General features: G+C 38.1%; 4 protein-coding genes across 7 annotated transcripts; 1 reads left to right on the top strand and 3 right to left on the bottom strand.

Moving 5' to 3' along the window:
- The first annotated feature begins 10,099 nt into the window (after nucleotides 1-10,099).
- si:dkey-182i3.11 (chaoptin) lies at nucleotides 10,100-14,775 on the top strand. The gene is made up of 2 exons (XM_026924366.3): nucleotides 10,100-10,209; nucleotides 10,931-14,775. Exon 2 carries the CDS (start codon nucleotides 10,947-10,949, stop codon nucleotides 14,481-14,483), a length of 3,537 nt encoding a protein of 1,178 aa, XP_026780167.2. The 5' UTR covers nucleotides 10,100-10,209; nucleotides 10,931-10,946; the 3' UTR covers nucleotides 14,484-14,775.
- A 211-nt stretch (nucleotides 14,776-14,986) lies between these two features.
- Nucleotides 14,987-23,202, bottom strand: LOC113532767 (zinc finger protein 883). 2 transcript variants are annotated; one of them, XM_053239871.1, is made up of 5 exons: nucleotides 22,442-23,202; nucleotides 20,711-20,912; nucleotides 20,362-20,453; nucleotides 20,178-20,277; nucleotides 14,987-17,095 (listed from the first exon to the last, which is right to left on the bottom strand). In XM_053239871.1, the coding sequence occupies exons 1-5, from the start codon at nucleotides 22,490-22,492 to the stop codon at nucleotides 15,645-15,647; spliced, it is 1,896 nt and encodes a 631-aa protein (XP_053095846.1). In that variant the 5' UTR covers nucleotides 22,493-23,202; the 3' UTR covers nucleotides 14,987-15,644. The 2 variants fall into 2 exon arrangements, with proteins under 2 accessions (XP_053095846.1, XP_026780169.3); XM_026924368.3 differs by having other exon boundaries at nucleotides 22,892-23,201.
- A 3,284-nt stretch (nucleotides 23,203-26,486) lies between these two features.
- exoc3l2b (exocyst complex component 3-like 2b) lies at nucleotides 26,487-51,998 on the bottom strand. 2 transcript variants are annotated; one of them, XM_026924193.3, is made up of 13 exons: nucleotides 51,844-51,998; nucleotides 41,887-42,369; nucleotides 41,495-41,718; nucleotides 35,229-35,883; nucleotides 34,850-34,964; nucleotides 34,166-34,276; nucleotides 33,246-33,346; nucleotides 32,821-32,934; nucleotides 32,583-32,718; nucleotides 31,791-31,913; nucleotides 30,402-30,557; nucleotides 29,533-29,654; nucleotides 26,487-27,793 (listed from the first exon to the last, which is right to left on the bottom strand). In XM_026924193.3, the coding sequence occupies exons 2-13, from the start codon at nucleotides 42,345-42,347 to the stop codon at nucleotides 27,511-27,513; spliced, it is 2,601 nt and encodes an 866-aa protein (XP_026779994.3). In that variant the 5' UTR covers nucleotides 42,348-42,369; nucleotides 51,844-51,998; the 3' UTR covers nucleotides 26,487-27,510. The 2 variants fall into 2 exon arrangements, with proteins under 2 accessions (XP_026779994.3, XP_026779993.3); XM_026924192.3 differs by lacking the exon at nucleotides 51,844-51,998 and adding an exon at nucleotides 46,172-46,316.
- Nucleotides 51,999-55,482: 3,484 nt separating this feature from the next.
- ppp1r14ab (protein phosphatase 1, regulatory (inhibitor) subunit 14Ab) lies at nucleotides 55,483-67,044 on the bottom strand. 2 transcript variants are annotated; one of them, XM_034310575.2, is made up of 5 exons: nucleotides 66,698-67,044; nucleotides 60,151-60,231; nucleotides 60,014-60,046; nucleotides 57,818-57,977; nucleotides 55,483-56,789 (listed from the first exon to the last, which is right to left on the bottom strand). In XM_034310575.2, the coding sequence occupies exons 1-4, from the start codon at nucleotides 66,893-66,895 to the stop codon at nucleotides 57,843-57,845; spliced, it is 447 nt and encodes a 148-aa protein (XP_034166466.1). In that variant the 5' UTR covers nucleotides 66,896-67,044; the 3' UTR covers nucleotides 55,483-56,789; nucleotides 57,818-57,842. The 2 variants fall into 2 exon arrangements, with proteins under 2 accessions (XP_034166466.1, XP_026779938.1); XM_026924137.3 differs by having other exon boundaries at nucleotides 55,483-57,977; nucleotides 66,698-67,041.
- Between the last annotated feature and the right edge of the window lie 3,550 nt (nucleotides 67,045-70,594).

The raw sequence follows: 70,594 nt of genomic DNA, 5'->3' as shown, positions 1-70,594 counted from the left end.
CCCCTCCCAAAAGTCCTCCTGTCATCCCAAAGAGCTAGCCAGCTAACTTAGCTAAACTATCACACATTTATCACTGGAAGAGAGGAGTGAGATATCAGTATTTGAATCTCATGTAGTCATATTCTTAGCAGTTTATTTACCAATAAGCCAATCCTGTCAAAATACACAATAACAATCAAAATTATTTTGTCCAGTTAGCTTGCTAGCTAGCTCAGTATGCAGGGTTTGTGGCTAATGGGTATCAAATCCATGTCACCTGTTTTGTAAAAACCACAAAATGAGTTCATACATTATATAGCCAAATGTTTGTGGACACCTGACCATCACACCCATATGTGCTTGTTGAACATCCCATTCCATATTTAATCCACCTTTTGCTGTTACAATAACCTCCACTCTTCTGGGAAGGCTTTCCACTAGATTTTGGAGCGTGACAGTGGGGATCTGTGAAGTCAGACACTGACGACACTGACACGAGGAGGTCTGGAATGCAGTCGGCCTTCCAGTTCATCCCAAAGGTGTCCAGTGGGGTTGAGTTCAGGACACTCGAGTTCTTCCAGTCTGACCTCGGCAAACCATGCCTGCATGGACCTTGCTCATACTGGAACATATTTGGGCCCCTTAGTTCCAGTGAAGGGAAATTATAATGCTACAGCATACAAAACATCCTATACAATCGTGTGCTTCCAACTTTTTGGCAACAGTTTGGGGAAGAACCACATACTTTTGGCCATATATTGCACATAGTGCTCCCTGAATCAGTTTTTAAATAGAATTAATTGTTTTAAAATGAATTAATTTTTAGTTTAGCACTGTGTTAACAAATTTGACCCAAACACTAATCTATATTCGTCCAAACATTAATGTATATTTAACAGAAGTTTGTAAGTAAGGCATAACACAGTTCACCACGCTGTTATACTTTCACATGCTTTGCCACACATCTATTGCTATTTTCAGTTCATATTCATGTCAGATTACTACTGAATTTAGTCACCCAGTGAAATGTATGCATCCAGGATTTAATGAACTCCAAACTTGTATTGGCACTGGATTTATGTTTGTGTGAAGTACTCATAAATCTTGAACACTTACTAGGAAACAGGCATAAAATGTTATTTTATACACTATGAAAGCAATTGTACTTTGGCCTTGTTTAATTACACTGAATAGTTAAAAAAAAAAATCATCAACTCATCCTTACAGGCCACTATTCTTGCCTAAGCTTCATCACTACCTCTGTATTTCACCAATGAATGTGCATTGGATTGTGTGAAAAGTCATTAAATTCATTTAATTAATTTGTTGTTTTTTCTGTTTGTTAATCACTGATGAAAAATAGATTCACACTATAATGTAGACTTTATAATTCTATTAATTATATCTTGACATTTCTGATTACATACAGACTGCAGACAGGAGGTAGAAGTTTGGTGATATCCTTAGGTTAAAAAGAAAAAAGAAAAGAAAAAACATGTACTAATACTTTGGCAGGGTATAAAATAAATCCCGAAGCTCAGCTGCACAGAGTGGAACTTTCCACATCACTAATGGGAGTGCTGGTAATAGGCCTTGTTTGAATCTGTCAGGTTTTTTTTCATGGTCGCCTGCACAGATGTTAGTGTTACACTGTGACATCAAGCCAAACAACAATGTGTTAATGCTGATCAGAGAAAAACACTTTATAGTAAGCTTTATAGCTGTGCACAGTTTTTACAGCACTAAAACTCAGCTGATTTAACCAAGGAGGGGCTGCAGAAGTAGCTAATGAAATAAATCTAGTAGTTTTAAGCAGGAAAAACACAGTTCTATTGCCCTTTTAGATGTACAGATTAAAATGTATCAAGTAGAATTTCAGCACATTTTATTAGTGAGTCCAACTATTTTCATCTATTAGAGGTATAGTTTATAGTACCTTGTTTTTGTGATGGACCCATCTGACTAGAAATGCACTTGGCATGTATTTGGTTACTGTAGACAAGACAAGGCCTGGCAGAGCATCACAAAGGAGGTTAGTCAGCATTTGGTGATGTCTATGGACTGCAGGCCAATATAACCCATTTATGTTCATAATGTGATTTTAAATTTTCTTTACTACACATTACAGGTTCACTAAATATGTATTTAAAAAAAAACAATAAAACAAAGACTAATACCAATTCAATAATAATAAAAAAAAGCTCTCAAATGAAACTACAAGGTGTTGAAAAAAACAATATTACTGCTTTCTGTATTCAGAAGTGCATACATAGTTACATTTTCCAAATTTCTAAATTACCCAATTTTTATTAATATGTATGAAACACAGAGGATGAGGAAATATTTAACAGAATAAAATAACAGAAAGGCAATCTTAAAAGTACATCTTAGGGCTTTTTTTTGGGAGTAAATGGTTTAATTAAAATTATGTAAATGACTGCAAACCATATAACTCTTATTGACTAAATCCTAGACAGTTCATTCAGTATAAATCAAGGATGACATTCTGCACAGCAAAATCCAATGTAAAGAACAAAAATTATCACTTTCAAATTACTTATACCAGTCTTATCTACTGTAATCTGTGGCTGTAGAAAATATAGCTCTGTACCATGAAGTTAATTAGATAGTAGTTTAATTAACTAAATATAAAGTGCACTGGGTTACCGGTAGAGGGCAGTGTTGGACCAGTTTGCTTCCACTTCCTCTGTTTATCCACTGGTCCAGTGTTGGTTTACATGGTTTACATGGGTTTGATTGAAATTATGTGACTTGCTATTTCCACGTGAGTAATCTCCATAACCACCTTAAGGACAGTGTTGCTAGTTTATCAGCTCAAGTGAAGTTTGTTAGACAACCCCAGCTAAAACTGGGAACAGAGTTGTTTCTAATCTTAAGTAAGACAAATAACTTTAGATTCAAGTAATATAACATCATTTACTATGTTTATGCAGGCAACCTATACAGCTGTATATTATTGGTACAGGTCTTTATGCTGTTAGCTAGTTAGAAGAAAACCATATATCTATATATAGCTTACAGGAAAATGCCTGTGCAAAATGACAATGAAGTCACTTGAACAGCATGCTGTGCATGCTGCCAAAAACCTGCTTCCTGCTACATATCCTCCCCCATTCTGATGACCACTTGGGTGCTGTAGGGGCACAAGTCTCTTAGTGGCCTTAATTATATTGGCAATTATTTTTATTTTTATTTGTTTTTTTGTAATTTGAATTTCTTTTGTGCAGACCGTAATCTATACTGTAGTGATACTTAGGCAATCTGCAAATTTTTGTTACTATTGTTGTTAACTTTTCAATTTATTTTGTTTAACATATACACAAAAGAAAGTAAACAAAAACTGTGTATTTACTAGAAAAGTGCATCACTTTATTACTACTTAGTAATTATTTACACTCAGAAATGGATTACATTGGCACTGTATGTTGGCATTACAATGGGTTTGGAAAGTGGGTTCAGACCTCTTCAGTTTTTTGCACGTTATTGTGTTATAGACTTAATTTACAATGGATTAATTTGACTTTTTTGGCCATAAAGATACACACACAATAACACATAATGACAAAGCAAAAAAGTTTTCTTTTGCAAATTTATTAAAAATCAAAAACTGAAATCTCTAATTTAGATAGGTATTCAGGCCCTTTATTCAGAACTTTGTAGAAGCATCCTGGCAGCAACTGAGTTACGTTTACAGTTAAGTTTTTACAAGCTTTGAACACCTGGATTTTTGGCAGTTTCTTCCATTCTGCCTGGCAGATCCTCTCAAGCTCAGTCATATTAGATGGGTAAGATCTGTAAGGTAACTGCCATCTTCAGGTCTCTCCGCAGATGTTCAATAGGGTACAAATCCTGGCTTTGACTGGGCCACTCAAAGACCTGAAGCCACTCCAGTGTTGTCTTGGTCCCCGTCTGGGGTTATGTGCACTCTGGAGCAGGTTTTCTTCAAGAAATTCTTTGTATTTAGCTTCATTCGTCCCTCACTTTTGACCAGTCTCCTTGTCCCCATTCAAAGTTTAGAAAGGTTTAATACAGGTTTTATACCCTTGTCAAGATCTATGTCTTTACACAATTTGATTGCGAAGTTCCTTGGACTTCATGGCTTGGTTTTTGGTCTGATGTGCACTGTGAATTGTGGGACCGTATACACACAGGTGTGTACCTTCCTGAATCATGTCCAATCAACTGAATGTGCCACAGGTGGTCTCCAGTCAAGTTCTAGAGCCATCTCAAGATAATCAAAGCAAACAAGATGCACCTGAGCTCAGATTGGAGTGCATTAACCAAGTTTCTTAATACTTACTTAAAATATTTACACTCCCTGAGCACTTTATTAGGAACACCTGTAAAACATGTGATCTCAGTGATTTGGACTGTGGCATGATTGTTGGTGCCAGATGGGCTGGTTTGAGTATTTCTATATCTGCTGATCTGGCATTTTCACACACAACAGTCTCTAGAGCGGGGTCGGGAATCTATGGCTCACAAGCCATATATGGCTCTTTCAGTGATTGCCTATGGCTTGATGGCGGGACAAAAAGAAATAAAAACAATCACGAATCACAAAAGCTAGTGTGTTGATTCAATTAAAAATCTACATATTACATATTTTAAAATAATTCATAATTCATAATTGATGCCCGTTTGCCATGTATACACCAACCAATTGTGATGTGGTACAACAAGCTCAAACTTCATTGGACAATGTGGAGCGGATCAGTAATGTGGAATGGACAGGTAATTTCCTGGTCTAATTCATAAATCGGTTGAAAACTATATAGCCACTGTTTTCAGTTTTTTAACAAAGGTGAAATGGCTAAAAGAAAAAAGACGGGTATCATTCTTTCCAGTCTGAATGGACAGACGAATTTACACTTGTGGAGCGAGTTTGTCTTATTTGCAACAAGTGAATTGCATTGCTTAAAAAAAATCACATGTGAAAAGGCACATCGTATCTCTCCATGCTGCATTTGCCTTGAAATATCCATCAGATGACAGCAGAAAAAAGCATGTGTGGAGCTCCAGCAGAGAGTGCAGACCAGCCAGCAGCAGCTACGAGCATGGGCCAACCAAAGCGATGGGCTCAAATGTGTTAGCTTTGCAGGTGCTTTGGCGATTGTGAAGAACGGAAAACCATTTACAGATGGAGAGTACGTCAAAGGATTTATGCTACACGTGGTGAAAGAACTGTATACTGACTTTCCAAATAAAGAAAAAATAATCAGAAAATACAAGATATGCTTTTATGCAACTGTCAGCAAGAACTTTGCCACAGAAAAGAAGCTGCAGCTGGATAAGCTTGTTTCTGTATGTACAGATGGAGCTCCCAACATGTTGGGAAAAAATAAAGGATTTGTTGCTTTTTTGTGTGAACAAGAAAAGCGGCCCACATTATTACATTACTACTTTCGATAAATATATTAACTTTTCTCTTTAAAGAAAAAAATCATATCTTTTTTGGCTTTTATGGCTCTGCCAGCTGAAAAGGTTCCCGACCCCTGCTTTGGAGTTTACTAAGAAAAACATCCAGTGAGTGGCAGTTCTGCAGACAGAAACTCCTTGTTGATGAGAAAGATCACCAGAGAGTAGCCAGACTGGTTCAAGCTGACAGAAAGGCTACAGTAACTCAGATAACCATTCTGTACAATTATGGTGAGAAAAGCATCTTAGGTCCACGGATTCATGCTGTTGGTGCCAAATCCTGACCCTACCATCTGTGTGCCTCAGCAGAAATCAAGATTCTAAGGATAAAACTTATTCAAAAAAAACCCTGTTGGGGAGGTAGTATAGTATGAAAAACACACAAGACAACACAAGTATTTTTTAAATAACAGTTCTAATTTAAGTATTTCATGAAGCGGTAGGTCTTTATTTATCATTTGAAGACAGCCAGTGACTGTTTAGACATCTTGGGGAATTTCATTCCACCACCTAGGCACCAGAACAGAGAAGAGCCTTGATGCATGCCTTCCCTGTACCCTGAGAGACGGGGGGTCCAAATGAGCAGTAGTGCAGTGCGGGGTGTGATAAGTGCAGGGTGTGATGAGTGCTTTAAGGTAGATGGGTGCTGGTCCAGTGTTTTAAATCTGATGAAGGCAGCTACAGGAAGCCAGTGGAGGGAGCATAGCAATGGAATGGTGTAGGAGAACTTGGGAAGGTTGAAAACAATCATGCAGTTGCATTCTGGATAAGTTGCAGAATTTGAATGGCACACAGAGGCAAACCTGCCAGGAGTGAGTTGCAGTAGTTCAGTCTCGAAATGACAAGGGACTGATCAAGCACCTGAATGGACGAATCCTTGTGATGTTGTAAAGGAGAAATCAGCATGAGAATGTCAGTTTAACAATGTGAGAGGAGAAGGACAGTTGTTGGTCCATAGTTACCTCAAGGTTGCGTGCAGTGACAGATGGTGAGATCCGAGAGTTGTCCAGAGATCACAAGATCCTGACGTGGGCATGCATCTCCTGGGATGAACAGCAGTTGAGTTTTGCTGGGATTAATTTTCAGCTGATGAGCTGCCATCCATGATGAGATGTCTGCCAGAAATGCTGAGATTCAAGCAGAAACATGAGTGTCTCAGGGAGGAAAGGAGAGGATAAGTTGAGTGTCAACCATATAGCATGTGAAGATATGACCTCACCAAGAGATTGAGTATAGAGGGAGAACAGAAGAGGATGAAGCACTGAGCCTTGTGGTAAACTAGTGGAGAGTCTGCAAGCGGCAGATGTGGATCCTCTCCATGTTACCTTATATGACTGTCCCTCCAGCTCCAGGTAGGAAGCAAACCATTGCCATGCTGTGCCACAAATTCCAAGACGTATGAAGATGGAAAAGAGATTTTTGTAGTTGGCTGTGTCAAATGCTGCTGACAGGTCGAGGAGGATGAGGACTGATGACAGTTTTGCTGATCTAGTGGCATAGAGCTTCGCAGTGATGGCCACAAGGGCTGTTTCTGAGGAATGTGCTGCTTTGAAGCCAGACTGGTTAGGATCTTGGAGATTGTTCTGGGTGAAACAGAGAGACAATTGATTGTAGTTGGGGCATTGAAGGATTTTAGAAAGAAAAGAGAAAAGTGATACTTGACGGTAGTTGCAGATGTCTGAGGGATCCAGAGTGGGTTTCTTCAGGATGGGAATAACCCTTGGTGTCTTGAATGCATTTGGTACATGACCAGATGTTCTGAAGTCATTATTGATAGTAGCGTTGAAGGGAAGGAGGTCTTGTGAGATGGTCTGGAGCACTGTGGACAGGATAGGATCCAAAGGCAGGTGGTGGGCTTGCAGGACCGGATGACTTGCAGGATGTCTTCTGTTGATTGAGAAGAAAAATGTGTCAGAGAAAGAGAAGGGGAATCCTGAGCATGTAGTGTAGGAGTCAGGGTAGGAGTGAAGGTCTGGCAGTTTTCCCATCAAAAAAGGTGGCAAAGTCATCAGCAGTCAGGGAGGTGTAGGGGGAGCTGGCCAGATAAGAAATTAAGAAAAGATGTTAGGGAGCTTGCTCTCAAGGTGAGAATTTGGACAGGAGAGTGTGGTATGAGATGAGATCCGTATCGAGTTGTGATTTCCTCTACTTGCTTTTAATTCTCTCCAGTTGCTGCACAACACATCCCGACAACCAAGGAATAGGGCAAGAAAGCTTCCTGGGTTTAGAAGCGTTTAGGGTAGAGGAGATCCATGGATGAGGAAAGTGAAGAGAGGACAGTTTCGGTGGCTAACTCCAGCAGTACAGAAGGAAAGAAGTCAGGGTCTGAAAGGGATGATAGGGTACAGGATGCTACAGAGGAAGGGGAGATAGAGTGGAGGTTTCGGTGAGTAGGAAAGAGGTATTGACAGCTGAGGTTAGGCAGGACAGGGAGGGTGATGGTGAAGGATACCAAGTTATAATCTGAGATGTGGAGTGGAGTTAATTTCTAAAAACATGCTTTTGTTTTGCAATTATGGATTATTGCATGTACATTAAAGAATAAAAAAACTGAATGTAATACATTTATAATAAAATTCATAATACGGCAAAATGTGCAAAAGTGAAGGGGTCTGAATACTTTCCAAATCCACTGTATGTAACATTAATTTGTATTTTACTAAATATTTACAAAGAAATTGACACTTATGAGCATTAACTTCTTCAAAACTGTGTAACTCTCTCCTATAGAAAGCCTCTCCAGTAAGATTGCGTAAGATTGACACCTAATAGTTATTTAATGACCAATTGATCTTGGTCTTCAAACAAATATTAGGTGTCAGGTACCCCTAGATTAAGAACCAAAATTCCAAGGGTGGACAAATACTGAGAAATTATATTAAGTGAAAGTGTCAAAATCTTACTCAATTAAAAGTGGAAGTATCCAGCATAAAAACTTACTTAAGTAAAAGTAAAATGTTGCTACTTTTTAAATGTACCCAAGTATTAAACTTATTAAATGGATGAAATTAAGTTAATGTCATGTTTTGATTGAAAACATTATTCAATCTCTGTAAATTTGCAATATTCACCATTAGCTAGAATTTGATTTGCTGAGTAGCCTGATATGTTAGTTACTGGAATCAATGCTAGTCTAACCTGGCATTAGCAAAGAAAACAGGCTTTGTTAAATATAACAAGTTAATGTCAGCAAATTAGCTAAAGTTACCCTAACATGCTTTTTCAAATTAGATGGAGATCATGCCTTCTAGGGAGGCAAAGAAGACACAGTATTTTATATGATTCTTTGCTTGCATTTTAGGGGGCTAGGCCAGGGGGTGCTCATCCACATGTTCGACAGTGTAGTCTGGTGGCTTATCCAGCTTCATGCACAAATGGACAGCTATAGCCTTAACTACACTATGTACCATGAGAAGGTCAAGTTTTTTTCTACATTGATTAACCTGATTGAATTCTAAACTGAGCCCATTTGACTGTAATTTATATTGTAATGTATAAATACATTAAAAAGTTCAGGGGTGAAGAAAATTCGGTGTGTTTCAGTATGGATAAATGTGTTTGTTCAGCTTCTCATGGATTAGGGTTAGGGTTATAGGAGCCATTGGATCAGGTTCAGCTTCATCCCCTGGACCATTGGTTCTGCAGCAAGGACTATATCTTAGGTGTGGTTTCTTTTTGGCTAGGTCATACCAGCCCTTTGCAGACGAGAAGGAAGACCCCTGGTCTAAAGAACTCTAAATACAGAAGTACAAATTGAAAACTGAAGAATCAGGGCAACGTAGCAAGGTCAGAACATCCCAATCACACCATCTTGTGGCTAGTAATAAAAATAGATTACTAAAAAAAAATAAGATGATGTTTGACCATTTGCATGTACATTCATTCATCTGCAGTAACTGCCTTGTCCTCGTCAGGGTCACAGTGGATCCAGAGCTTATCCTGGGAAATGGGACATAAGGTGGGAATATACCATGGATGGAACACCAGTCCAACACAGGTCACCATCCACACACCCAATCACACCTTGGGGCAATTTTAAAAAATGTGTCCAATCCACCTACCAGTATTTTTTTTTAAAAAGTGGGAGGAAACTGGAGAACCTGACTGAAAACACAGACACAGGGAGAAGAAGCCCTGCACCACCATGCTGCCCTGTTTGCACATACAGGCTTAAAACTGGCACAAACAACACTTGCAAAAAGCAGCACATCTACACTGCATTAAAACATTAGGTACCTGAAATAGAGATTACCTAAAGTACCTAATATAAAGTTGATAATAATAGAGTTGTTGTAAGTGTATTGTATACAATTTTAAATACACAAAAAACACAGTTTCAGAAAATACTTTTTGTAGCATGGATGTCAAAGAGTAAACTATCTTAACTGGTTTAGTTTTTAGCTATGATATTCTAACACATTACAACTAAGCATAATATTTTATTGTAAATTGTGAGATGTTAATACACACACAGACACAGTAAACATTTCCCCTCAGACTCTATGCTGTTCAAATATTACATGCAACCAATGTCCTCATAATGCATTGTAAGCATTTCTGTTCTGCATATCTTTGCATTTTAATACCTCACACGCTGATGTACTTCATGTTTTCCTCTTTCCTTTGATGTGGCAGGAATCAGGTACATTCTTGCCGAAGAATATGTCACCAGTGGTTTTTCTTCTTAAATAGATGCAGAAGTGGGTCCATATACACACAACAGTTCTGCTGAGCTTCATTTCCTTTCTTCTAAAACACTGAAGACCCTTGGATTCTGCTTACAATACACTGGTAAGTTTAACATTACAATACATTGGTAAGTTTAACAAACAAAAATGTTTGTATATCAGTAAAGAAAGCAGCATATTACATAAGAGACCACTTTTCAGACAAAAAAAACCATAATGAAGGCTGCTGGGTTTTGCTGCAAAAATAAAAAGCAAGGAAGACAGTCAAAGTCTCCAGAGGAACTGTGGCTGCTTCTGCAAGATGCTCAGTAAAACTTACAGCTAATGTCCTTATAAAACTGCACTAATTGTACCTGAGACTACTATTTTTTTTTAAGCAAAGGATCATCACACCAGATATTGACTTTGTTTCATTTATTACTGTTTACTGCTCTTTATACTATTTTTTTTAAATGGAGAAACATTTAGTTTCATTTTTTTTAAAGGCGTCTTTGCTCTACAGCATTTCTTTGCATGTGCCTATGTGTGTGTATATATATATATATATATATATATATATATATATATGTATATATATATATATATATATATATATATATATATATATATATATATATATATATATATATATATATAAATATATATATATAGTGGGTCAGGGAAATTTGTACTTTATTTATTTGTTTACACTTTACACAGTCTTAATCTGTTTGTTCAATATAGACAGTATTGCATTACCAACATAACTCATGTTCAAATGACTTGCCACTTATTTATATCCTCACCAAAGATACCCAGTGAAGAGTTGTTTGTTCTGCTTTTAGGTCAAAGTTTCGAACCATGCTTACGCACTTCACTGTGGCAATGACCATCATTGCAGTGGCTGATGCATGTGTGATGTCTTGCGAGTGTGTAGACAACACCACTATCACTTGTTTAAACAAGAATCTGTTGGAATTGCCTCTACCTCTGCAAGGTACCAAGGACCTCTTTGTTAGTAACAACCGGATCCAGTCTCTCCCCAGTGAAGGTTTAGAAGAATTACATGTCCTTGATCTTACCAACAACCACCTTAGTGAGTGGCTTACTGGTACTACCAGATTACCAAACATGAGAAGCCTTACTCAGCTATTTCTAAGAGGAAATGGACTTAGTACTTTTATGACTGGACTATTTCAAGAACTGAAGAATTTGACTTACTTGGACCTCAGTGAAAACCGTGTTAAAATTATCCCACAGAAATTCCTACAAGGTCTGCGCAACCTTCAAACTCTTATTTTGAGCTTAAACCAGATAAATACACTCTCCTGTGGAGCTTTTGAAAAAGCATCTGCACTTAGGGAGCTCCACCTGAACAGTAATAACATTGAGGTGCTGGATACGTGTGTGTTTGAAAACTGTGTCAATCTGAAAAGGCTCTTCCTGTCTAACAACCGTTTGAAAAGTGTAAATCAAGGGACCTTCCGAAGCGCACTTGGCCTGGTTCACCTTGATCTCAGCAATAACATGCTTACCACTGTGCCTACTGATGCCCTTAAGGACACCTCTAATCTCACCAGCCTCTACCTGCAGAAAAATGCTATCATGTTTGTTCCTGAAAATGCTTTCTATAGGCTATCGGCATTAAGAAAACTGTATCTGAACAATAACCGCATTGATATTTTAGCCGTTACCTCTTTCAGAGGTCTTTACCAGCTTGGTGATCTAGATTTAAGTTTCAACCAGTTGCAAAATCTCTCTTCACAGGTATTTCAAGCTCTAGGCAAACTAGAAAACCTTAATCTATATCACAATGCCTTGGCATTTCTTCCAAACGGCCTGTTTAATAATCTGAAAAAGTTAAATGAACTACAGCTTGACAGAAATAATATTCAGGTCATCCCACCAGATCTATTTCAATCACTTTCAAAGCTCAGGTATTTACAGCTAGATAATAATCATATCTCAGAGCTCAACCTATCCTCATTTGCAACAATGAGAAAGCTTAAACACCTTGATCTAAGCAACAATCGTTTGACAAAAATTTCAAAGGGAATTTTACACAAGACACTGCTGCCACTTCATGATGTCCAACACCAATCCTCACAAGGGGGTCCTGCACTTAGTGAAATTATCCTGAGCAATAACAAAATTCAGGTGATAGACAAGCACGTGTTTGAAAACTACACCAATTTGAACAGACTCTACTTGTCCAACAACCATTTGATAAATTTAGAGGAAGGGACCTTCAGGGGTGCACTGGTCCTGACTCATCTTGATCTTAGTGAAAACAGGCTTACCTCTGTACCCACTGGTGCACTTAAAGATAGCCCTAATCTCACACACCTTTGCTTGCAGAACAATGCAATCACATTCGTCCCTGAAAATGCTTTCTCAGGACTATCTGCGCTGAAGAAATTAGACTTGAGCAATAATGCCATTTTAAATTTAAATGAAAAGTCCCTGATGCCTCTTTACAATCTTGTGGAGTTAGATTTGAGCTTCAACCAACTGCGAACTCTTACAAGTGTGCTTCAAGACTTGAGGAAACTGAAGATCCTTAAATTGCACCAAAATCGCCTAGTATCACTTCCCAACGGTATGTTCAACAATTTGACTGAATTAACTGAACTACGGCTTGATAGTAATAATCTTTCTGCCATCTCACCGGATCTATTCCGTCCACCAACTGAACACCGAGATTTAGACATGGATAGTAATCATATCTCTGGGTTTAACTCATCCTCATGCACTGCACTTACTAACAACCTCCTGACAAACCTCCTGACAAAAAATTCCAAGGCTCTTTTCAACGTTACACCACAATCCAATGATAATGTGAAATCCCTAGCCTCACTAACAGATGCTGAACTTAGGGAGCTCTTAGTCAGTAATAATGCTGAGATGATAGATATGAACTGCACCACCGCAATCAGGCTCTATCTGTTGTTCCAGCACATAAAAAGTGCAGAGAAAGGAACTTTTAAACACACACTGAGATTGACTGATCTTGATCTCAGCAAAAACAAGCTCACTACTATCCCCAGTGGTGCCTTTAAGTATACTACCAATCTCACCAGCCTCTACTTGCAGAAAAATGCTATCATCTTTGTCCCTGAAAATGCTTTCTCTGGACTATATGAATTGAGAAAATTGGATTTAAGCAAAAATCACCTGGTTAAGTTGCATCAGGACTCCCTGATGGGTCTTTTCCAGCTTACTGAACTAGATCTGAGCTTCAACCAATTGCAGAATCTCCCCTCAAATGTGTTCCAAGACTTGGGCAACCTGGAGGTTCTTAATTTGTACCACAATGCTCTGGCATCACTTCCCAGTGGCTTGTTCAAAAATCTGACCAAATTAAGAGAATTAGTGCTTGAAAGAAATAATATATCTGTCATTGTACCAGACCTATTCCACCCACTAACTGAACTCCGAGAATTACAGCTGGATAGCAATCACATCCTTGAGCTCAACTCATCTTTATTTAGAACACTGACAAAGCTGCAGGAAATCTATTTAAACAACAACTTAATAATGAAAATTCCCAAGCATTTTCTACAGAAAGCACAACATCTGAAAGTTCTACATCTGATGAGCAATCATATTGACGCTGTTTCACAGTTTGCTTTCAAAGGCCTTAACAGACTCCGTTCTCTGAGACTCAGCAACAACAGCATTTCTTTTCTCCATCCTCAGACGCTGACTGGTCTTGATGACCTAAGAGAGCTCGGGCTAAATATTAACCAGATAGAGAGGCTCCCATCTGGGTTTTTCGCAGGGCTTCAAAACTTGAGGATGCTCGACTTGGCCAACAATGTTTTGAGTTCCCTGTCCACTGATGATTTCAAAGACTTGACAACATTAAGAGAGTTACACCTGAGTTTCAATAAACTCAATAAACTACCACATAACATTTTTAGGGCTCTGGGCAGGCTGCAGAAGCTCTTCTTGCAAAACAACCTCCTGTCTCACTTACCTCCAACAGTGTTCTCTCCTTTGACCTTTTTGCAAGAGCTTGATTTGGAAAACAACAAGCTCCAGCATCTTCCCACTGCACAATTTCAAGGCCTGAAGAACTTGAGACAACTACATCTCAAATCGAACAAACTACTTTCACTGGATAAAGGGACCCTGGAGGCTCTGACAGCGCTGAAATCCATATATCTCAGTGCTAATCCATGGGACTGCTCTTGTGCATCTAATATGTATGTCAGTACATGGATCAGTATGAACAGTCAGTTAGTAAAGGATAACTCCACTTGCTCGAGAAATCTTTCTCTTCCTGTCTCAGATTTACAGCATTGTATCAGTGCAGCGCATTTCTCTGCATGTACACCATATATGCACATAACAACCATTATGACAATTTTCAGTGTGTATGCTTATATTCTGTGAGATCACTGTTTTCGTACAAATTCCTTTTGTTTCCTTTTGCTATAGTACAAAAAATGTACCTTAAACTCAGCCTTAGTGTGCAAATGTTACGTTGTAAAACAGCATTTTAAATGTGACTATGATTATCAATGATTTATTAACATTTTTTATTTTAGCCTCAAACGTGGCGTCTTGTATAACCTTTAAAAATTCTCATCGCCAAGCTGACTTTTTTTTTCTAAAACTGCTTTGTGATGATGTGTATCAAGTGCTGTACAAATAAAATGTTTCTGTAATAGCTTCCAAAATTAAATATTTTTTCTACGCTTGAGTCTTTTCAGATACTACTGTGTGGAAGTCAGAGGACTTGGGTGCATGATCAATTAGTACATTTTAGCCTCTAAATTCAGGTCATAACCACACACACACAACCACACACACACCCAAAAAAACACCCACCCACACACACACAAATTTTCAATTTTAAGCTCATTGATGCAGTTTGCTAAAAATCTGACACAGGAGGCATTAATACCCTTTTTATGGTATTTGGCATAATTATGAATAACATGAATATATTATTTGACATAATTATGAGTAAAAACAGAGTTGTGTTTTACCTCTTGATTGGCATTATTGGAAGAAAGCCATGGAGCTCAGCAGCTGTAAAATTTCTTTACAAATAATGTACATAAGATACTAAATATATGCATTACAAAAACATTTTAATTTAAAATATTTGCAGATTGACATAACTCTCAGTATTTCAAATACTTTTATAAATAAGTGCCCAAGTTCTGGGCATATCTTAGCTTTCCCATGAAAACTGTTAACTTAAGCATTTCCAGTTTGTCTACTTTCTACATCTTTCTGCTGTTTCAGCTAAAGCAGTGATCAGACCAGACACAAATAAAATTTGCCTGTCAGAAAAGCCAATTCCCAAAACCATCAAAGACATAAAAGACACATTTGTTTCTTGTTGCTGCTATTATTATTATTATTATTATTATTATTATTATATCAGACTGGACAAACACTTATGTTAGGAATTATGTTAGGATGCTAAGAACTTGTTAGCAATGCTGGCACCTCAGCTACTGAAATTCTCATATTTAAGATTAACTACATGTCAGTTGGCACAGTACCTAAGACAGCCTGACCAATGACACTGCGTGTTACTTTTTACAGAGGCACACATTTATGATCATTGTAATTCCTAACATAAGCGTACTTCTTCCCACATTTCTGACAAGTGTATGGTTTAATACCAGTGTGCATCTGCATGTGAGCCTTCACATTGTTTGGCTGGCTAAAGCTTTTCCCACAAACTTCACAACTAAATGGCTTCTCTCCAGTGTGAACGCGATTATGCCTCCGTAAATTTCCCAATAAGCGAAAAGCCATGCCACATATTTCACACTTATGTGGTTTTTCGCCAGTGTGAATAAGCATATGCAGCTTAAGTCCATTGGGCAGACTGAATCCTTTCCCACAAAGCAAGCATTTATGGAGTTTTTCTTTGGTGTGCAAAAACTCGTGCACTTTCAGATACGCCTTGTTAACAAAAGTCTTTTTGCATAGCTCACACCTGAAAACTTTCACCCCTGTATGACGTTGCTCATGTGCATACACGCCAGACATACTGCTAAAAGTCTTCCCACACACCTTACAGTTAAATGGATTGTGCTCAGAGTGAAGCCTCTGATGCATTTTCAAAGCATAAGAGGAGCTGTAGCATTTCCCACAGACTTCGCAGCAGTGAGGGTTCTTTTCAGCCCCATGTGCTTTTCTAATATCTCTGTGTGTCCACATGTGATTTTTCAGGGCGTAATTGTACACAAAGGTCTTTCCACACGTCTCGCACATGAAGGGTTTGACTGTTCCATGCACTGGCATGTGTTCCTTTAGCGAGCTCATCTGACTGTATTGCTTCCCACAGACCTTGCACGCATACGGCTTTATGCCCAAGTGATTAAGGACATGTCTTTTCAGATTTTCCCTATGGCCAAACTTCTGCCCACACGTTTCACATGTGTGCGGCTTCTCTCCAGTGTGGACTATATCGTGCTTTTTCAAGCTGGACTGCCTCTTGAAACTCTTGTCACACAGGCTGCACTTCCAAGGCTTCGCTTCTGAGTGAACCCTCTTATGAATGTGAAGGGTGCTGGATTGCGTGAAGCGTTTCCCACACGTTTCACACTGATACGGCTTTTCTCCAGTATGGAGTCTCTGGTGTACCAGTAAAACCGACTCTAGAGTGAAGCCTTTTCCACACACGCCACAAAGATACGGCTTTACGTTTAAGTGGACGAGTTCGTGCTTGTCCAGATTTACAAAGCTTTTGCCGCATGTTTTGCACGGATGTGCCTCCCTCTTCTTTTTGCCATGAGACAAGAGGTGCTTGTTCAGTGCTCTTAAAAATCTGTATTTATTCCCACACACATTGCAGGTGTGATGGGCTGTTTTGGAGTGTACTTGCTTGTGCCGCATTAGGTAACGCTTCATTGAAAAAGTCCTTTCACACACATCACATTTATAGGACATGTTCTTCTTCAGCTTGTCTGGTTGAACAGTGGTTTGTACAGCTGGGGTATTTACTGCATTTTTCGCTTCAGCAGAAAAAGAGCCTGCATCTGGAGCAAAATCAAACAACAATGGTGTGTAGTTTGCATCTCATACTGATGGATCTATGACACCCTTCTACCAGACAGCGTGGCACAGTTCGGCTCAGAATATTAACCAGGATCCCACATTTTTGCACAACCTTCCAATGACGAGCAAGCTGTTGCTTACCCAAGTTACCTGTCTTCACCATATACCATGCCAGCTGACTCAGGACATATGAGTGCAGCTAAAATTAGCACAATTGTTACATTGGTTAAACTCAATTGCCCCAGAATCACCCTGTAAATGTCACTTGCTAGAATAACTTCTAATCGTTCAGAAATTGTCAGCAGAGTAGTCAAATCACCTGTTAGGGTTGGATGTTAGAAGCAGCATCACAATTTTATCACAGTGACCAATAGTGATGTTTTATTCTTTTCTAAATAAAAATCACACAAAAGAAGTATTATCTATGCACTTTGTTCACTAAATAGGATAGAACATAAAGATGATGTACACTGTACCTAGTGCTCTACGTGCACAGTAAAATACCCTTAGAGATTCAGCCACAGAAATGAGTGACTTGTATTTTTTTTAAACTGAGAATCTTTTTTTTTTTTTTTCTTTTTCCCAAGTGCTTTACTACTTTACTACTTGTTCCAAAAACCTCCAGTGAAAATCCTACTACATTTATAACACACGTTTTCGGTCAGGATACAAACAGTCCTGGGTTTGGATTTGTGCCACACTGCCTGGTAGAAAAGTGCTACATATCAGCAACTTGATGCTGTTCCTTACCAATAACTATTTACATGCAATAGCACAAAGAAATATACACAAAAGGTAGAGCACAGCCCAGACCATTCGGTTTATCTTCAAAACACAAAAGTCCAAAAATGGATAAAAATGTGCATAATTATATAACAGTTCCGGCTGAATAAAATGTTACTTATGCAGTATTAATTTCTTTTTTATAGAACTATTGTATAAAAGCAGTACAACAGAATGATTGTGAGTGTGATACTGCTTTTTATAGAACTATTGTATAATCATTCTGTTGTACTGAATATCAACATGGCTGTGAATACCTGCTGTAATAATCACATATAATATTGAGTACAATAGCACTCTTGCTCATGCGACATTGCTTAAATAAAATACTTAAAAACAAATTTAATACTGCTTGATGATCCCACCATACTTTCAACTAGGAGACTGAACATGCTGTACAATAGTATTCAGGAAACCTGTGAATTTAAGGCCATCACTGTGGAACTAAAAAGTTCAACCCCATGAGTGAATTAATCATACGTTTATTAGCTAGTCAACTGGGTAAGTAAATGCTCCAATGTGCTTGCCTACTTGCATAGTTTGCTCGATGACTTCTGGGGAAAATTCATGTTTGTGGCTTTTTACTTCCTGTACTAACAAAAAAAAATCTTGTCGTAAGAGAAGAGGCATCCTGCAAGCTATTTAATATTATGTTAACTATCTAGGAACATTGACTAGGCTAAAAAAAAAAAAAAAAGGGAGCTAACCAAATTGAATTTAATAATGAACTAATTAAGTGCATTATTACAGACAGATGTTAGTATACACTCACTGCCCACTTTATTAGGAACACCATACTAATACAGGGTAGGACCTCATTTGTTCTCAGAGCAGCCTTAATTCCTTGTGGCATGGATTCCGCAAGATGTTGGAAACATTTCTTTGAGATTCTGGTCCATATTGACATGATTGTATCACACATTTGCTGCAGATTTTTCAGCTGCACATTCATACTACAAATCTCCCGTTCTATCACATCCCAAATGTGCTCTGCTGCATTAAGTTCAAATTACTGGGGAGGTCATTGTAACATGGTGCATTATCATGCTGAATGAAGCCGTTATAAGATGAGTAGTGTGGCCATAAAGGTATGCACATAGTCAGCAACAATACTGCAATGAAAACATTCCTCACACCATTACACCACCACCAGCCTGAACTGTTGACCCAAGGCCGGTTGGGTCCATGGATTCATGCTGATACTGGATTCTGACCCCACCATCTGCATACCGCAGCCAAAATTGAGACCAACAGCAGACCAGGTGACATTTTTCCAATCATCAACTGAGTTTTGGTGAGCCTGTGCACACTGCAGTCTCGGATTCCTGTTCTTGGCTGACAGAAGTGAAATCCGATGTGGCCTTCTGCTGTTGTGGTCCAACCACCTCAAGTGTTGTGCTTCCTGAAATGCTTTTCTGCTCACCATGGTTGTAGAGTGGTTATTTGAATTACTGTAGCCTTCTTGTCAGACCGAACCAGTCTGTCCAATCTCTTCTAACCTCTCTCATCAACAAGACATTTCTGCCTGCAGAACTGCTGCTCAGTGGATGTTTTTTTTTTTTTTTTTTTTTTTTGCTTCATTCTGTGTTAACTCTACAGACTGTTGTGTGTGAAAAACCCCAGGAGATCAGCAGTTTCTGAAATACTCAAACCAGCCCATCTGGTACCAACGACCATGCCATAGTCAAAGTACTGAGTCGAAGAGATCACGTTTTCTCCCATTCTGATGTTTGATGTGAACATTAACTGAACTAGATACCTTAACATTTATTTGCATGATTTTGTGCTGCTGCCACATGATTGGTAATTGCATGAATGAGCATCTGTACAGGTGTTCTTAATAAAAGAGTCAGTGAGTTTAAGTTATCCAAGTAATAAAAATAGTTCCTGCCAACAGCCAGTATGTGTTACCAGAGTTTTTTTTTAATATAGTTTCAAAAATGGGATTTAGAAATGAGTAGCAAATGTCAGCAAGGTACATCACCCCACCAAGAAACATACAAACCAGTTCTCATACTATTATACATAAAATAATGCATATACTTTTTTCTGTTTGATAGATGGGAGACCTTTGGGAAATGACAAGTAAAAGCTCATAGCCACTTATAGTCTGCTTTTCCCTGGTTAGTGAGTTGTCTGCCCCTGAACTCATATTTACTGTAGTTCCTTAACCTAAATTTTTATACTCATTAAAAATAAATGAACTGATTTAGTGTTGCTGAAAGCACTGTTCCCAGACTATAAGAAAATAACACGTCTTGAAGAAATAAAAGCATTCACCTTTCATTATCAAGATAGTTTGGATCTTTTTTCCATTTTCTCCCACCTTCGTAGAAGAGCTAATGGCTGTGGTAGATTCAAGCTCCTGAGTAGCAGGACACTAAAAGGTACAAAATGTACAGGAAAATATCAATCACAAAATATCTAACAAAATCAAGATCTTAAACCTTTTGTTTGAACAGACCTCATCTTCTCTGATGACATCTTGCTGTGGAGTTGCAGTTGTTGCTGTAGCATGTGATTCTTCCCCACTCACTAAGAGATACACAGTTTCTCCTGGAACATCAGAAACAGTTTGGTACAAAAAAGAGCAAATTACATCTGCGATGCGATATACTACAGCTGCTGTATTACTCACAACATTCACATATTGCATATGGCTAAACTAAAAACAAAGAACAAACAAAAAAAACACATTCCATGCTACCTTAGTTAATTATAAAGCATTTAATTCTTTATTAACTGCTGCAACAGTCTCCTTTAACAGATGCAATTAAAACACATGGGATCCACCATATGGAGTAAAGTCCTACCGGATACTGAAGTCTGAGCATATTCGGGTTGAGTAGCTGGTTCCTTCGGCTCGGACAGACTCTGTGCATTTCCTGATCTTTCAGACGCACTGGGCAAATCCACTGCATTACACTCTTTCTCTACACTGCATAGCTTGAACAGAAGGCAGATTTTCCGTACTGCCTCCTTCGCCAAAAACTCCATGACAGCATTAAGCTGTGCCTGTTATTGACAAAATAGTTATTGACAATGGAGAGATCACTGTATTTCAAATCAGTGCTGTTCTAGAAAATGGCACTAAGTTGCTAAAACAGAATCTTAAATAGAGGAAATTTGAAGTGGGATCATTTAAAGAGTCTAATAAAAGGAGCCTTATACTTCAACTACATTGTTTATAGCACATGCAGCTAATACGAGTTGCTGAGGTTCATAAACTTTTAATTTAAAGGGTCTTTTTTTTATACAATCATTGAAATGAAAACAAAAAATTTAAATCAGTATTGGTCTTTATGTTCAGTTGTTTATTTCCACTGCATTCAATTTTAAGTCCATGTTTATTGTTAGTTCTCTTCCAGAGTAAAATATTACAAAACCACTGAGAGAGCAGGAAGAATTATTCAAACAATTAGACAATAAATATAACAAGTAAAGACAATGCTGGCAAAAATACAAGGTACAGTAAGAACAATAAGCATCTCAAGTGGTGCTAAGAGTAGGAGTCTATATAAAGCTATATTATAAAATCCATTTCTGTAACTCGATGACATATTGGTGACATGTGACTGGAATGGAGTGGATGTATTTTCCTGTAGTACTAAGCAAATTTTCCCAACACATGCACCCTAGTCGCAACACATCAGGTTATTCTTCTTCATTAAAACATATACCTGCATTTTAAAGACTTCAACCACAAGCATCAGGATAACCAAAAAAGCTAAATTTGTAATTATTTCAAAAATTAAATTAGATTTTTTGCGTGGTGATTTTTCCTTGGAGTGAAGTGTTTGTGATTGGCAACAGTGTGTGAGATTGCCATCCGCTCACATGTTCTGACAGCAGGATACACTGTGATTAGCTAAAAGTAAGCTTGATGGTAACAGACATGAGCTCCAGCATATGTGCATATTGTCATGATTCACCAAATTAGATTATAACTGAGGGAAAATAGGTATGTAAAAGTATTTACAAGTATGACTAAACACTTGAAAAGGGATAAATGTCCATGTTCAGTATTTTCCTAACAAATCAAAAAGTAACTGTTGTCTGAATATTGGCTTTCAAAAAATGTACACTCACTGAGCACTTTATTAGGAACAACTGTACACCTACACATTCATGCAATTATCTAAGCAGACAATCTTGTGGCAACAGAGCAATGCATACAACCATGCAGATATGGGCCAGCAGCTTGGGGAAATGTTCACATCAACCATCAGAATAGGGGAAAAATGTGATCTCAGTGATTTTCACTGTGGCATGATTGTTGGTGCCACAGGGGCTGGTTTCAGTATTTCTGTAACGGCTGCTCTCATGCAAATCCGGATCTTTTTAGTGAGTCAGATTAGTTGGTTCAGCTCTCTATAAAGAGTCGACTCTTTCTAATCTCAAACGACTCCTTTTATGTAGCGACTGTTTTTCTTCCCATAACTATGGATGAAGTTGTTGAACTGCTGAACCATGAGATCTTACTCTACCTTCTAATTAATAACTACAAACGTGCTTTGCCAAATACAGTAATTAGTACTGCATACCTGCATTAATACTCTCTGTGTCTGTGCTTCATTAAAAAGATTCATTTCCATTTATTCTGATTACGGATCGCTCGCTCTAAACACACTGACAACATACAGGACATCTTCGACTGCCTCACACACACACACACACACACACACACACACACACACACACACACAGAGCTGTGAGTCAAACACACTCACAAGCTCAGATTTCCATCGAAGCTTTCTGATTCATTCTGAATGTATTGAGTCATATATGTGGGTCGGCTCAAAGAGTCGACACATCATGACTCTGAACTTGTAGCTTGGAGGAAGTGAAGCGCACAGACCTCTGAAACACCACTAGCTGATTTAGTTAGTGTCGACTTCCCTGTCAGCTGCACGACATGGCTAATTTAGTTAGCCAACATTTTGACTAGCTTGTTAACATTTCTTCTTCTAAACATTACTCTTGTCTAAACTTACCAGCTTGAGCTCTTTCTGTGTGTCTGTGTTATCATGATAAACCCTGCAGATCTCAGCACGGGCTGTGTCGGCTAACAGCGTCATTATCGACATGCTTTGGCTCTGAAATAGTTCATACTGCGACATTGTGCCTCAACATACGTAAATGCACTTGTTTTAAATAGCTACCAGTTTATTCTTGACTCAAGCTATTATGGCTAACAACAGAGACGTAGCTAACTGTCGCGAGTGATACATCTCGGACGACCAAAGATTTCAAACGTCACATCCGCCTACAGATGTGACGTTTTCAAAATAACAGCAGCTCACGCGTTACTGTAATATGAAATATCGCAGCGTTTGTGTGTGTGTATATATATATATATATATATATATATATATATATATATATATATATATATATATATATATATATATATATATATATATACTTTAAGTCTAAACCAAATAACGTTATTATTATAAAGATGCCCCAAGTGAAAGTTTTAAGTAGGCAAAAATTCAAGTACACTATATGGCCAAAAGTATTTGGACATCTGACCATCACAGCCCTACTGTATGTGGTTCTTTTCCAAACTGTTGCCACAAGTTTGTAAGCACACAATTGTATAGGATGTCTTTGAATGCTGTAGCATTATAATTTCCCTTCACTGGAACTATGACAGTGCTCCTGTGCATAAAGCGAGCTCCATGAAGACATGGTATAATAAGGTCGGAGTGGAAGAACTCGAGTGACCTGCACAGAACCCTGACCTCAACCCCACTGAACACTTCGGATCAACTGGAACGTTGACTGCACCCCAGGCCCCCTCACCCAACATCAGTGCCTGGCCTCACTAACGCTCTTGTGTCTGAATGGGCAACATAATCCACACGGCCACACTCCAAAATCTAGTGGAAATCCTTCCTAGAAGAGTGGAGGTTATTATAATAATAAAGGAGGATTAATCAGGAATGGGATGTTCAAAATGCAGTAAAGGTGTGACGGTCAGGTGTCCACAAAATTTTACCTATATAGTGTATTAGTCCGATATGAGGTACTCTAATGAAATGTAGACAGAGAGTGGAAGTAACAAAAAAAAAAAACAGTTCTTTTGTTATTTTCTTAAATATTTCTTAAATATTTGTGCTTAAATGTGTTTTTAATGATCTGTGCTTTACTTACGTTTTGGTTTTGACTTAATTACTACATTTCAAAAGAAATTAAATCATTCATTTTTTTCATCGTTAGTAACTGCTTTATCCTTGTCAGGGTCACAGTGGATCCAGATCCTATCCTGGGAATGCTGGGTATGAGGAGGGAATACACCCTGGAAGGGATACCACTCCATCACATTCACCATTCACACACAAATTCAGGCACTCATTAAACCTAGGGGTAATTTAGTGTAGCCAGTCCTCTTACCAGCATGTTTTTTGGGAGGTCAGAGGAAACAAGAGAACCCGGAGGAAACCCACACAGACACGGAGAGAACATTCAAAACTCTGAATAGGTACAATACTCAGAGATCCTGGAGCTGTGAGGCAGCCATGCTACCTTCTGCACCACTGTGCTGCCAATTTGAAAGAAATGTAAACTAGAAATGTCTCTGCTTTCTACTCATTACATTTACAAAACACATCACTACATTTCTGTATAATCATATATTTGTAAAGTCATAAGGTGACTTTTTTTTATTTTTTATTTTTTTTGCATCAGCTTAAATTTAGTCAGCTAACCGTAACAGATGTAACAAGACCTAATACACATTCCTGTAATCTACCTGTTGTTACATACAATTTGTATTTATGAAGGCAATTTGTACTGTGACAGCTAGCTTATAGTATTCAGTTAGTTTATATCATCATAGCTATACTCATGCTAGCTAATATTTGAGAGATTAGGAATAAAGCTGTAGTTAATTAGCCTTAGCTAATGTTCCCCCAAGTTCCTTGGAGAAATTGCATCAATTTACCAATTTTTCTGAATGTATATCACTTGGCTGTTTGCATGTAGCACTGGAACATGTCTTTCTTATTGCACACTTCATTCACATTGATCAAGCACAAATAAATATTACTGCAGTTATGACATAGGAACCAAATGAGGGCAGTAGTGCACATGACATCCATTCTCATACTGTGTAATTGTGTTACTTCATTTTTGTATGAAGCATAAAAATGTGTGCTTTTCTTGTCATTTCATTCTTATGTCATCTACTGTAAATGCATGTATTTTTGATACTAATTTTTACAAATTACTTTCTGTAATTTCCAGAAGAATAATTTCTACAGGGCAATTTCTTTATTTCTGTTGTTTTGTATATTTTGTTCTGGACTAGTCCCACAGTAAGAAGATGCAATCAAGAAGTGTCACTATGGATGAATCTTTAAAGATTCTCCACAGACGCCTGCAAGAGAATTTCCTTATGCAGGTAGAAACACTTTAAGAAGCAAGAAACCATTAATTATCTCGAGAACCCTTGTGGAACCCCTTTTCCTAAGACAGCAGTCTGACTAATTCTAGTATTCAGTGTCTCTTGTCCATGTTGTCTTTTCCTGTTTGTATAAAAAACATTCCGAGCCTCCTCAATACAGGATGTTTCACTGATGACCTCTCACTCTGGTGTCCAACATAGGCTTATATAATAGACTTATTAAAAGATATATAATTAAGAACTTTATTATTAATTATACACCATAATAGAATAGACTTGCACTCACTGCCACTTTAATAGGAACACCTGCACTCATGCGATCATCTAATCAGCCAATCATGTGGCAACGATAAAATCATGCAGATGTAGGTCAAGAGTTTCAGTTCATGTTCACATCAAACATCAGAATGGGGAAAATGTGATCTCAGTGACTTTGATCGTGGCATGGTTGTTGGTACCAGATGGGCTGATTACAACATATCAGAAATTGCTGAGCTTCTGGGATTTTCACGCTCAATACTCTCTAGTGTTTACACAGAATGGTGCAAAAACATCCAGTGATTGGCGGTTCTGTGGGCCGAAATAAATCGTTCAAAAGGAGAAGTAAGGTTCAAAAGGAGAGATCAAAGGAGAATGTCCAGACTGGGTTTGAGCTGACAGGAATTTTAGCGTAACTCAAATAACCACTCTTTATGAACATTGTGAGCAGAAAAGCATCACAGAATGCACAATATGCTGAACCTTGAGGCAGATGGACTATAACAGCAGAAGACCACTCCTGTCAGCCAAGAACAGGAATCTTTGGCTACAGTTGGCTACAGGCGCAATAAAACTAGACAGATAGATTGTTAAAACGTCGCCTGGAATGAGACACATTTCCCCACATGATTGGCTGATTGGATAGCAGGAGTACAGGTGTTCCTATTAAACTGGCTATTTAGTGTATATTAGTTTTTAGTGTTTGTGTTAATCTAAAGTATTTTAGAAGTATGTCAGTATTCCAACCTTACCAGCAGACAAGTTTTCTTTTGTCTTTTTATAAAAGGTCCAGTGCTCATGAACCTTTCAGAAAAACTCAGTACTTTACTTTCAGTAAACTCAGTACTCAGTACTCAGAGTACAGTTTCCAAAATAGTTCCTTAAAGGTCTCATGAGTGCAGTATAAAAAAGCACAAATATATCAATATATCTTATCCTTTATTCTTATATGATTTGACTAATATACAGAGGTTTTCTATGTCCAAAAGAAAAAAAAAAAGCTTAAATTTTTTTAAATATACCGAGTACCCTAAAGCACAATGAAAATTATCTTTGATGCCTTTTACATGCTGTTCTTTTATCAACATATACAGACTCGCCAGAAGCTATAGAAAAAAAAAAACTGTCTTACTGAAAAGTTAGAAAGTTAAAAACAGCCTCATTCGGTATGGAATGAAGTTTTGGGAGAGGAAAAACAACAACAAAAAACAAGACATCTGTGAAGGAAAAGTGCCATCCTTTGGTCTGTTAAGCACAAAAAGGCATTAAAATGCCAGTCTTTACACTAACAGGTATTTCTACAAAATAAAGTATGTGGGTATTTTTCTTATTGCATTACTGAGTAGGACAAAAACATGATATGCCTTGATACAATAAATAACGTTTGTCTAACATTTGGAACATAAATAGTAGCCCTTGATTTCTTTCTCCAGGCAGATCTGGATATCATCAGCACTACAATGACTGCAGCATGAAATTACTCATTTAAATACAAGAAAAATATCAGAGATCCTAGATCATTATGTAGTACCTTAGATCAAGTATTAAATCACCATGTACAAATGACAGTCATATCAATACTAGTATGAAAGCCAAGGTATGAGATGACCTCATTCATTAAGACAATTCTATTTGTTTTAAAGTGAGCTGTATTTTGTGCAAGATGTTCTGATTCTTTTAAACACTTTTGGGATCCAAATAATATCAAATTTCAATGCACATGAAAATATTGCAACTAGCAAGCTTCTAAAATGGTCCCAGTTTCACCAATGCTAACTCAACCCCTCTTACCAGCTATTTATGATACAGAAAATAAGCTCCAAACACTGCTTATTGCCCAGCTCCAGTTTTCATGCTCCACTCATGAAAGACTCTCAGGAAGACTCAACTGAAAACTCAGTATCTTTGTTCTATATTGAAATATATCATATGTTTTTAGATTGATTACAGCATGTCATCATGGGTCTCCCTGGCTGGGGTTCTCCTGCGCTGACGACTCCGTAAGCTATAGAAACATGAGGAGGCGGTGAGGGCGATGCGGCTCAGGCCCATGTTCAGACAGTGCACCTCAGATGTCACAGGCACGTCGGCGAACAGAGCACGGTCTCGCGACAGCTGTGAGAGGCTGTCGCTGTTCTCGATGTCTTTCACAATGTTGAGGATCTCCTGTCTCTCAGTCTGCCGAGTCATTCCCCGGATATTCAGGATGGCAGATACATGCTTCTTCCTATAAGGTGAGAACAATATTTAATATATGATCATTTTTTTGTGGTCACTGTATGTGTATAGTAAGCCTAACTATGCAATAATTAATTTCACAACATTTCAATTGAAACCTGGTGATCAATAAAGCTATTCTGATAATCTAATAAGCAGGAAACGCTGCTGCATTTTAAACTATTCGTCTTCATTATAGTCTATTTGTTCTGAGAGATGTATTCAGATAGTCTGGAAAAATAAAAATGCAAGAAGAGCAGGTCATACGTTATCTTTGGCATAGTACATACAAGGCTTAACTGGACACCACACAGTGTTGCACAATTCTTACACAATATAACAAGCATCTTATTTGTTTTCTCTGCACACAATGAAATAACTGACTCTTGTTTTCAGACCCTTTTGTCCCAGAGCAGCTCATCACATTTAACTATCAAATTATATTAGCTTTGTTGAATACTTTGCTTGGCTTTATATTTGCTTTCTTTCTTAAATGGCAGTATGAAATACACATGTAATACACACTTTATAACATACATTATCATCAATAAATACACAAATAATTTTTGCAGCTGTTTTAGACAGTAAATATGAATTTGAAGTGGAAAATAACTTCTTCAGGAAGTTCTTCTTCTTTCTAGAACTGTATCATGAGTAGAGAACAATATGAAATGTTTTGTGCATTAGAGAGGGTGTGTTAGTGCAAGGAAATAGGGGATGTCTAAAAACTATGGATTTAGGACCTCAGTGTCCTAGGGTCTTACTTTGACAACAGAACAATCCATGTCCATAATATCCACACCTTTTCCTGAATTTATTCCTAAAGGTCCATGTTTTACCATGTCTGGGAATGCATGCCTTTAAATTATATACTTTTCATACTGGTCAGACCTGCACAAGAACCCTGGTAAAACTCATGGAGTGTGTCTGAAAGCTGTCCCAGTTGCATAAAGTAATGCAATGTACGGAATACGGTTGCTTCTTTGCAAGTAGGTCTTCAGAATACTGATGAGACAAACAATGTTTTTCTATTTGGATGGCTTTCCAAATTTTATCCATCAAAAATCCTTTTGGTTGGTAGGTAGATTTTACAGAGCCAAAACAATCATCACAGTCTGTACGAAATCAGGCATTTCCGCAATATCCACTGAACGGCAAAACCAGACACAGCCTCTGGTCATCTACCCAGATGGTAAGCTTTGGGGGACGGCCTACTACTAAATGGTCACTGCAACCTTTTAAAAATTAATCAGTATGCATCCCTCTGATTTTGTGCCATTTTGTGTATTTTCTGTTTTTAAAAAAACAATTCCATAATCCTATGCAAACAGTGCTATGACTAGAAATACAAAACCAGCTTCAGCCATGAATCCTGGGAAAATTTAGATGCCAGGAAAAAGGTAGATTGTGCACAAATTCCAGTCCTCTGCAATCCTTTGGGACCTTTAAGCAGGTTAAGCCACAGGCCTTGGCAGGATGCCTTTATTTTTGCTTTGTCTTTGTTGCTACTCAGAGATGGACAACTCCTTGGGTTTTATGTGAATCTGGGCTAACCAAACAGACTCTCATAAAAAAAAAATCAGGAAGCCACAGAGGACTTGTTTGCTTTCATAAGGCCCTCATTCATCATCAGGTTGAATGGTTATGTTCTGCCAAATGACCTGAGATCCCTGCAAACTGACCTCCATCATATTGAGGGAGTTGCAAGGTATCGCAGTTGTATGACAAGGTAGCTTGCTTGGCACTTACCGAACGTCAGGGAATTCCCGAACTAGGACGCCAACCTCTATTTGGATCGAGGGTGTGTCTTCCAGCAGGATGATCTCTGATATGTGGGGAATCGCACTGTCTAGCCATGAGGCTGGGGACTCCTGCGTACAAAAAAGAGGACAACATAGAAATCTTACCAGATTCTTAAAATCTCAAAATATAAAATCTTAAAATCTCTAAGCACTAAATAAACCCAAGAACTTCAGTATCTCTACCCAAGAATGTCAACAAAATTTTCGTCAGTATTGATCTGTTTTACTCTCACTGAGGAATGGATCAGGAGGTCTGAGCATGTTTTCCAGTCTGGAAAAACATTACCAGTACTGGACTACATGCTATTGTAACTAAGGTTAAATATCTATGCCCACTATAAGCTGAGTTTTTACTGACTCTCAGCTTGACCTTAGAGGTCAGCCATCGCTTCAAAGTATGTTGGCAGGACACTCCTCCATAAACAAAGCCATCCTGTTGTCCACATAGGTGACAAATGGATGTTTTGACTAGAGCAAGGAAAGGCTATGCAGGAGAAGCAGGGAGTGTGAGAGGTCACGGAAATGACCTTTAAAAGCTGGACACTTTATGACTATGCATTGCCATGTCTCAGTGATTGCAGTCTCTCATAAGCTCAGAGGAACTGCAAATCTTACACTGACCTCAGATGAGTCATGAATGACATGTCTCAGTTGAATGCCATTATAGTAAATGATGCATGTTTAGAAATGTGTGGCTCTCTCGGAAATGTGTCTTCATATTTTATTGAATTCTTGTGTTTCGTGGGAAGTGCCATCACGTCCTGCAATGTTCACATTTTCCACATGACAAAAAAAAAAGCTTTGCGTGCGACTCACCAACTCTTTGAAGAGTGTTTTAAGATTCTTGCCCTCTTCTCGGAGACGGCCGGCCATCCTTTTCCTCATCTTGAGTGTCGTGCAGATAATTCGGCCTCTCATAATGGCACGAAGGTACTCAGTCATCACCCGCCGATGGACTTCTCCCACCAGGATCTACAATGACAATGTGAATGAAATTGAATTAAATTAATGATTTAATTGTTTAAACGAATTAAACAATCACTAATCATTTATAACCAAAATGATCATAGAAATGGTAAGGTGGACACATGGCATGAAAAATATGTTGTATAATATTTCTTTAATTTCTATAACAAAATACTGTGTTTAAAGCAGTGTAGTACTTTAAATGTGTTGTACAGCTGAATACAGTGGTCCGTGTGGTGCTCTGGTAAAATATTTTACTATCAAAGGACCTTACTGTATAGCTACTTTAATATTTCTGTATACAGTTTCATTAACTTTACTGTAAAACTAACGACTAAAGCAGCAAAGGACCCCCTTCTCTACTGCCTATTATTATTATTATTATTTTTATTATTATTAGGAGTAGTAGTAGTAGTACTAGCAGTAGTAGTATTGGTATTAGTATTATTATTGACATTTTATTCTTACATTACACTAACTTTTGATAGAACATGTTTAAATAACCAAATCAGTCAGGGTAAGTGCAATAAGTTTAAACCAGGGGTAAATCTATGCCTAGCTAGCTAGCTTTGCCTAGCTTGCTAACCTTTGCTAGCTAGCTACCAAATAGCCTACTAGTTTAAACAGGTATTCCATATAGCTGATGGTAGCTACTTAAATATAAATCCATCTAAACATGGATGCTCTGACTGATAATGAGCTAGACTGATGTTACAGTCTGCACCCAGAGCATGATCAAGTACAAAAGCTATCAGGTGAGGTAAGATTAGGTTAGCTTCCTAACAGCTAGCACCTGCAAACACAAAATATTCTAATACCTAGCTAGCAAATAAATTTATTTAGCTAGATACTCAGAAAAGCTACTGAAATGAAATACTTGAGTTAGAATTTTTGACTCTTTCAAATTTATTCAAGATTTATATTTGATAATTAAAACAGCAGTATAACTGTAAAACTGTTCTTTTTATTTATTTAATTAATTTTTTTTACCAATGCATAGTCCTGTAAAATGCATGTTACCAATGCATTGTTCACTTTATTTAAAATTACAGTACAATGTGCCATCACTGTACACAAACATTACAGTATGAATGCTGAATATTAATTAAGGTATCTGCTTGGCAACTTTACTGTCAGTGAGATGCTGTAAATTTATCAAGTTTGTCATTTGGTTTTTATAATGTGGGTCATTTTGTAGTATTTTACATAAGATTCAAGATAGTGGCACTGATTGTGGACCTGGTATGGTGGGCCTTCCATCCTTTTAAACTTCTTGAAGTGCTCCCTGATGAGAGATATGATTTGCTCAAATGCCTCTGTGTTGCTCAGCCATTTCCTCTTCACCAGCTTATCAAAGAAAGGCTATAAAACAGAATTTGTGTATCAGCAGTGATGAAACAACCAACAAAAGAACTCTTCACTTTCACTCACTTTCTCGATGGGCGAGTTTTTGTATGTGGAATTCCAGAGAGCAGAAAAGACTTCCTGACAAAACAACAACCCCTAGAAAATTTCCATTCTTAGGCAGTCAGGATGCATGATGAGGCTTTGTAGCCCATGATGCCTGGCAGTGCCCAGCTCTACTGTGGTCTCTGAATATACTATTTGGCGTTCGGCCAAAACCATCTTGTTTGGCTGTGTTTGTCAAAACAAGTTATTTTTATGTTTTATCCCTGACCTGTTTGTGAGCCAACATCCCTGAGAACAAACCACAAAGGAAGCACTGATAAGATATTCTTTATATTCTTGGAACAAGTCGTGCAGCTAACATGGAATCAGTTCATAATGTATGTGTGTATGGGTGTGTATGTACTTTTAGTAGAAACAAAAGTGTTCCTCTAAGAAGCAACTAACTGTATATAGCAGTAGTAGTATTAATACTCAAAACTATCTATCTATATATCTATCTATCTTGTAAGGATCTTGAAATTACATTTCAATAACTAAAGTACCTGTATACAGCAGATTTTGTATATGTGTGTTTGTTTAGAGAACATGACTATGTGAAGTGTGTGTGTGAGACATACTCACCCTGATGTGCTCAAATATCCTGTCATTCAGCACTCTCACACTCAGGTTTACGATCTTGTCCAGGGAGGCGTTGGCTCTGCGGCCAGAGTCTTCACTGACAGCAGGATCACTGTGTACGCATCGCTCCACAAAGCTCCTGTTCAAAGTGCACACATACACAATTTCCAATAAATAAATCTGAACATAAATAAATAAACAGCAAAAATTTGCCTGGACTTAAAATCTTGTGTAGATGTACTTGAAAGGCGGACAGCAGTTGGCTAAAGCGATTGTCTTGGCAACATAACCATCTTCATTTTCCCCAAATGCACTAACAAGGCCTTCATGGAACATTTCCACCTTCCTTTCAAAGCTGTGGCAACAAAAGACACAAATAGGTTTAGCTATGATGATAGTACAATGGAACTACAGTTCAGGGCTAAAACATTGCATAATACTTTAATTGAATACAAATTATGGACATAAACAGAAATCCAAGATGTTAAAAGTAAAAAGTGCATGTATCCTGCAACAAGACAACAATCAAAAACATAAAGTAAAATGAACAGAAATATATTTTTAAAAGTTTTGTTATGACCCTCTCAGTCTCCAGGTCTGAATAAAGAAATCAGTGAATGACATCTGGCAAAGCTATAACATATATGTCAAGAAGAATTTTCTCACCTGTACAGAAAATCTGCAAGGCCATTAAGACTGCACTGCGCTACTCGTGAGGCCAGACCTCGGTTAATTGCTGCTGAGCGTTCAAGATCTCCCTGCAGTCTCTGTAAAGAAATACATAATCGAATAAAAAATTCTGTTCCAGAGTGCTAGAGTTATATGTATTATAATTATAGTATGTTATATGCTAGAGCTGTGTTGTATATATGTGTTGTATATGTATCAACACATTCAGCTTTAGCAGAATATTTAAATTCTTCCCGTGTGCATTTCATGCAAAATCAAGGTGAAAAAGTGATTCCCACAGCTGAGGTTGTGAAGACATTAATTTATTATCGATTCGCCAATGAACCACTAATTAAAAGCTGGCTCATTCAGTAACTGATTTAAAAAGCATGGTACATTCAAAGCATACACCAATGTGTCCAAATACTATACAAATATACAGACAGGTGACAAATGAAAGGAAAAACCAACATAAAGTATCTTAGTATGAATTTGGGATACCACAAGTTATCAGAACAGCTTCAATTTGCCTTGACGTACAGCAAATTGTACAAGTCTCAGGAACTTGTAGAATCTATCTCAAGTGATGAACACTATTCTTCAACAAGATATTCCCTATTTGGTGTTTTGATGATGGTGGTGGAGAGCACTTTCTAACATATCTTATTTTGTCACTGATCTGTACATACTATATAGAAACCTAGATACCTAGATACAAATACACAAAATGAGTACAGATATATAGACAATGTTAAGGTGATGTGTACTTCCCAGAGCAATAATAAAATCCTCTGTGGCCAATAGAGGCAAGCAAAGAGCCGCCAAAAACAATGTAATGGAAACTGGAACACATTGGGAAGTTTTCATTTATTTTGGCAAAAAATACATACTTTGTATATTGCATTTATGGTGCTAACCTGAATAACTGCATTAGAGAGTGGGATCTGATACTCCTCAACATGCAGTGTTTCTGTCCATCTCTTTTCTTCCTCATCCAACAATTGAGACAGCTCATTGGTTACTTTCCCCTGGAATACAATAGCAAGTTAAATACATTTATATTATTAATGACTGTATAGGTGATAAAGTAAGTAAGTAAATCATTTTTGCCATTAACACAGATTATCTTGAATACACTGTGTGTGTGGGTGTGTGTGTGTGTTTGTGTGTGTGTGATAGTATCTGGGAGGTAAACAATGACTTATAAATAACCTGTCAAGTACACTCACTTATTCCCCTTCTTTCTAGGACATGCCTGTGGAATATTTTGTCTATAGTCTGTGCAGTAGACATAGACTTCATCACACAGACTGTATCACACCTGCATTGACTCTCATTCAAGTAGCCTAATTAGGAGGAAAAGCCTTGTTGTAACACTGACTCCTATTGTGTGTTGCTCATTGTGAACAGGAAAAACTTCGACTTGACCCTGAAATGCCGCACTCTAATTGGCCGTAGCAGGTCGCAACGACCAGACAAACTCTGGACTGTACAGGACGTGCTGTAGATGCACCCTTTTCCGTCCACTGGGATGAGAACTTTGCCCTTGGGGATCTGGGAAGAGGGAAACACATGGGGTATTTGGGGATTTTCTCTCTTACCCTGACATAGTTGAGGCAGTCCTGCTCAAGCTTGTCCACCATCTCTGTTGGCAGCAGTGGGCTGAGCTGAGAGCGGTTGATGGGTGATGTTATGCTCACTGTTCCAATAACGTCCCTACAGCAACAACCGGAAGAGTTACTCAGAGATTTTGGACAGCACTTGTGAGGACACTTTGACGGGATAGGCTTGGGCACGTTTCCAGGCTCTTATCAACAAGAGCTTATCAATAACGCTATGTACTAAAATTCCTGCTGTAGGATGGGCCTCAAATCAATTGGCCCAGGAAATATAATTCAAACACCATGACACTTTGACAAACAACAAAAACAGTTGACAAAAAATGGCCATCTACTGGAGCTAACCAAAACTTTTAATTACCTGTCATATATATTGTAGAGCCAATCTAGAAGGGAGTATATGTCTGTAATTTGCAGTTCTCCATTAGTGATGGTCTGTAACCGGCATGTGATGGCCTGATGGTAGCTATGTACATACACCTGGAAGGCATCATACTCCTCAGGGTACACAGACACAACATTCCGCCGGGCTGCTCCCAGATCCTCCACCATGCGAATTCGCAGTTTATCCAAGTACGCTGCCAGCTCACCTGCCAGGACCGCTTCACACTTGGGCAAATTCTCATTAGCGGCCTCGGCCACAGCCTCCTTCCAACGCTTTTTCAGCTCCCTGGGCCGTGGTCCACCTGGGACAGCGCCCTCACTTGTGGTCCAATCCTGATCAGCCTGTTCTTCCTGTTGGAGGACCTGCACCACCAGGCCTAGGTTAGGCCCGGCAGTGGGAGAGCGCAGGGATTCCCGGACCACGTCCCACAGCTCCTTTTGCAGGGCCTCGTACAGTAGCTCCACGTCCTTAGCCTTACGCCGGCTGCTGTCTTTGCTGCTGGGACTGGTGAGATCTTCCGCCCCCCCTAGTGGTGGAGTAGATACCTCCTTACACTCCTGTTCTAGCTCTAGTATGTGGGTGTCTGCCAGGAACAAGTCTCGCTTGGTCACCAGCTGCAGGATCTCCAACACTGAGTCAGAATATCAAAGGACAGAAAACAGGAGATAGATAGAGTGAGGTTTTATTCTTTATAGTACATAACAAGATCCTGTGGGAAAGTATGAGTATTTTCAGTCATGTAGTAAGAGCGGGGAATATACACACAGTGGGCAACTTCAAAGTGCACCTATACAGAGGATTACCTGATAAAATGTACAGATAATGTATATGTTTACATTCCTCTGCTTTTATCATACCTTTAACCCTACAATCATTACTTGATCAGACCATGACAGAGCCATGACATGTCCATGAGCTAATCAGCAGCTCTTCTTTTGGGCATCTCAAATTTGATCTTGCACCATAAGACCCCCTGCTTCTGCTTATTAGTCTTTGGCATATTACAAACTCTTCTGCTTTGTCTTTCACTAAAAATGATTTCTTAGCTGCAACACACCCTACCAGACTATTTCTTATGGACTTATTCTCATACTCAAAGCATTACCTTTGGTGCCAGACGACTCTGCCAGACGCAGAGCAAGCGTTTGACTGGATTTCTTTCTGTCCCTTAGGAAATGACCTTTAAGATGTAGACAGGTTTTTGGCTTTTCCAACGCATTTTTTGCCCTCATCCTTTCTTCAAATTTTATTATGACAGTTTGAACATAACATCTTGAAAGTCCAGTTTGGCAGGCTACTGCTTGTTGATACTACAAAGACTTGTCTGTCAATGTGATCTCACTAGTGCCTCTGATGTGGTCAAATGAGAACTTTGTACATTTGTAATAAAATTAGTGATGAAGTAGACCAGTTCTCAGTAAGATCAGTGCTCACACCCATTACATCATCCCTGATCCTCTCATTTGGGACTAGTGAATTTTCTTAAACTAGCTCAAGCAATATGTACTGACTGGTGATGACAGGATCTGACAGTCATGTGTCAAATCATGAACTTTCTCTTATGCATTTGACTTGGTTCAAATGGAAGATAAAATGTAGCTGATGCAATTCATTTACTCTTATTTTGGCCAGTAACAATGTATTTCCCTGATAAAACACATATGTTAACTAATGAAACCAGACATAAAGGTGGAACAATTAAAATATGTCCAGATATCCAGATAAGACCCATCAATAACAGTGAATAATCAGAGTAACTTCCAGGATCTAGAGCTAGATGTACACTTAAGATCAGGAGAACTCTATTTCAATATTATTGCAGTCATAGAAGGAGGTAAATGACCTTGAGCAGACCACTAGGGTTTCTGCTATATGTGTATAAATGACCTGTGGTATGCCTAATATAATGCATCATGTATCGGATTTCCCATTGCTCCTGCTGTTCCGCTTATATAAACTCTGTTCAGACACATGGGGCTATCTGATTATTTAGCATTGGCTTGCTCCTTGGGGAAACTTTAAACAGTATAATTTCACCTTTGCTTCTAAGTTTGTTTCATAGAACCCAGTGATCTTTGCATGGAAAACAGGATTTCGATGATGGGTCCTAATTCTAAAAGTCTATCAAATAAGCATTTCTAAATAAATGTGAGTCACATATCAGCTTGGAAAAGTTAGTGCCATAATGTAATTCAGAATTCTCGTTCAGACAGACAGCGGTCTTCTTACAGCTGAGTTGCTGAATTCATTTCCTAAAAAAAACTTTTCTTTTAGAGTAGAGGATGCTGGGGAGCTCAGTTGGCGCCCAGCTTATCCATCCCTGTCCCATTTGAGGAAACAGTGTCAAACCATTCCACAGCACGCTGTAACCCCTCAAGCACCACTACTGCAAATCATGACGGCTAGAGCTGATTTGCCGACCCATCGGAAGGAGGTCTAAATATATAAGACAATGCTGACAGTCCTACTGCTATCACACAGGAGGAGGGCAGGGAAAATGAGTGTGCTCCCTGTTCTTGTGTAAGAAAGTAGGAGCCACTTCCTCTGGTAAACCCATCCGGGCTAAAGTCCTCCACCCAAGGACAAAAACGTCACTGAGGGGGTGGAATAGCTTAATGAATGGGCACCACTTTGAACGTAAACTTTCTAGAAATACCAACCACCTCTAAGCAGAAACCTGTAAAATATGTACTTGAAATGACATTGAGGCTCAATTGCCAGATGTTGATAGAGTTCTTGGTTTATCCTGGAGTCATTAAAATGTGGAAGACTGCCAAAATGGGGAGTGAGGCTGGGTTCTATATTTCAGAAGAACACTATGTCTTTGTTTGCAAAGGCACTTGCCCTCTGACCCTGCTGCAAAGAGCAGGTACGTATTTTTATGCATTGATATATAACCCTTCTTTAACCAAAAGAACAGCAATGGAAAAGTTACTACGTATCCTTCAAAGGCAACAAGGAATTGTGTGTCAACTGTGTTTTTGACATTACTATTACATTTGTGGATTATGACCAAAGTAATGAGTAGGATATCCAGTAACATAGCACCTGCATAATCCATGCCACTTGCACACCTACTTTATGGCTAAGGACATAGGACATCTCCCCATTTATTCCATAAGCCACAAATTATCCATCTTCCCTGCATATTCACTAACTGTTCAGCTGGCATGCCTCAAAGAGGATTTAGAAAAAAAGATATCTGAGACTCCCTCTATTTTTTCAACTCCCACTCTCCACCTCCATCACAGGGGTGTGCAGGGTAGATAAATATTTTTCTTAAAAAGTGAGCAGGGGAGTGTTTTCTCATCGCTCCCCCATTGTCAAAACCCCCACTGGCACAGCTGGAACAGACCTACTTGGCTGTAGTGTCTTGTGTCCCTGGGCAAGACTGAGCCTGTCAGAATACCACTGGAGCTTAAGCTCTTGTGTAGATTCAGCCATTTGGACATGGACTGGCTGTTGGATTAAGTGTACATCAGCCACTCCTGTCACTGGAGAGCTTTCGGCTGGGTGCAGACTTGAACCCAGATCAGGACACACTGGTCTTGCTCCAAGCTTCAATTACTGTGGACATGTATAGTGTCCAATGAGTCTACATCTACTCCACCTTACACTGTTACTCTTGTTATATTCACCAATTATTTAATATCTGATAAATGGAAGTGATTTAAATGTGTACGAAAGCTTAGCTTAGTAATGTGATTTTTGTCTTCTTAAGCATGAGGTAGGTGACTGCCAGTGGGGTGTAACCAGTCACGCTATCACACACTTGGTTACCAAAATTGTGCTTTGACACTGTTCCCATGGCGGCCACTGATGTATGGCTCAAAGCTGCAGTTATAGTTTTATGGTTGATGGCCATTGGCTGTAATTGGATGAAGTCTGGAAATCATTTACTACTCTCTGGTGTAACCACCTCAATAAATGGTCTACTTATCAAACGTATTTAACTAGAGCCCATCCCAGTGAACAAGGACAGCTGGGTACTCTAAAAAAGACATAGCCTTGCCTTATATTCACAATAAAATATAACACTGGTGACATGTTTAAACAGAAGAGAGAAAACATACAAATGATTTCCATATAGCTGTCAGCTTATATAACACTTGGAGCCCCTGTTTGTGTTTTTCTTTCTGTCTTCTTTTTTTTTTTTTTGCTAATTACTAGTGAGAACGTAATGTCCCTTCTGTTCTTCATCATACAACACAGTTCATGCATAGTTATATTTTGGGGCCAAATAAGCAAGGAGATTATTGTCACTATTCCCCAGGTACATTTTGTGCATATTCCTGAAGTCAAGTGTCTGGTTAGAAACAATTGTTCATTGAAAAACCCAAATTTTTAAGTAAAAACCTCAACATTTTGAAGCTTCACCAGCACGTAAAATTTGGAATAATTTATCAACCCTTATTAACCCCTCAAACACCTGGGAGATTACATGTAATGATGACTACATATAATATTGTAGTGATGACTACATGTAATATTGTAATTATCAGTTTACAGCAATTTCTTCGCCAAATAACTCAGCTACATAGCTACATTTAGCGAATGAACTGATTCGGATTCTGAGATTAATTTGATTTTAACATCATTCTTGGTGCTACACAACATTTTTCTATCATTCTTTAATGATCAAACCCATCATTCAGGACTCAACTAAAAGTGTTTTGCAGCTTCCTACGATTTATTTAAAACATAGAAGAAACGGTTGAAAAAACTTCTTACAATCATAATATTGGTTTAGTGTTGTTGATAACATTGATTCTTGCGAGTGGTAGCACATCTGTTAGTTATATTCAGCACAACGTGAAGTAATGTGCAAATATGCTTAATTAGTAAAACATGTCAAGTCTGCATTCCTTATTATAAAAATGTCAGTAATGCTATGAGAATCACTCTCCACTAAGCCACCAAGGAATGTGCTGCCACTTGAGAACAGCTGCCACTTCACAGAACAAAGTTTTCATTTAACATAAGACTTATATCCGTGAAGCAGGCATTGTAGAGATGTATTATATACTCTCTCAAGCTTTTTAAAGTTACAAATGACTATTAAAATCAGTGGCATATTGAAAAAGTGACTATTTTTCCATTTCCATGTGGTCTGTTTTGCACAGTGTGGTGAACTACAGAACTCCTAAGAGTGCAGAAACCAGCATGATTGTAAGGTCAGTAGAAGGTTTTCCCATCAACATAATGTGGCTAAACATACAAATAAAAGGGCATTTTGTGCTGTGTCAGCTGGGGAATGGAAAGCAGCAACTTCAGCTTGTCACCCTCCCCACACCAACTGAAAGAAATCGGAGACTTGAGAGATGAATACCCAGTTCCCCTTTACACAAATTCCTCTTTCCTTTGCTGTGTTCATATTGTACTTAGAGAAAAATTGTGATTTTTCAAAGCTTTTAGTTTTGACAGCCCATATTGTACTTTAGAGATATGGTAAGGTGAAATGGACATATTTTTTGCTCAGTGGCTTTCTGAGTGATTACGCTTTGAAGGATATCAGCAAAGAATATGCTCTGATTAAAACTTGGAATGCATGTCACTACTATCTGCTCTCAGTCACCAGCTATTTAAATGCCCTCTTCAGCGAAAAAAAAGAAAGAAAAAGAAACAGTTGCATATATGTACACTGTACACAACGAACATGTTTGAGAGATGTTTAAAACTGTCACTCCAAATGTAAAATCTTTATTAAAAGTTGACCATGTTAATAATATTAGTGGTTACATCCTTGTTCTATTTTAATTACAATTTACTGTTAATTAATAAAATAAGGCATTCAGTTGTTGGGCCATGACCATTCCGCATCTTGCCCAAACAAGCCTGTAATCTGATCTGATCGTGCTAAACTGCACAAATACCTGCCAACAGTGTACTATAGGCATGCAGGTCCAGCTAAGCAATTAATCTCTGTACTTGTTGCTGCCTCCCTCTTCCAGTGAATTTTGTAAATCAAATGCATGTGTGCACAATTGAGTATTTAGATTGTGTTTTGGCCAACAAACCCATGGTCATAGGTCTGACATAGTGTTTAAGTCTGACACAGTATTTAGTAATAATAATTAGTAGGTTTTTCTCTTTTATTTCAGTCAGAGTTGCAGTGGATCCAAAGCCTATCCCAGGAATACTAGACATGAGCCAGGAATACACACTAGATGAGACACCATACTTAAAAACTGCGATACCTAATTGGTTCCCATAAGTGTCTTGGAAGCAGCACCTCCACTTACCTGAGAGTGGCTCTCGGGGTTTGACTACTGGCACTTCCTCTACTAGCTCTTCTTCAGGGCCAGGGGATGCTGAGCGGTCAACGAGAGACTCCCTCTTCTTGCCCCTACCCACAATCTTCAAGAGGGACAGTCTGCGACTGGTTGAATCGGCATCACTCTCTGAGCACAAGTCTCCATTCGGCAAACTCTCTTTACGAAGGTTCTCTCTGCATCTCCCTGCCATTCTGTGGAGAAGAAGGAAAAAGATAAGAATGTGTAACTGGTTGGTTAACCATTTCATATGAAAAGCTCTCAACATCAGTGACTGTGCCAACATGTCAAGGACCTAATCAAGCTTTATAAAACAGATTGAAGGGTTCCTCCAGATAATTTGATTACTGGTCAATCTGTACCTTAGAAGACTTCCTTCTGAACTCCGTCGGCCCTTCTTCTTTTTCTCCATGGGTGAGGGCATACCAATGGAGCCCTGTGGAGAAGGGGTGGCGCTGCCCTTACTCTTGCCTGACAGGCGCAGGCCCTTGCCTAGCTTGCCCAAGGTCTTGAGTGGTGACACGCCTTTGATGCGGTCAAGCGTCCCTTTAAAAGAACCACCCTTTCCTGAGCCCCCACGCCTCACTTCATTGGCCTCGTTCTCATCCTCCTCATCCTCAAATGGGTTACGGTCCCGTGGAGCGCCCCCATCCAGGAGTGAGCCACCATTGTGCCTGGGCCACTCCTCATCTAAGCCATTCTCCTCAAACGGGTTGTGGTTGAGGCTCATCTTGTGGAGAATCAGCTCCCCGTGAGTGTTCTCCAACTCTAAATTCCCCTTGGCCCCCTTCAGCCGAGCTGGGAGGTTCTTAAGAACAGGCATGCTTCGGCCTGGAGGAAAAACACTGAGGAACAACAAAAGACAATCAATCGTTAGAGAGACAGGTCTCTGCTCTTACTCAACATAACTGATACTGATAATATCATGTTATATCATGTCCATCTTAATTAAATGAAACTATTTTTTTCAGTTGTATAAGGCATTTTGAGCAATTAACTATGACCCAAAACCTTTTCCTTAACATTAAACATTGGTAATAAATTCTTCAAGATAAGATTGTTCTGTTTTGTCACTATTATGACTATCACACTATGGTGTGATAGGTATTTTAGTCACACCTGTCCTTGATCATACTCTCTCTACTTTATGGCTCTAATATATTAACCAGTTCTGACTGCACTGGGACTGGTGATTAGCCTGTGTAGTCTACAAGCTGAACAGTGCATGTACTTGAATGTGTGTTGAAAATACAGTATGTGTTGAATGTGTTGTGAATTAACTATGCATACTGTACATATATCACACGAGCCTTAGTCTGTGATATAACTTCTACAGACATCCTGTTAGACTTCCATAATTGTACTTGTACAGTTATGGCTGGTGAAGAAGGTGAAGGGAACAGTGCTGAATCACTTCCTGCTGGTTAAATTGTATGTTTGTGTATGAGCATATGGGAGAGGAGGTGATCACTGGCTTGCCTCAGGCAGATGAAACAATTTTTTTAAGCTTAATGTAATTCGCCAATTCTTAGTTGTTACATGTACTCATGGGTGTGCTGTTGAAAATTGGATATACAAGCTTACAAGCTTGGATTAAATTAAATGCCAATAAACTGTTCAGAGTAAAAAGCCACAGTGTGAAATCATTAGCGAGCTATGAATTCCTGAAGAAGGCCCATTGTTAGGAGCTTCCTAAATGTGATAATAATGCACGTATGATTTTTCCATACGGCTTCCATGGATAATCTGACAGCAGCACTATGGGAAGAGTTGGAGAATATAAGGCACAGTCAGCGTGACATTTAGTAATCGGCTAGTTGCTAACTTTTAGTTTGAGTGACTAATAGTTAACCTTGTGGTCAATGGACTCATCTGTCAAGTAATTATCAAACAAGGAATGAAGGCCCACAGAAAGGGAAGTTATGCAACAGCTAAAGTCATGGATAATTCTTGGTACAAAGCATTTATAGTGATTAATAATTTCAAAGTCTCTTGCTCGGTTCAGTTTCAGTGCTCCCAAGCAATTTGTAGCAGTTTGGTGTGATTAGAATGAAGCAAATTCTTTTGCAAGAGTTAAGAGGGAAGTGGGTGCAGCTGCTTTTGTGAAAATAGGGAAATGGAATGGAATGTCTGATTTATCTACAACACCAAAAAACTAAATGGATCAAGGTGGAAAATGTGGTGACCAAAACATTTTACATTACTTGAGTCCAAAAGCTTACTGGTCTTATGGATTAAAGTTGTGAGCTACACATTTACATTTGGTGCATTTGGCAGACGCCCTTATCCAGAGCAACTTTTATACAACTGAGCAGTTGAGGGTTAAGGGCCTTGCTCAAGGGCCCAGCAGTGGCAGCCTGGCAGTGTATGGGATTTGCACTCATAAACTTCTAATCAGTAGTCCAATGTCTTAACCACGGAGCTACCACCACCCTGTACACATGTACCTGTTCACGTCATGTACCTCACTTCCTACCTTTATTGCAACGCATCAAGTCATCTTCTATAACCTGTCCAGCTCTAATTATAAACTTCATAGCAAAGCCCCTCTGGAATGCTGGGTTAGATTTTTAGGTGAGATATAAAGGCCATATGACCGCCTTCCCAGGCTAAGTCTATTTCCTCTACTGCACAGGTAGCAGATTACATCCTGCATGAAAACTAGAAACCACGGCATTAGGAAAGGCTAAATGTAAGCCATTTAGATGAAAGCTGTGTGCTTTCAATTGTAAAGTGTTGATAATTTTTTTTACGTACTGCAGTTTAATAAGGAAGAATTGTCTCTTCACTTACCTACCACCTCACTTTATGATTTAATGCTTTGAATTAATATCTAAACAGTCTTTTGATTTATTGGTAGGTCCTAAGTTCCTGGAGTGTCCTGCTTGACCTTGGTCAAGATTTTCCCCTTTGGATGGCTGTACTCATTGTTTTAGTAGGAACTACCCAGACATTTATTGCTAACAGATAATTTTACTAGCATTATATCTCATTTGTGGCTGGCACCTTGTTGTTAGTTCAGATAGGAGCTCTCCTGATAGTTTTACACATGTACTCTTACCAACATGAATTTTTGGTGTATGCAAATTATATGGACATCTTTTTTTAAATGAAGGTAATATTCATTTAGAAAGATTACTGCTTTGCTTTTAATTAGATATTCTTTAGCTTTTGTATCAATGTCTCATCTAGCCTACTGACTTATTGACTTGATAATATTTTTGAATTTCTTTTAAGAAAAAAAAGTGAATATCCAATATGAAAGATTGGTAAAAGGGGCAGGGGAGAAACATATGGAAGGATTAGGTGAGGAAAGAAAAGGTCTGGTTTCAAGATGTGCCACAAAAGTGTGCAATAACCAGGGCTCTGGAAATGGACTACAGGACCAGGAAAGACCAGGAATGTTGGAGGGATCCCAAGAAAGGCTCTGCATGACTTTCCCTGAGGGGAGGTTTAAATGCACCCAAGCCACAGATGCATATCACCAGGCACATGTCCAGCACAATGAGTTTAAGTGTTGGCTCTTCAAAGCATTTTAATATTGAACATATTAAAAATTACTTGGATCACATATGCCGTGCAACAACTGACTCCTGTTCAGCTCGGTAAGACCCTATTACGGCACTTCGAACAGCACATATCTACTTGTTCCCAACCAAATTTGCATATCACTAATTTCTTTAAAAATAATTTGTTTCAGTGAAGTGGTTTCCAATGTATTACAGACAAATCCTGCAAAGTTTGATTAGCGTATGCATGTTTAATAACTGACTTGGACAGGTCTGTGAGATAATTTGAAATAACTTTGCTTACAGTCTCAAAACTGGAATCTGCCCTGCCATAAATATGCTTTTCCATGACACATTGCAAAATTATTGTGGGAGTAAATCTTTAACCCCGGCAGATCAATGTCTAAATGCCATTATAAAATGCAAGGGAGTAGAATGTTTCTTTTTTTCTGACAAGGGAACAAAAATGTCTGGGTCAGCTCATTTAAAATTTCAATTCCCAGAACTATGTTAGTGTCTGTCTCTGGTCAGATTTCTCCTTGTTTCTACTGCCAACTGTCACAACAATCGGATCAATAATAATCCAAATAAGAAACTACCAACCTAGGTCATAAGGTTTTCAAAACAAACCTACAGAAAGGCTATAAGGGGAAAAAAAAACTTTCTCTTTTGTTGTTGTTTCAGTGTAAACTGTTAAGATGAATCTTCTTAACACAAGCATTAGTGGAGACTAGTTGTGTTAAAGGGCGAAAGCACTGACCTTGGCTGTACTTGAGAACTGCTGAGCAATCCAATTCTGGTTTCTTTTCTTTTTTGTTTACATGATGGCATTACTTCATTTAATTAATTTACAATTAATTAAGCTAGTTTTGGAATAAATTCCACTACCATTCTACTGAAAATTATATTTATGGTTGGAACTTTTTCCAGATTGAAACATGAATGAAATTGACATTTTTTCCAATAATACAGCAATAATACTGATATATATTAATTATTTATTTGTGATTAATTTGTTTTATTTTACCCAAGCTCATTCATCCTTCATTATGCCTACCCTGACTCACAGATTAAGAAAATAGCTGATTCTAATTAGTTTTATCTAAAAGAAAACTTGTCATAGAAGCTGTATACTTACACGATCCATCCTGTTTATTTTCCATAACAGGAACACGAAAACACTAGTATCCACAAGTATCATGCGTTGTGTTGTTTTGTTTTTTTGGGGGGGGAGATGCCGTGCCGCAACTGCTAAGCCTCTCCGTCAAACCACCGGCTTTTATTTTGGTGGGTTGGCCCTGGCCAAATGATCCGATTCTTTTGAACAACTCTTCAAACGATTGAAACCTATTGAGTTTTGTTTTGTTTTGTTTGATTCGCCACGCGGAAATGGATACCTAGAAATAGCGTGAGAGTAAATGAACAAGAAGTATGGAACGACAAGGGTTTTTTTTAGTTATCAGAATGAGTAATGTTCGTGTGTTTAATTCGGTTCCTCTCGCGAGTCGATTCACCCCGTTAATGAGTCGTTCAGAGTCACATGTCAGTGCGCTGGCAGGGTGAACAGCTAACTCAATCTTCTTCATTTCATCATTAAGACTGGTTTATTTAGGAACAAACTGGTGTGGCTGTACTTCTGCAGCTACATTTTAAATTAATATAAGGTGAATTCAGATGTATAGGGACAGATTTTGAATTTCCACCATGTCTAAACTTTCTTGCCATTAATGAAACAAATACCAAACACATGATACAGTTCTGAAATGTGAAGGAAAAGTGTGAATCATATTCTAATGTAGTGTAGGAGTGTAGGGGTTAGGTTTTTAGTTTCATAGTTAATAACAGCTTTAAAACATTATTTATTTGTAACATACTTATGCATGGCATCAGATCAAGTCAAATAACAGGACTTGAATTCATCCAAATTCATCATCAACATATTCTAATGTTGTACGAACACAGTACACCAAATAAAACTGACTATGTATTAAAATTGTTTTTTTTTTTTTTTTTTTTTACATTTGTGACATTTTACTATATATTAAAATTGTTTTTTTTTTTTTTTTTAATTTGTGACATTCTATAATTCATTTCTTACAGTGATAACAACAATAAGAAAATATTAAGGGTTTAGAAAATCTTCATTATTTTCCAGATTTATAACCAATCTTTTCTAAAATTCAGTACAAACAAATTAATTAAAAATTACATTAGAAAAACACCACTAAAACATTCTAATGTTCTAAATTTGCCAGTCTATCCTACTTCCTAAGGTGCTTCAATAAAAACACCACAATTTGAATGAAATAATTTGAATAAATATGTGGAATATAATAGTCACAACAGTTTTATAACTTTTTCCTCAACATTTTTTTGGGGTCACCTTCCTGTTTGATGCTGTCCACACCCCTTTATATGATGTTATTAATGTTCTTTCTATCAATCATCATTTATTTCTATGAAGCAGTTCCACTGTAAGGGCTTAGTAACATAAGTTTTGGCTATCAGAGAAGAAAATAAATTCTGCTAAGTTAAACTGTCCCAGTTTACCTGATGCCCCAGTATACCTGAATTCGCCCTAATGTGAGAATGCTTTATGGCAGGTTTAATTTAGTTACTGTTTATTCTTTGACTGTTCATGTTCAATCTCATCTTAAATTTGTAGTGGATTATAAAAATAATTTCTGCTATCGGCTCTTGAAGCCATGTTGCATATCGGGAGGCCTCGACATCTGACATCATCTGTCATGTGTTTTGATCCGAGTAAAGCAGAAAGGGATCAGGCACACACTGAACCACCCGCAATGGATTACTGCTGCAGGACAGGACTTAGTGTGATTGTAATTCATTGGAATCTGTGACTCCTCACACCTATTACTGTCTTTCAGTGCTTATGGTGTTGTTTTTGCCATGTGACAGTCAGTCTGGACATGTGCCCATAGGAAGTCAAACTGTGCATCAACTGGTCACGAAACACAATAGAGATTACTGTGCAGTGCGTCACAACAGCTACATTTCAATCACATCAAGCTAAAAAATGACATTGTTTTGTGACCACAGTGGAGGAGTATGTGTGTTTCTCCAAACACTCGCTTCCCCTAGAATCATGGCAGCCAATATGAGTATGAGGAAAATGACTTTTCCTTTTGTGATAGGGTAAACACTTGAGGAAAGCTCAGCTACGGATTTATAAACAATGGATGAACTCACATGGCTGCCTTCTCTGGTCTGATAGCAGACAGAGGTCAAATATTTTCCTAGAAAAAATAGCTTAACTAGTTTGTACAGAGCAAAATCAACAGTGTTAAACACCTACAGTGCTAAAGGAACTTTTATAGTGTTCATTTGTGTCCGAGTGGACTGTAGGTGTTAACTTTTGTATAGATCCTCAGTTTGATCTTTAACTTTTCTCTAAAGGGAAAAACGTAGATTATGTGTTTATGTACTGATTAACTAGGGTTTGCTGAGCTCACACAAGGAAGACCTGTGTGCTCATGTTTCCTGGTTGTATAATGATGTCTCTGCCATATGCCATGCACCTTAAATAGCAATTCCTTTGCATCCATGAGATCATGTATGAAGAGTCACAAGATCCCCTACAATGGCCATTCCCATTTGAATTTTACCAACTCAGGGTTAGAGCACATGATAAACTGCAGCCCCTCTGTCCCATGTCTCTTGCTTGATAATGAGTTACAGACCTTAAACTGGGTGGACATAGGGTGAGGGCATCACACTCTTGTTCCTGTTGCTTGTCATGGAGCGAAAAGAGAGCGCCAGAAAACTCCAACTGGTGTCATATCTAAGACCAGCAGGTGATAAAGATGTGGAATTGCGCAGTAAACGCCTGAAGAAGAGTCTATTATTTCAGGAAATAACACTGCATAACAATAAGATTTTCATTGTTATGTGCACTCAGGGTCCTTGTGTCCTTTCCTTCTTGCTGGAAGTGAAGGTCACCTTGGCGCTGCCTCAAAATATTTTCCAGCACTTTGCTGAACGGGACAGCATGCTGGTGTGCGTTTGATTTACATAGCTAGATTTCTGTTTGTTCATGCTGATTTATTTCGCAATTTGAGATTTGTCCACACTCTCAGAATGTTTAGATAGTAGTTGATTTACATCTAAGGAATTTAATCACTGAGGCAGCAGGTTTAAGTCTTGGGTAAAACATTAGTTACAGGCTACAGGCTAGAGTTTGGTATCTGGACGGTTAGAATAAAACACATACAAGGCAAAGCGGTAAGAGAATGAAAATGCTACACTGTGCACGACAGCTATTTTACTGCACTCTGACCTATTTATTTTACACCCCGCCACCAGTGTTTGTGTATACGTATGTTAGTGTAGGTTACTAGGAACATTATTCTCTGAAGCACAAGGTGTTGGACGTGTCATTTTGGCACCTAAATACTGACTAGTTAGCTTCTGCAAGGTCTTTGTTTTTAAAAGAAAAATTTTAAAGAAATTAAAAGAAAATAAAAAATTAAAATGGAATATAGCACAATATAATATGCTCAAAAATATATGTAAAATACACTATAATATATTTCTGACATTTCTTTGATTTTAAGACAAGTATTTGACCCTAAATAAGGTTAAAACAGATTTCTTTACATCAATACTTTTAAGCAATATTTCACTATTCACATGCATTCATTGGCATGTAAATAACATATTCATAACATGAACTAATGTTGGCAGAAAAGTCAGATATTCCAAGGTCTTTATGTCACATGGTATGCTACGTAGTCCTGTGTACTGGTTAACATGAAAGATACAATGAAATTTCTCGTTCTCTGTCTTTCAAAGCTGTGGAAATGAAACCATGTCCACATTTGATGTTGTAATTATGAAACTACCCCTCTGCACCCGTGTGTGACGGACAGCAGGGGATGCTTCAATCATAGCCAGTAAAAATCCTTTCTATGAGCCAAAGGAAATGCTCTCCACTCGTGCCATCACCCCTTGCTGAAATAAGGGCAATATTAAGTGCCATGAGAGCACAAGGCCTGATAGAGTCTTCCGCTACCCTGCTCGTTCAGCCTAAAGTGATGACCAGCAGGAATAAAAGGGTTATCCTTTATTCATGTGGACTAGAGCTGGTAGCAGCCTGGTGCTGTTGGATGCACTAAGAGCATCTGTCATAACTGGAAGGATGAACACTGGTTTGACGTCATAGAGTTGCCCTTTTGCAGTCAGGGGTGCAGGTTATAGCTTTTTAAAGGTTGTAGTGGAAATTGTCACTCAGTAAGAACTTAATTTGTAGTTTTGAGGAAGGGGATATTATTACACATCCCTCTGCTTCCCCACAATTCTCATTATGCATTTGAAGTTGGAAATGATTTTGCATAGTGGTATATCTTTCACTTTTGTGTTTTTTCAACACAGTCTTCTGGTAGTTAAATCAGTGTTACTGTAAAACTATAAATATATTACTTTCAGACCATTTCCAACAACACCTGTCTCCCTGTGACAAAATTTCCTCAGCTATCAGCTGCACAGCAGATTAACGCCTTCAGCATCTCAGGTAAATGACTAACGAACTGTATATTATTAGAGATATAACCAGTAATGTAATCTTGATATTTAGATTATTATATTAATTATTTAAGAAGATAATCTAATTCATTTTTCCACACTATTTGTGATCTAACTTGTTCATTTGGTTTCAGAATACTTCTATCTAAAATAATCTCTCACTTTTTTATGAATGACAAAAAACCAAGGCAAATAAAGTGCTTCTTTACATGCGCTGATGACAGTCTCATCTTTACTTTTAAATTCATCAGGTATGTTAAATCAAATACTGATGATTACAGAAAAATGACACTACATTCATTACAACAACAACACTGTAAGCCAACAAGTTTCAGCTAAAAATACTGCAGCATTGTGATCCTTTATTTACGTACCTAATGCATGTCTTCATCTCAGTCACAGTAGGAACTATTATACAGTTTTTCTGCACAGTTAGTAAATCACAAATTAATATACTGTAATTTGTTGACCTTCCAAAATCAAGCATTCCATAAAACAGTACCAATAATCTAATATAATTCATTTTCATATATCCTACACTTTTAAACACTCTTTTGAGTTCTACATAGAATTTTTAAGGGTTTGCCCAGAGGGATAACCAACCACTAATAGTGTCCTCTGATTATGAACAAAGAGCCTGAATTTTGTAATCAGTTTTTGTAAATGTTATGTAATCCAGATACATCTTGTTTGTTACTACCCTTCACTATACAAGGGTCGAAAAAACCCAGACTCTAATATCTGTAAGTATGAAAAGTATATGTATGATATTTGTGCATACATGCGTGTAACTATTTTTGTAACTACCACATTGGCCACGTTATCTGCACATATGCATCATCATCATACATATAAGCATGCTCTTGTAAACATATGGAGATTACATAGCTACAAATGGAAGGTTATGACTCACCCAATCATAAGATAAGTTGACTCAGTAGACGCAGGGCAAGGATTCAGATCTTACAAGTCATCTTTTACATCACAGACCACAACTAAGTCAACTAGCATTCAATGATCATCACTGTCCAGACAGTGTTTCAGATAAAATAGCAGTGTACACAAACATCAATGTGATAGAAAACGTTCCTGACATGTGTCAGTCGTTGATGTCTTGGTGCTTAGAAACAACAGATTCTATTTCACACACTAACTAATAAAAATCAAATTCAGCTGAAATACAGACACAAACCAAAGTTTCACATCGTCAGTTGTGAAAACCAGTGACAGCACAGTAATAGCACAAAGTCCCCAACATTTTGCTCTTACCTTAATCAACTGGTACAGTGGTTTGTGTCTAATAGTCTCAAAGCTACAACATTCCGGAGCCTCGTAGGTGTCTATCTGAGTGGAGGTCAGTATACCGTATGTGGTGATTAATACCAGAGTGACGAACTATATGAGTGTGTCTGTCCCAAGTGAAGGCACGGGAGCCTGGGGGTGGCTGTGGTCACTTCCTGAGCTGTTTTGCAGTGCAAAGCTGATGCTTTTTCCTCAGGAAGCCGGCCATCCCCTTTCCTTCTTACCAACCAGCAAGTCCCCCTCCCTCCACCCTCCCCTCTCCCCAGGGCGCTGACAGCATAGGCATTCTGATAATACTAATTAGTCTGGGAATACAGGGAAAAGTGCATTAAATGGTTGCCCTTTTTAAAGTGCTGTATGTTTTTCTTATTTTGTTTATTTACTGTCTCTCATCAAAGGCCCTGATGTATAAGAAGAGTTTGCATTAAAGACAACTTACCAACCTAAATGTAATACAGTGGAGGGAAGTAGAGTTGAATGGAGGCAAAGCTGGAGATTGTTTCAGAGTCCTCTGGCCTGTTTCAGACCCCTTTTGTCTGCCCAAGTGTTTGTTGACGCTTGTCCCCAAAGCAAGCCTCCTGTGTCTGAAGGTGCTTTCCCACTGTCCCACTGGCAACATAGGCCTGACATGAGCCACTGGCCTACAGCATGATTGGGTGGTGGGTTAAAAACCGGGGTCACTGGGTGCACCTGCGCTTTCTTTACAGGAGGTCTTTTGTTTGTTTTTCCACAGTAAGACACATTGGTGTATTCGATCCACAGATCTATAGATCAAGTGCTCTGATTGTCAGGGAGTTATTTTTAATTCATGAGCTCATATGAATTAGTATAGCTTTCTGTTTCAAAGATTTAGCAGAATATGCCATTTTAATTATAACCTTGGGTTTGTTCATTATAATGGTTTAATACTCTGTTACTTTCACAGTGTTAAATACAAATGTGAATTTTTACACAGATAAATAATATTAAATAATATAAATAATTTTGGTCTGCAACAGTTCAAAATATCCAGAAACCTGGCAGAAACCAGACTGTGTAGATACTCATGCTCTAAAATAGTTCTTTCAGGGTCCATTGGATAGCTAAGGGTTAGACTCCTAACATGATTTTATTTTAAATGTTTCTTTAAATTTTACTTTAAGTGTTCTAAATTAAGCCTTAGTGTTATAGAAGTACTGGTGACACAGAGGGTAGCATTGCCATCTCAAAGGTCCAGGGTCCCTGGTTTGATCCTAAGCTTGGGTTACTCTCTGTGGAGCAAAGCCCAGATTTGAAGCCCATAGAACATCTGTGGAGAGGTCTGAAGATGGCAGTTTGCAGATGCTCCCCATCAAATCTGATTGAGTTTGAGAGGATTTTCCAGGAAGAATGGGATATTTATTTTATTTAAGATACTTATCTTAAATAATTTCTAAAAACTTTGTCAGTATGTTTTTTTTTTGTGTGTAGGACGATGGCCAAAAAACTCTATTTAATCCCTTTCAAATAAAATGTATAACACAATAATGTATACGAAATCTGAAGGGGTCTGAAAACTTTCCAAAGCCACTGTATATATAACAGATATCCACTGTGAATAGTGGATAACTACCAGGGGTGATGATTAACACCTGGATACCTTCATGTGCATGTGTGCACACATGCTCAGACATTAAACACTTCATGAAGTGACCAAATGACATGGTATTTGCAATAAATACATTGTCATATAGCCATCTTTTCCTTTCTGCTGGATTGGCACTGGTTTCAAATGGCAGGGAAACCTGATGGGTTCATAGAATCACTGCTACATACTTACACCGATCAACTTTAAAACTGCTGACAGGTGAAGTGAATAACATTGATTATCTCATTACAATGCCTGTCAATGGGTGGGATATATTAGGCAGCAAGTGAACAGTCAGTTCTCAAAGTTAATGTGATGGAAGCAGGAAAAATGGGCAAACGTAAATGACTTTGAATTGGGCTGAATTGTGATGGATAGACAACTGGGTCAGAGCATCTCCAAAACGGCAGGTCTTATGGGGTGTTTCCAGTATGCTGTAGTTAGTACCTACCAAAAGTGGTCCAAGGAAGGAAATCTGGTGAACTGGCAACAGGATCATGGGCTTCCAAGGCTCACTGATTCAAGTGGGGAGTGAAGGCAAGCTTGTAGTGTCCGATCCCACAGAAGAGCTACTGTAGCACAAATTGCTGAAAAAGTTAATGCCGGCTATGATTGAACGGTGTCAGAACACACAGTGCATCACAGCTTGCTGTGTATGGGGCTGCGTAGCTACAGACCAGTCAGAGTGCCCATGCTGTCCACCGCCAAAAGCGCCTACATTGGAAGAAGCAATGGAAGCAATGGAAGAAGATGGCCTGGTCTGATGAATCATGTTTTCTTTTACATCATGTGGAAGGCCGGGTGTGTATGCGTCACTTACCTGGGGAAGAGATGGCACCAGGATGCACTATGGCAAGAAGGCAAGCTGGCAGAGGCAGTGTGATGCTCTGGGCAATGTTCTACTGGGAAACCTTGGGTCCTGGCATTCATCTGAATGTTATGTGAATGTTTGACATGTATCACCTACCTAAACATCGTTGCAGACCAAGTACACCCCTTCATGGCAACAGTATTCCCTAATGGCAGTGGTCTCTTTCAGCATGATAATGCAGCCTGCCACACTGCGAAAGTTGTTCAGGAATGGTTTGAGGAACATGACAAAGAGAGACAAAGGTGTTGACTTGGCCTTCACATTCCCCAGATTTCAATCTGATTGAGCATCTGTGGGATGTGCTGGACAAACATGTCCGATCCATGGAGGCCCCGCCTCACAACTTACAGGAATTAAAGGATCTGCTCTTAATGTCTTGGTGCCAGATACCACAGAACACCTTCAGAGGTCTTGTGGAGCCCATGCCTTCATGGGTCAGAGCTGTTTTGGTGGCACAGGGGGGACCTACACAATATTAGGCAGGTGGTTTTAAAGTTATGGCTGATCGGTGTACGTAGCGTTGTACAGCAACCCTCCTAACCAACAGGGATTGTGAATATCACCTGGATAAAGTATGCCATGCGCACCTTGGATCTGACTGGAAAGGTGCTCAGAGATAACGATGCACTCACCCCATTGTGAAGGGTGATGTTAATCATGTAGAAAAAAGGTGTACAGTGATGCCCATATACATACAGCATGGTCTCTGCATGTACCCAGATGATAATCACATGTATCCAGGTGATAATCAGGTGATAATGTATTCAGGTGATAATCACATTCCCTGGTGATCAGAAGGGTTGAAACAGAACTTCATAAAGGGAAACATGTAAATAGATGGGACATCTAATTTCTTAAGAGACATCCTAGGCAATCTGTACCTTTGGTGCCCTCTGTTGATTTTCCAAGAAACTGTATGACAGTAAGAACTGCATTATTATTTGTATTTGTATTGATAGCAATAGTCATATCTTAATAACAAGTGCATACCTTTCTACAGTATAAATAGCATAAGTGTTTTAAATGACTTTGTAAAATCTCACTCTGTAAAGAGAGTATGAAAGAAGGATTCATATATTCAAGGCAATTTTTTCTTAGAACATTCATAGCCATTCAACAAATCACAAACTGAGATTCAAGCTCTTTTATTTAAAACAGAAACCTCTGACAGTTTCAGCAAACAAACACATATACCAAATTTACATTTAACTTTTATTACAGAAAACAAACCTTTTAAAAGTGACTGATAAAGTGGGTAGAATCCTGAGGATGTTACATCAACACTGGAATAATGGGCCTGCTATAAGATTGAGGAATGCTATGATACTTAAAACATAAAATAACAAAGTCAGATCTCACTTGAAATTTCCCCCAAAGACCTACAACTGGTCTTATCAATTAGCAATTAAACATCTGCACAATCAAGAGCTTCATTTAATCTTCACATCAAACATTAGAATGGGAGAAAATGTGATTTCAGTGACTGAACATGGCACAGTTGTTGGTGTCAGACAGGCTAGTCTGAGTATTTCAGAAACTGCTGATCTCCTGGGATTTTCACACACAACAATCTCTAGAGTTCATTCAGAGGGCATTCAGTGAGCAGCAGTTCAGTGGGCGGAAACATCTTGTTGATGAGATAGTTCAAAGCAGAATCTCCAGACTGGTTCGAGCTGACAGAAGGCTATGGTAACTCAAATAATCACCCTTTGCAACCACGGTATGCAGAAAAGCATCTCAGAATGCAAGGCACACCAAAGACCCCATTGGGTTCCTCTCCTGTTAGCCAAGAACAGGAATTTGAGGCTACAGTTAAAAAGATTGGAAAAAGACCAGGCAATGCTTTCTTTTTTTTTTTTTAACAATCATCACATATGTTCCCCATTCTGATATTTGATGTGAACATTACCTGAAGCTGTTGACCTGTACCTGCATGATTTTATGCATTGTGCTGATGCCACATGATTGGGTGATTGGATAATTGCATGAACAAACAGGTATGCAGGTGTACCTAATTAAGTGGCCAGTGAGTGTATATATGTTGATATGAGTGTGATCTCAAGCAGCTTATCATGTAGAAGCAGCAGCAGCCAGTAAAGTAATACCTCCGGGCTTCATTAAGAAAGCATGCCTTCATCAGAGCTCTGTGTAAATAGATAGATAAATAAAAACCAGATGTATTGTACGTGTTTATGAGAATTAAAAATGTAACATTGACATTGATCACTTTAAGATACATGTAAATCATATTAAATTTAACAAAACTGTATGATTTTCACTGCCTCTTCTTAACAGAGTAATAATAATAATATGGCAACATGTTAGACCAGTGGGTAGTACTGCCGGCTCACAGCTCCACTTTATTGTCTGTGTGGAGGATTGCATGTTCTCTCCTTCACATGGTTCTCCTCTGGGTTCTCCGGTTTCCTCCCACCTCTGAAAAAACATGTTGGAAGGTGGATTGGCTACTCTAAATGCCTCATACTCTGCCTCATGCCCAATGTTCCCAGGAAAGGCTACTGAAGACGAATAGTAATACATACTAAATATGAAATAGTAATAATAAAAACAATCAAGACAAACAAAGTAGTCATAAAGACTTTAAATACACATTAAAATGAAAGATATTAAATAAAAATCTTTGGTCCTGCACAGTAAAATCACCATGATCGAACCAGCACTTACAGTTTCCTTTTGAGTCTAGATCTCAGGTGAGCACAGAGTTACTTCAACATAGGATATGCTTCTGGGTTGTAGAGCTTAAAGCAGTAGTGAACTATTTATGACAAGAGCCATTCAAGATCTTGGAATTATAAGGGTCTATGTAACATTTCTATCATTTTAAGATGTTGAGCCACAAAGTTTTGATTACCAATAAGGTAATTAGTTAATATTTTTGTGTAAAACCTTCTCACATGCTGTATATTCTTTTGCATATAATTAATATGTATACATTTTATATATTCATACCTCATTTATGCATTAAAAATAAGACACCTATAATTCCAAGGTCTCACATTATATAGTTTGACATACACATTATATAGTCCAATATGGCATAAAAACTACTGTTGTTACCACAAGAAGCAGAAAAGTCTCACAACTCAGGGGTCACATGAAGAAAGTGTGTACAAGCCACTTAAACCTTCAGCATTTACTAGAAATCAGCTGAAAACTGATCATAGAAATAACAAAAATCTCATTCTTATTTGCTTGTGAAACTTGGTTTATACAACCTGGCATTAATGGTCATGTTAAAAGTCAATTAATAGATGTGTGTGTGTTTGTGTGTGTGTGTGCGCGTGTGTGTGCGTTTCTGTTTTGTATGTTGTTTTACAGGCTGAGTGCTGAATTAGTTCCATCTGGATGCTTTGCATGCATTTTAGATGCGGTCTGTGTTAACACTAAAACTAAACAGTGGTGGGTCAGTGGTAGGGTTAAAAAAGGAAAAGATCTGTCCATACAAGCAAGGGGTGCTGTCAGTGCATCTTAAAGTATTTCCGAATTGGCAGAGTTTTGGCGATTAGGGAAGATGTGGAGCTGAGGATGCTCAATGCCGTCATTGTGGAGGTCTTCCTGTTTCTGCAGCCCATGAAGCTTCAGCACCAGCTCCTTAATAAATGCCTGAGATGGTTAAAAAAAAGAACGAAACACAATGTCATGCTAGGAAACAGTTTAGGAAAGTGGCATTTTCAGAATCAGTCAGAGGAATACTTTTGTATTACCTGTCAACAGAAAGCATTAATTAACACTCTTTTTAGTGACCAGCAATTTAAAAATGTTGATATTTGACAGATATAAGCCAATGTTCCACTGATTTGCTTGCATTTCTAACAGTGTGCTCACTGCCTCATTTAGCTCCATAGTGGTCAAAAATGGGAACTACCACAGGTGCTAGGAGAGGCCTGTTGGGGCAGGAATCACACTGCCCCATGCTCACTCCTTTAACAGCAGTTAAAATCTATTAGTATTTTTTTATGCCAAATTATGGTAGCTTAAAAATACTCTGCAGCCACCAAAATTATTTTATAGAAAATAATCATAATTAAATTGAATACATTTCCAAAGGCAAACAAAAGCAAAATGTAAGCACATGCAATGTGTTTATGATGTATAAAACCATTTCTGTTGTAAATTATGTTGCAAAGATTGGCAAACGGTAAGGGGAGCTTTGCAGTGGATAATATGTTAGAAATATGTGTGCACCACTGTGACCTTGTTTCCCATGCAAAGGGTAAAGAAAGAAATCTATGTCCCTTTTCCAATGCCTGAATTTTCAGTGTGGTTTTTAAGATAGTTGGGCTGAAAGTTTGGTAAAACCTGGCAACCCTGGCTCAGGATATCAGGTCTTCTGTATGTGCTTTACACACTATGATGGGAAACACACCTGCTGTATCAAACCCAGTTGAAAAAAAAGGTACATCTAAAACCACTCAAAACGAGCTGCTAGATTTAAGCTTGATGAATGTCTGTTTTTGACTCTCAACCACATATTACTGGGTTACTCTAAAAATGCACTAGTCAGCAGCCTAAAACATAAATCAAATGTGATAACCTCTCTCCTTAATTTAGTTTATGTCATTATTAATGTTGTTTTGCTCCACCAAAATCTATGGTCAACACCCCTATCCCAGCTGAATAAATTTCAACCCTTCAAAAGTTTATACTTAATCTGCAGGATATGATTATGGTAATTATTTCATGACTTCCTTCTCCACTCACTGAAGCAGTGACAGGGCCACAGTCTGACCCAGAAATAGAACTGGCATAAGAAAATATATGTCACGGTCTGGGAAAACCCATCAGATATTGCTGTGGCTGAATTCTGCCAGACATCCAAAAATTGGAGTTTTACCAAAATTGGGATTCTTCTGTCTAATGTGCTTTGACATTTCAACTTAAAAAAAAAAAAACCTAAACAGATTTAATGTCAATAATGTAGAAATATTTGATTTACTTTATATTTGGTTCTGACTGCAGGTAAATAAGGTGCCATTTTAACAAATAAGTCTATCAAAAGTTGAGGTCTGTCTGTCTAAAGAAGGTATTTTAATGGCTAACATGCTGGCTAAGCATGCTTTTGTCTTTGTCTTTGTCTATGTCTTTGAGCCATAACAAAACAGACATAAACCTAATAGTTTCAGGCTATACATGGTGCAAATATTAAATGTCAAATGATCCACAACACAGAGACAGACAAAGTTATAATTTTTGAATACAAAAAAAGGGAAATGCAGCCAACAGAACATACTGTATAAATGAACAGTTTATACTCTATGAATAAATGAGCAGTTTATACTCTATGAATAAATGAGCAGTTTATTACCCTTAGTGCCCCCTGCTGTCTTTGAGACAAATTGCAACAGGTTTATAATGCGCTGTCATACCAGAGTGACTTGTGGGAAAATTTTATATATAAAATTCATCAACATTTTAGATCACTTTACTGCTGGACTTTGTATCTGTGTTTGTGTGTGTGTGTGTGTGTGTGTGTGTGTGTGTTTAGTGGATTACAGTAGGACATATTGTGTACCGGTGGCTCTGTACAGCAGAACACAGACCAGTTTTGTTATCCGCAACAGACCATCGTAATGGGACGTGTCTGTTACTGCCAGACTGATAGAAAGACAAAATGTGTCACACAGAAAACAGTTACTTACTTCTGTGTTAGTATTACAGGAATGGAGAATATCCTGTAAAAAAAAATGAAAATAATTAAAGAATGAGGCATTAGGTGAATTTTTCAATTTTTCTATTGGTTTTTTCAATCAGTAATGTCACGTTAACACGGTTGTACCTGGAGCCTTTTGGTCCTCTCCTCATCACTCTGCAGGTCCAAAAGCTCATCAATATTGACCTCCTCCGGCATGTGCTCTTCCTGCAGCGAGAGACAAAGATTCACAGTGACATTCCAACATCACTCAGTAGTTTTCTGTTGCCACAGGGTGAGTGTGAGTGGCATTTTTCTTTATCGTCTCATCCAGTGACACAGGAAAATAACTGTACTGTTCACTGTTTTAATGTGTTCAGTTTTAAAACCTCACCTAAATACAATTTCCTCTATTTATATTCTCATGTAGAGGTATGGTCAATGTAAAGTGTACATCAGCAATGAAAATAATGTAAAGACTTAACAAATATTCAACTGGATTAAACAATTAATTTTAGCAATTACTATTAGGTTATTTCTAATAATTCAAATTTGATGCGAGAACAAATATGGAGTAGCATGTTTTGAAACAATGAATGCTATAAATAGTGCATACAGTATGCTTGAGAAAACATAGGTCTAATAGCTGAATAAATGTATGTATCCTAAATGTATACTATAAATTAAATTAAATGGCCACTGAGTCACTGAGCCTTTTTAATGTGACTAGTAGCGTATAGTGTGTTCACTAATTTGTAAGTCACTATCAATCGGGTTTATTAAAAAGGTAATCTCATTTCACTGCCCTTCACTTGCGTGACTTCTAAAATTGGCTAGGAAGGTTAGCAGGCCTTGCTGCATGAGGACAGTTATATAAGCAGGGCACAAGTCTCAAAATACAGTGACTGAGCCTTAAGGAGCCTGCAGAACACCATTACCCTCCTGCTCAATCCCACAGCTGTACCACATTACCACAGCTCAGTAAAATGTCTGTAATGCTAATGGGGATATACTCCACCCTTCTTGAAGGCCCACATAAACACATGGAGCAGTTTTGTAAGCTAAATATTGCATGATTTGCTGAAAGGTCAAATGAGAGACTGACCGATTTTAAGATTGGTTAATTTATAAATGATAACAATAGATTAGATTAGAAACCTGCATTTCAGCTGAATGCACTTGGGCTTGTGACTGAAGCTGTGCACACCTCTGTTTGGTTTTAAAGCTCACTCCTATAATGGCTGCTCCAGGATTGCTCAACTCAAAAGTAGGCCAAGTATGATTTCCATTGGAACCCTTTCAACAGATCATTCATGTGCATCTCGTTTCTTTGGCTCCCAGCAATGTAGCAAGAAAAAACAGTCTCTAGCCAGTTGTAACCCAGTGGGTCAGACTATTTACATCACACGAGTATGTACTTTTCCAACCGAAACTCTTGGTACTGAGGAGAATAATAACACTGTATGCACTGCTTGATGCCAAACAAAATTTTGTGAAACTGGAAATTTTAAGATTACTGAGTAACACCAGGGATGGGCGATATCACAAAAACATCATTTGATATTGAACATTTGATATTTTCAAAAAAGTTTAAAAAAAAAAAGAGCTTAAGAACCTGCAGTATCTCAGAACAGTGTATTGTGACATAATTTCTAACAAAATCAATATTACCTATAGCTATATTGCCCAGCCCTAAGTGACACTTTCCAGGAAGTCACTACTCAAAATTATTTTAACTATGCTACTGAAACTGTAGGAATGTACAATTGTCAATTAATCACTAAAATCAGGAGTCATTAGAAAACTTGTGTATACTTGTTACACACATACAGCTCATATGATTAATCTCATGATAACTATGATTCGGTCTGATCATGCTTCAAAATCATCATGCTATTACACTAAGCATTACTCATGCTATTACACCAAGCACTGTAGATCTGTTATAGCTAGCAAATCAATGATTTGCTCTTTGGGTGCTGATTTTGTGGTATATTAATGTTTTTGTTCGGTAGTTTCTTGATTTGTTAACAAGCAAAGGTTATCTAAGTACTGCCTCTCAGGTTTATAATAAGGTTACTGAGGGCCACGGGGTGCTGAGGGACTACTTAAACTTTTTTGAAACTAATGTCACCATTGAAAGGTCAGTCAGAGAAAGATCCAAGCAGCATCCCCTACTGGGGCGTCTGTGACCTTTCTTTTAACTCTAAATGCTACTGAAAATGCTCTGTAAAGAATTTATGGCCACGTCTACACACATATTGTCATACTTCCAAAGGGTTCAAACTTTTCTCACTACATTACATATTGTGTACCGTGTATGTCATTAAAGTCACATAAAAGTGACCTAGAGAAAGAGAGCTAAGCTTTGAGCATTAGCATATTTTAGTGATCAGTATAAAGAAGGGATATGACAGTTAACAAAAATTAAAACAAACTGAAATAAAATAATACTCTAAGCCTAAATAAATATAAAACTAATTAAAAACTAGAAATATAAATAAAATTTTGAAACGCCGAATTGAATTACGTGAATTTGCATCTTTAGCTCTGTGTGAAAAAGCTGGCAGGAAGACACTGAATGCTCTGTGGCAGTATTTTGAACTTACCACTTCTGCAGGAAAACGTGCGGTTTCTAATAACAACACACACTTCTCAGAAATCAAAAGGCAAAACCTAGAAACTTAAAAGTGCACCTGGACATCACCTATAAAGGGAATGAAAATTAATAAAACTACAACCAAAACTAAAACTAAAATATATATACTAATATGAAAAAGACTCAAATTAAATAAATAATATATATATATATATATATATATATATATATATATATATATATATATATATATATATATATATAAAAACTAATAGAATCCACTAATACTAATAATGAGCTAAAACTAAACTGAATTTCAAACGAAAACTGAAAAACAGAACTAAAATAAAATGATCTTGAAAATCTCTACTAAATGTCTACTAAATTGTGACCGCTGCTTCAAAATGTTAGTGTTAATTTGTGTAAATTACAGTATGTACCAGTTCAGACATGTGTGTCTTTACTGAACACCTTGTGGAGGAAAGATGCAATGGCACTTCCTGCAAGCATTAGTCCTGCATCTATAATAGGCCCTTCAGGGCAGTAATTTAGTCATCATTAATTCCAGGCCAACAGCATGCGTTAACGCGTTCAAGTTTTTTCTCTCTTCTTCAACTTCGTGAGCGCATTTGAAAATAGATGTGTACCTGCAACAAATAGTCTGCTTATGAAACTAGTTCTGCTTTGCTGTGCAAATTCATGCATAGGACTTACATACATTGAGTATAGAAATATTATTCACATACAGTACATCACACTCGGACTGATTTGTGACAGAGAATGCTTAAGCATTTCAAAGGCATTCGCCGAACCCCTGTCCGATCAGAGAGAAATGTCAAGTCCTTTAAACATCATCAGCTGTCATCACCTCAGCATCTGCCTATGAACTGTGACTCAAACTCCAAGCATTATTAGCAATGTATCATGACTCTGAAAAAAATCATATATATGTGATAAACCACTATATTCATATTCATACTATATACAATATATGCTTTGTCCTACTCTGTGGTCATCATACTATAGTCTCTCCCTATGTAATATTTTACACCCAGTGTGGAGTCAGTGTTTGAATATTTTAACAGTGAGTTGAATTAAACATTTCCTCTCTCTCACTCTGTCTGTATCCTACATTTACTGTCTGTATTCACTTGCTTGTATTTGATCTCTCACCCTCACCATGAACACAGAACATTTTATTACTGTTGCTCTACACAAAGGGCAACATGCTTTAAAAAAGCCATTTTCACTTCTTATACCCAAGGGACTGGCTGAGCCATTTGGTCAGTCAGACAGCTGGCCAGACTGAGGTCATTATTTATCAAAACAACAGATAGTGCACATGCTTTATTCCAATATAGTAATATTAAAGCTCAGTATAAGCTCAATGTTTGAATTGAATTAGTCCAGTAGTTAGGTGACTGAAAAAATATTTTCATTGACTAGTCAGATTGTGATTAGTCAAATCTATATTTGCAGTTGATCAAAGCCAATTCAAACCTATTTGAATCAAAGTCCACTGCTTTCCAAGGGGAAAAAAAACCCTTAATCTCCAATCAAGATGCTTGTTTGGCTCTGTGTTAAATCCTCACATCCTTTAAAACACTTCTTTTATGACTTTTTATTAACATGTATTACAGCTGGGGCTCTCATCACTACTCTCAGTATATTTTGTGTATTGTGGGATTAGAGTTAAGGGAACCCTGCACCACGAATCAACCTATTAAAACAATCTGGAATGTTAATCTGGACTCTCAATCTCAGTCTCTGATGGAGTAACAGAAGTCTAATGGCTCTAATTAATGGAGCATGTGATGCTCAGTATTTAAGCGGAGGGGAAGTGGTGTAGCGAGACAGAGGGGGGATGTTGATTCACCAAGGTTTTCTTTGTGTGCTACACTGACATATGGGGTCTTTACATCCCCAGCCCCCAACACTTTACTCATGAGGAACACCCCAGGAGATAGAGATCAATCAATCCCAGAATCATTAGCATTGAGACCAGGCTATCCAGCTCCAGTAGTGTCGAGGTTCTGGTCTTTCCGGAAATGAAGGGGGTTGCAGAGGGGAGTCTGATTACAGCTTCTGTTTGTTCTTTAGCATTGCAGACCAACAGATATGTTCATTTAGACATGACTATGATGTGGTACATTTTTTCACCTGGGTCCTACAATATCCGTTTTTGCAACTAACTGTACAGTGCCCAGAAAGCAGATTACCTTCATGCTGTTATTCCAAAGGCATCTGTATAATGAATGTGAATCTGTATTAAGGTCGCTACAGAGCAGGTGTGGCCCCATGGCCGTTACTGTTTGTTCCAGTGATTAGATTGAAATTGCCAGGGCTCAGTTTCATTACACTGTAATAAATGCTGTGCTTGCAGGGGGTACACATGTGCTCTTTTGTGCTTTTATTGGATCCTTAATAAACAGATGCTGTGGAGGGGGAGCATAATCCTGCTTAGGTGAATGCTGACAACACTGACAGCCTGATAGATAAACGACACATGATAGAGTGATACTTTAAGAATGGGAATCTAATACAAATAATTACCCACAATTACAGAACACCACTTGAGTTTGCACTGACTGTTTTTGTGAATGTTCTTTGATCTCACATTAAACCCAGTAAATCACATCCTCCACAATTAATGTAAACACTTGTACTTTTTCTGCACTTTGTCTTTCTTGGGCACTGTGCTCTCTACACTGTGTGTACCTATGAACATGTGTAGCATGTGCAACTAGCTGTATTTTAATGCCCTGTGCTCTTCAGCTACTATACTGCCTGAATTTCTCCTTGGAATTTCCCCTTGGTGATGAATAATCAATCTAAATTCAACTAAAATTTCTAGCTGAATCAACACACAATAGAGAGAAATAAGTTAAATGATTGAGTCATAGCAGTAACTTCCTTTTACATGAAATTCACTTTAACAGGTGATAAAGTACTGCTAGTAGACAGATTTACAGTACTGACAGTAGAGAAGGTGAGCAGATATTTTACATTCTGCAATGCCAAACATTAATAGCATTACTATGCAGTCACATTTGCACTGTGCTCCACCTTTCTTATGTTATAGGTTTACGTCAGGTTCTTGATCTCGAGTTAAAACTACATTACACTTCATTGGTGATTGTGCATTTCCTGTTTGTAGGTAGTAAGTGTTTGATTGGAGTAAGGAGAGACATCTGGGAACTGGCCAGTGTTGTCATTCAGACTGAATGAAAAAGACATTCTTATGTTTTTTTTAACCATAAATAATGATATAGTAAGCAGTCTAGAAATCAAGCTGCTATGAACAGTCTGTCCAACTGCATTGCTAATACGATCAAGTAAATCAAACCAACACCCAAGCTTATTGTCACTCAGCTTACAAAGTCAACCTGAAAATGAAAGCTAATTCCTCCAAAAACTGGCTTCTTACAACCAATGGCTCATGCTATCAAGTAACCTGCTTTCAGCAGTTTTTTCAAGTCATACAGTGTGGTGTATGCATTGTTCATTTACCACAACATTAAAAGCACTCCTGTACACATGCTAGACAGTTACCCAATTCCACACCTATTAAGCTACTCTACTGATACACATATAACATATAATGACAAGAAATTCTAGGATTCAGGTCCTGTGTTTCAGTAATTATTTACATCCTAAATGAGCAAATATTTTCACTAATCACACTTCAGCAAACATGCCTCAAGCTTAGGAATGGATAAACAATCCACTTGCTAATGTCTAACACACACCTTCTTAATATTACAGAAGCCTATGTTCATTCCACGTGGATCATTATTATACTCGGAGTTCCTCACCACACACACACACACACACACATCTGGTTTGATAAGTTATTACTGAGCCATATACTGTAGATATAGGGGAAAATTACAGTTCAGGCTGATTCTCGTTGCTCAGCCCAGAGGTGAGAAACAATCAAGATCTTGACAGGTCACCACCCTGCTTGCAACTTACCCATGAATTCAATCACAGGTTCAAAGCTGTATTAGTTTAACGTTAAATATTTAATACAGGCATTAAAATGCAATTAAATAAAAATGCTTTGTGCATAATTTTCCCTCACAGGGTACTCACTCTTCCCAAATAGAGCTCGTCTAGCCCAGTGTCTATCCACTTCTCCACATCCAGACGCCTCTGCAGCTCCTTTCGGTTATATTTCACTGTAACTCGGGCTTGCCTCTTCTGCACACTCAGTCCTGATTCCCGACCAGAGCCTCTGCTGGGAGAGTGCACTTTGCTGTTATACCGTCTTCCCACCCGGTTCGCAGCCATGTCTCAGTCTGCACTCTGATGATCAAGTGCTGCCAAGTGCGACTGGAGCTGTACGGAGTAAGCGCGTGCACTAAACAAGCACACGGTGCACCGACATCCGTGCTCGGGTGAGGTGAAGTCACTGGGTCTTAGCGCTGCCGGTTTACAGCCTCAGCTCCTTCAGGTGCACTCACACATGCAAGTCCTACTATTCCTACTGGCTGTCATAGTCAGTGGGAGGTGCAACTAGCGTTCCAGTTTTCTTGCCACAACTAATCAGTTTTCTTGCCATTCTCTTTGCTCTTCAATCACTCTTCGCCATTGCGGTCATCTGTCTGTGGCGAAAATCTGTCTACTGTCTTCAATCCCATTGGTAGTCGCTGCACCAAGTCGCTCCAGATTCACATAAAGTTAAACGTTTCTCAATTTTGGCACGTCACTGGACACGCCCACATTTAGCCGCCAACAGTCACTGGCGCTCGTGTCGCCAGAAGTTGCCAGCTCTCATTGAAAATGAACGGTGTCTGGTAGCTTTGTCGCTGTATGTGTGTAATGTACCTTTATTTCAGTCCTAGGGCGTTGCTAGAGTGAGTGCAGGTGCTGCAGCAGCACTTGCACAGTGATAAGACTGAAGTCGATTTCTTATTCGCAGTTTTTATTCCTATTCACTGTTGCACCTTATATTGCACATGTCATATGGTGCCATGTGGAGTATTATTAAGGCTGAAATAGATATTCATACCACTTGCACAAAGCCAGGGTGAATTCGGGTATATTGGGACATCAGGTCAATTGGGACAGCTGACATGACATATGCTTGTCATGACTAAGAGCTGTATTACACATACACTATATGGCCAAAAGTATGTAAACACCTGACCATCACACTCATATGTGGTTCTTCCCCAAACTGTTGCCACAAAGTTGGAAGCACACAATTGTATAGGATGTCTTTGTATGCTGTAGAATTACAGTTTCCCTTCATTGGAACTAAAAGGCCCAAACATGTTCCAACATGACAATTGCCTCTGTGCACAAAGCGAGGACCATGAAGACATGGTTTGCTGAGGTTGGAGTGGAAGAAATCGAGTGGCCTGCACAGAGCCCTGACCTCAACCCCACTGAACACCTTTAGGATGAACTGGAATACAGGACTGCCCCCCAGGCCTCTTCACCCAACATCAGCACCTGACTTCACTAATGCTCTTGTGGCTGAATGCTCACAGCCACACTCCAAAATCTAGTGGAAAGCCTTCCCAGAAGAGTGGAGGCTGTTGTAGGCACAAAGGGGGAACAAATCCATATTAATACCCATGCTTTTGGAATGGGATGTTCAACAAGCACATGTGAGTGTGATGGTCAGGTGTCCGCATACTTTTGGCCATATAGTGTATTTCTGATACATATATACATAAGATGTAGACTACTACTGTAACAAAATAAAAATAAGCATAAAATAACAAGTTTATAATTTAATAATTTCCTGGATGTTTGGTTGAATGAATAATGGTTGAATGAATGGATGCATGACTATGGTTAAATGATGCGTAGGTGGATTTTATGTCCATTTATCGTTGTTTTTACGAAACATCTTAAGAAGTAGGGGAATAAGGTGGACTCTCAATATAGAACGTTACTTAAGCCTACTACTTAGTATGCAGATATTTTTTATTTAGTGTACTAAGTTCATACAATGTTAATGTTTATTTTTTATTTTATTATGTTATGCTGCTATTGCAACACATAAATTATAAAATGTTACCTACCTTCTAGTGGTGGCTTTTACTGTGATTTTTTCTTTTATCTGTTCATAATTAATTTGAGAAATTATTGGTTCATTTCATTTTCAGTTTCAATTCATTTCAATTCATTCAGTTAAGTATAGAATATTACTCAGGCCACATTTTAGTCAGTTTTACTTTGATTTTAGTCAATTTACTTTAAAACAGGTGGAAGATGAGTTTTTTTTCAAACCCTTTTCCTGAAATATTTATTGATGCAGCGAATAAATATGACACAAATAAATCTTGTTTTAAATGTATCAATGCGGATGAAAGTAAAAACCCAAAATGAATAAAACCATGTGTCTTGCCATGGTTCTTTAGAATATGATAGATATTTTTTACATATTTTTGTAGATTATGTAGATAGTCAACACTAAGAAATGTATTATGTGTTGGGGTATATGTTTCATTAATGGCAAGAAAGCTCAGTCAATTTGGAAATTCAAAAAACTGCACCAATCTGAATTCACTCTATTTTAGATACACGTTTTGCTAGAATTAGGAAAATGTAGGTTGTTTGAACAAATTTCTCCCTTAAAATGATCATATTATGTTGTATAAAATGGTTAATGTTCCAATATCAGACCACTATTTAAAGGGTTAAATTATCATGAGCCACCAAAAACCCACCACAATTTAAAAGAAAGGGACTTCCAAAATAAGATAGGCTTAAATGGTCCCCAGCCTGGCCCAAAAGTGTCATAAATAATATTTAAAATGTTTATATAAAATATATAAAATGGTTGATGTTAGGCACCCACTATGTGATATGTGATTACTAAGCATAGCGTGCCAACAAAACAGAAACATTTCTACCTGAAATTGTCTTCTTCACCCTTAAAACTGTCATAATAAAGTATAGGACTTCCTAAATTCGAATGAATAATTATCTTCAGCTTTTCACACCCTTAAAAGTGTCATAATATGTTATCATAAAATGCTTAATAGTCCTGTATGAACCAAAGTTCAGCATGATTTTGAGGGGTCTGAACATTGCTTCATATTGGAAAATGAGGCTTTTAATGCAACATAATGCTTTAATGCTTTAGGGAATACTATTTTTCAGACTGTGGTTAAATTTTGGTGGCACAAAATGTTTTAACACTAGGTTCATATAACAACCAAAGCAAGAAAAATACATATGCAAGGACTATAATTGGCCAAAAATGCTGTTTTGCTCCAAACGGATTAACAAAAAAAAAAAAGGAAACAAGACTAATGAATGACCTCTTCACCAAAATATTGTGGAAAAGTTCTAATAGGTGGAAAAATTCTAATAAATAAGTGCAAAAAAGAAAGCTTGAAACCTCAGCCTTGTGTCAAAGGTGGACTGAATGGTAATCCACTGAGGGTTTCTGAAGGTGCAGATAAACTTAAAAATGTGCACCTAGGCCAGTGACAAAAAGTGAACAACATTTCAATGAAGTGTTTATTTACAGTTTATGAAACTAGATGGTAATACATGTACTCTGCTGTTTCTTAAAACCAGCCCTCAAGTACTGTGTACAGTTGTCACTCTAGCACGCCAGATTATAGAACATAATATATAGAATAAAAATTTAAGGGTTCTGCCATAAATTGAGTGATTGAGTTTATTTGGTGCTTTCCCCATACACACAAGGTCCCTTAGGCAAAGCCCACATCTCAGTAGTAGTTTTTTTTTTTTTTTTACTATTGGCTAGGACCAATCAAAGAGGATAGAGTTATCAACAGCAGACACCCAGCAATATTAGGGAAAAAAAGTTTCTTTCATTTATTTAACGGAATAGTCTCAAATTTTGACACACATTAAGTGTCAAAGATTCACTGAGCATCACCATGCATCTGCATAACTGATTATATAAGACTGAATTTGTGGTAATATATATATATATATATATATATGTATATATATATATATATATATATATATATATATATATATATATATATAAAA

Source organism: Pangasianodon hypophthalmus, chromosome 14 (assembly GCF_027358585.1).
Source record: "Pangasianodon hypophthalmus isolate fPanHyp1 chromosome 14, fPanHyp1.pri, whole genome shotgun sequence".
Lineage (NCBI taxonomy): Eukaryota > Metazoa > Chordata > Actinopteri > Siluriformes > Pangasiidae > Pangasianodon > Pangasianodon hypophthalmus.
The sequence above is the reverse complement of the archived record's forward strand: the minus strand, read 5'-3'. Positions and strand labels throughout refer to the sequence as shown.

Coding starts and splice junctions, on each gene's coding strand:
- si:dkey-182i3.11 (XM_026924366.3), top strand. CDS start 10,947: ATGCTTACGCACTTCACTGTGGCAATGACCATCATTGCAGTGGCTGAT.
- LOC113532767 (XM_026924368.3), bottom strand. CDS start 23,017: ATGTCGCAGTATGAACTATTTCAGAGCCAAAGCATGTCGATAATGACG. Junction 20,454..20,710: donor TGCTCAGACTTCAGTATCCG/GTAGGACTTTAC, acceptor CTGATGTTCCAG/GAGAAACTGTGTATCTCTTA. Junction 17,096..20,177: donor AACTATCTTGATAATGAAAG/GTGAATGCTTTT, acceptor ATTTTGCTCCAG/ATGCAGGCTCTTTTTCTGCT.
- exoc3l2b (XM_026924193.3), bottom strand. CDS start 42,347: ATGCCTGTTCTTAAGAACCTCCCAGCTCGGCTGAAGGGGGCCAAGGGG. Junction 32,719..32,820: donor AACTGCTGTCCGCCTTTCAA/GTACATCTACAC, acceptor CACTTTGAACAG/GAGCTTTGTGGAGCGATGCG. Junction 29,655..30,401: donor AAACACTCTTCAAAGAGTTG/GTGAGTCGCACG, acceptor TTTTGTACGCAG/GAGTCCCCAGCCTCATGGCT.
- ppp1r14ab (XM_034310575.2), bottom strand. CDS start 66,895: ATGGCTGCGAACCGGGTGGGAAGACGGTATAACAGCAAAGTGCACTCT. Junction 60,047..60,150: donor AGAGGACCAAAAGGCTCCAG/GTACAACCGTGT, acceptor TTTTTTTTACAG/GATATTCTCCATTCCTGTAA. Junction 57,978..60,013: donor CCTGTAATACTAACACAGAA/GTAAGTAACTGT, acceptor TAACCATCTCAG/GCATTTATTAAGGAGCTGGT.